This window comes from Danio aesculapii, chromosome 2, assembly GCF_903798145.1.
Source record: "Danio aesculapii chromosome 2, fDanAes4.1, whole genome shotgun sequence".
Classification (NCBI taxonomy): Eukaryota; Metazoa; Chordata; class Actinopteri; order Cypriniformes; family Danionidae; genus Danio; species Danio aesculapii.
This window is the reverse complement of record NC_079436.1, coordinates 48,765,135-48,837,223: the sequence shown is the minus strand read 5'-3', so window position 1 is coordinate 48,837,223 and position 72,089 is coordinate 48,765,135. Positions and strand designations below refer to the sequence as shown.

Genomic DNA, 72,089 nt, shown 5'->3' with positions numbered 1-72,089 from the left:
CTGCAGCGCGAGGATAAAGAATGAGCCTCCTCCAATTGGGCTTCTCTTTCGTGGAGTAAGGAAACGGTATTGTAAGCACTCCACTGAAGACATCCATTAGCCTACATAATTAAATTAAGCGCAAAGATTTGTTTCAAAAATTTCTAAATTCAGTACTAATTACCAGCAAACGAATAAATGAACCATATTAATGAAGTGTGGTCAAAAAACTGAGTTATATCCAAATACACATGCTATGCCCCATATAGTCAACAACCTGACAGGTGGACAAATCTAAGCTTGTTTTTTATAAAATAAATATGCATATTATAAATACTGCTAATAATAACAACATTATTCAAAAGCAAGTTGTCATGAATAAACCAAAAAAAGCTCCCGGAGATGAAGGCATTGAGGCAGTGGTTTTTATATTTATGTAGAAAATAATATTTTTTGTTTTCTATTCTATTCCTTTTAATAATATTAATATTTAATAATATTAAAATCATATTTTATTCCTTTTTAATTCATTTTTTATTTGTAAACATTTACGTATTGCTGTACATCCTGCGAGTTTTAAGCAATGTGTAAGTGAGGCGCACCACTAACGCGCTCTGCGCTGAAATTTAGACCTGCTTTCAGCTGGGCTATTGCACCGTTTATTTCAGTTCCTCAAAATAGCAACGTGCCAACAATGCGCCTTAACACACCTCATTTCTAGACCAGAACACCCACAAAGTGGTGCAAATGGATTTGCCATTTAAACAACGTGACTGGAAAATTAAGGTTGAGTTGGTCTTGTCTCTGCCTTATTGCGCCGGGTGTATGATAAGGTTCAGGGATTGTTCTTGGGCATAGATTAAGTTAAACAAAAACATTATATATCTTTATTTTGATGGTTCCTTTAACACATTGTTGAATTTGTTAAAGTTACATTTCATCTACATGCCAACTAGTTCTCATTAGATTATAAGTAGACTGTTAGGTTGGGTTTAGGGTTAGTGTAAGTTGACATGTACTTGCAAAGTTTCTTATAGTCAGTTAAATGTCTGTTGAAGGAGCAGTATCAGCAGATATTAAGCAGTCTACTACTACTCAAACGAGGAGTAATTTGCATGTAATTGCAGTTCAACTTTTAGTCGTCAAAATGTGCAACAGGAATCATCAAACTAAAGTGTTACCAATAAGATGAACAGAAAATTACAGTGCATGGTGACAGCAATGTATTTGAAGAGGAACTTTTTAACTTTTAGTTTTTCAGTTTAGTTTACCCAGATCAAACTGCATATATACAGAAGCTAATGTATGTTAGTTATAAGTTAATTCAATTACAAGTTAGTAAAGTTAAGTTTCATTATTGCTGGGTTTCAAGTTTGGTATAGTTTTTGTCTCTGCTCTGCATTAGTACATGTAATTTCTTCATGATACATCCTATTTATGTCCAGCTATTGTTTTTATGTTTTTAAAAGTACACTCATTCAGATTTCCCACTTAAAATAAGCATATCTAAGAGGACAGGTGCCGGTTATCAGTTTTGCCACATGCTCAAGTATGTAAAGAGAGCAGGAATACCATGTAATGTATACCATATAACAAACCTGCATCCTCACATATTACAATTAAATTTCTAGTTAAGGAACTTGAAAAATTCAGAAAAGTTTTGACTGGTGAATTCATTGCATTTCTAAATAATCCTCTCGAATCAGTCTGTTTTTTTAATTGACACTTTCGCCTCAACCTCAGAACAGAGATGGCAAAGAAATTAGCAGCTTTTAACAAGATCAAGAGCATATTTTACTAGCAAGGAGTATGATTTGTAATGCTGTATCTGGCTTGCTTCCCAGTGTCTACAAATTTCCAAAGGCAGCTGAGTTATTTTATCAACAGAACTTTCCTGCCTAATTCTGTGATTACAGTAATGGACTAATATGTATTCCAATGACGAGATCCATGTAGTGTGACTTTAAATGTCATTGGCTGTTTCCCCCCAACATTCTTCAAAATGTCTTAATGTAATTCATGATTTAAAACCACCTGAGTGTGAGTAAATGTGTGGGAATTTGACATTTTTGAGTGAACTATCCCATTAAATTCAGCAATCATTTTAGTGAAACCAAAAAAAAAAAGAACGCTGACTGAACATTAGGAAATAAAACATTTAAAATTACAATAAAATTACTGGAATTTACCTGTGTTGTATGTTAGAAGAAAAAATGACAGAAGCAGCTGAAATGTCATCGTAGCAAATCAAACGTCTGTTTCTCTGTGTGTCTGTCAACAATGGAAGTTCTTGGGCTTCTTAAGAGTAATGTGATTCAACCATATTCAGAAAGAAACCCTTTTCACTTCTCTTTACTATATGGACTCATTACGGTAACAGGTTGTAGACAGAATAATTCTCGAAAGAATCAATCTCCGTTAAGACAAATATGGCGTAAAATAAAATAACAGCCAAACAAAACTAAACTACTGTAAACAAAACTACTGTACATAAATTTATAATACATAAATGTATTTTATTTACTTAGCCAAAGGGGTACTGGTCTGACGGGTTTTCCATTTCTCCTTTTTTTTTTCTTACCTTCTTTATGTATATTCACCCTGTAGAATCCCACAATGATGGATGGTCTGGGTTTTTCACATAAGATCACCCCTATTCTGAATCATTTAGATTTGTTGCTGTAACACATACATTATATATTTGCTCATAATCCACTTGTTGCAAACCTGTTTGAGTTTCTTCCTTCTGTTGAACACAAATTAAGCTAAACTGAAGTTGAAGGTTATGTGAATGTTAAACAAATGTAAATGTTTTTGTTCCTACTTTGGATGTCCATTTTCCCAACATTTTTCAAAATATCTTTTGTCTTCAGCTGTAGACAATCATAACAATTTAGAACCACTTGAGTTTGAGTAAATGGTGATGAAATTGTAATTGAGTAAATGGTCATATCTCTATAAATCCAGCAATCATTTAGAGAAACCAAATTCACAAAAAAAAAATCAATATGTAATTTCAAACAACATTTTACATCTGTCTTTTAATTTTGGAATTGTCAACAGAAGAAATTCATCAAAAATGTGACAGTAAAAAAGAAAGAAGAAATGAAAGGTGCAGCCAAAATGTCATCATAGCAAACCAAGTGACTGTTTCCCTGTGTGTGTGTGTGTGTGTGTGTGTGTGTGTGTGTGTGTGTGTGTGTGTGTGTGTGTGTGTGTGTGTGTGTGTGTGTGTGTGTGTGTGTGTCAATGACGGAAGTTAAGTCTAAATGAGTAATGTGACCACATGAAGAGCAACTCATCTCTTAACGTTAAAGCTATGACTAATCATAACAGGTTGTAGACCGAATCACGCGGAAAGAATTAATCTCAGTAAAGACAAAGACGACATAAAACAAAACAGCAAAGTAAATTCAATTCAATTCACCTTTATTTGTATAGCGCTTATACAATGTAGATTGTGTCAAAGCAGCTTCACGTAAAAGGTCACAGTAAATAGGAACAGTGTAGTTCAGTTTGTAGTGTTTAAGTTCAGTTCAGTTTAGCTCAGTTCAGTGTGGTTTAATAATCACTACTGAGAGTCCAAATATTGAAGAGCAAATCCAATGATGCGCAGCTCTACAGATCCCAAACCATGCAAGCTAGTGGCGACAGCGGAGAGGGAAAAAAAAAACTTCACTAAATGGCGGAAGTGAAGAAAAAAAAACTTGAGAGAAACCAGGCTCAGTTGGGAACCATCATTTTAATTTCTCCGCTGGCCAAACGTTTTGTGCAGAGCTGCAGTCTCAGTGGCAGAGGCTGGAAGCTGGCCTCAGCGAAGACTCGTCTGTCTCTGGAGCGTCACAGGAATCAGTCTCATGTTCTCCACTCCTCCATGACCACCACAGTAGCTGCTCAGGATACGGCCTGGTCCAGGATATGGAAACCTTGGGATCATCTCGTCGTTGGTCTTGGATCGATTCAGTGACTCTGCATAGTCTGAGGGCCTCGGGAAGAGTATCCCCAGGTGGAAGTGGAGAATAAAGAAAATAATTAGCGTAGCTGCTGTTCATAGTGTATATAAACAAGATGCAGAACCTGTGTGGAAGCCCCCTAAGTGGTGCACTAAGTGTATGCTTTACTGAACAGATAGGTCTTTAATCTAGTTTTGAATTGGGAGAGTGTGTCTGAGCCTCGGACGTTATCAGGAAGGCTATTTCAGAGTTTAGGAGCTATAAATGAGAAGGCTCGACCTCCTTTACTCGACTTTGCTATTCTAGGTACTACCAGAAGCCCTAAGTTTTGAGACCTTAAAGAGCGAGTTGGATTGTAGCGAGACAGAAGATTGGTTAGATAAACAGGAGCTAGATTATTTAAAGCTTTTATATGTAAGAAGCAATATTTTTAAATTCAATACGAAACTTAACAGGCAGCCAGTGTAATGAGGATAAAATTGGGGTGATGTGATCAAATTTTCTAAACCTGGTAAGAACTCTGGCAGCTGCATTTTGTACTAATTGAAGTTTGTTAATAGAGGATGCTGGGCAGCCAGCAAACAGAGCATTACAGTAGTCCAGCCTAGAAGTCATAAAAGCATGGACTAGCTTTTCTGCATCTGAGATGGATAGCATACTTCGTAACTTAGCGATATTTCTCAGATGAAAGAAAGCAGTTTTTGTGACATAGGATATATGATTTTTAAAAGTTAAATTGCTGTCTAATATGACACCCAGATCTTTTATAGTAGAACTAACGCTAACTTTGTATTCCTCTGATTGCAGGTCGAGTTGTGAGATCTGCTGTGTACAGGATTTAGGCCCAATAAGTAATAATTCTGTTTTGTCTGAGTTTAAGAGAAGATAATTGTTGGTCATCCAGTCTTTAACATCTTTAATACACTCAGTTAGCTTGGACAGTTTAGACGTCTCATCAGGTTTAGTTGAAATATATAATTGAGTATCATCTGCATAGCAGTGAAAGCTGATCCCATGTCTTCTAATAATGTCTCCCAGGGGTAGCATGTATATTGTAAACAGCAAAGGGCCTAAAACTGATCCTTGAGGCACCCCATATTTTACTGGGCTGATTTGTGAAGGCTGTCCATTTAATATTCACAAACTGGTAACGGTCAGATAAGTATGACTTAAACCATTGTAGGGCCTGTCCTTGGACACCTGTAGACTTTAAGCGATTAATAAGGATACCATGGTCAATGGTGTCAAATGCCGCACTAAGATCAAGTAGAACTAATAGCGAGATGCACCCTTGGTCAGCAGCTAAGAATAAATCATTGGTTATTTTCACTAATGCAGTTTCTGTACTGTGATGAGCTCTGAAACCTGACTGAAACACTTCAAAAACATTGCTCATCTGCAGAAAGGAGCATAATTGAGCAGAAACAACTTTTTCTAGCATTTTAGACATAAATGGAAGATTTGAAATAGGCCTATAATTAGCTAAGTTGCTGGGGTCCAGTTGTGGTTTCTTAATAATAGGTTTAATAACAGCTAACTTGTAAGGATTTGGAACATGGCCTAATGATAAAGAAGAGTTGATAACACTAAGAAGAGGTTCTCCTATAACAGGTAGCAATTCTTTCTGTAATTTTGTTGGAATTAGATCCAACATACACGTAGCTGGTTTAGAGCTATTTATAATTTTGTCTAGCTCTTCCTGTTCTATGATTTTGAAGCACTGTAGGTTATTTTGATTCGGTGGAATGTTTACTGGATCTGAAGTATAAGGCGGTGCAGAAAGTTTAATATCTCCTATTTTCTGTCTAAAGCCTTCTATTTTATCACTGAAAAAAATCAAGTCATCACTACTAATTTGCGGTGGAACATTTTGTTCCAAAGATGACCGATTATTTGTTAGTTTAGAATCTAGGACATGTAGCTGCTGCTTGTCAATCAGACAACGCTTCTGTGTTCATTCTTGTTGTCAATTGATCAATGAAAAGTTTATGATTAAACCGCTGTGAGTTTCACTCAACTGCAGGCGCGGAGTTGCCATCAGAGTCAGATTTTTATACAAAATCTGCATTGAGCATGACTTTATGACAAACACAGAGCATAATATAAAGACAGAATGTGCGGCGAGTTGAGAGCCCCTATGACAGGATTCACCTCTCCCCCATGCTACAGTGTGTGTGTGTGTGCGGTGACAGCTCTCACGCGCGCTCGTTATAATCAATATGAATATTCCGATCAAACTGAATACAGTCTTACATCAACAACACATGGCAAGCAACGCGTTGATAATAAAAAATAATCATATTAGATTACAAACAACCGTTATGCTTACACGTGTTGTGAAATGTGCGGGTCATTTAAGGGACGGGGCTGCAGTTTGGTGTGTGTGTGAAGCGGAGAAGGAGAGACAGAAAAGAGGAGCATTTTTTTTTTTCGCAATGAGACTAATTTTATTGATGTTCCTGATTTATTTCATTGATGGTGACTGATTTTGTTGCACCACACGGAAAGTAATAAATAATTTGGACCAAGTTACATGTGTCCTCGTTCATTCACCAGCTGCAACGAAAAGAGAAGGGAGTTAACCCTGAAACTAATATTATTCAGCCCTGGAGTAAAAAGTGAATCTCCTCTGCTGACAGAGCAGGAAAGGTTTACACATGTAATATTTTTCTTGAGGCAATTTAAAGCAAAATACACAATGACACTCAATCAAACTTATCTACAATGATTAGGAATATGGTTACTGAGTTATTAACGCACAGCAATACCACATGAAGAAATGACGGACTTTGAAGGAATAAACAATGTGAGGAGAGCTCCATTATAGTGCACTGGACAGTCTAAACGTGTTCCGCCCACACGGGTGCAAGGCAGGCAGTTCTGTACAATTACATATTTTATCGGCTTAAAGATATCAGCCTAATTTAGACATCAGGTCGATAACGATAATCATAAAAATAGCATTTATCGGCCGATATGGCCGGCAATATATCATGCATCCCTAGTTACCAGTAGAGATGTGAATCTACACTGGTCTCACGGTTTGGTTCGGTTACGATTATCATGCCATCGATTCGGTTCAATTCGATATCTCTGTGCGTCTCGGTGCATTGACGATGCTTTCCATACGTAATTAGATTTTTTTTCTTCACAACACAAGAATATTTTTTATTAAAATCTATAAATACATTAATATATATATATATATATATATATATATATATATATATATATATATATATATATATTATTAATACAATTTTGTTCTTTGATACAGCAGTAAAATAAATGAACTGTACCTTTTAATTTGACCTGCTCAAAGAAAACACTCTTTCTGAATGTATCAAACAAAACTCCGATACATGCACAGAAGACGACATGAGCATTTAAAGCAAATAAACTAATATAAATATTATCCCGCTTGCTTTTTGAGCGCTGACAGGTGAGGTATTACACCCCTATGATTGGTCATTGTCTTCTCCTGCTCATTACAGAAAGGGCTGCGATCGGCTTTAGAAATGAAAGCGCTGTTCACTGATGGTGGGAAGAACAGCCGCGGTTACAGTCTGTATGCGCATAATACGTGGTTATCACAGGTAATCCATAATAGACACAGTGGAGAAAACTTGCACCTCAGGCACGCTCGTGTCTGGATCTACAAGTATCGCTTTAACAGCCAAGAGGAGAGGAAAAGTTACCTCACAAACCCCAGCGGGTCAAACGTTCAAAGTTATAGAGAGAGATGCAGAGATGGAGTTTTACAGCATTTCTCCGTAGTAGTGAAATAGCGGCTTGTGTGCTGTGCCGCCTTCATTGTAGTAAGAGTGTTATTTACTCGCCCTCGCCATAGTATCGCGCGTAGGAGATAAATGACGTCAGTACGTAATAACCGGTTATGATCTTTTACTGAACCGATATGAATAATTTTGACTTGGAGTCAAATGAGTCTTCAATAATTTTAAGTTGATTTTTGACATATCAAAAAATATGTACTGAAGTAAAAGTGGAAGTAGGAGAAAAAAACAATACTTAATATTGTAATATTAAGTACTAGTAATACTTGGTACTTAAGTACAGTAGTAAAGTAGTTCTACTTCGTTACTATACATCTCTGGTTATAGCACACTTGGGAGACACTGTTATGGCAATTGGCAACGCATCCCTAGCAGCAGAGGACTGCAGGCTATTGACCAATAGGCACTCATTCACACTCATTCATTTCCTGTTTGGCTTAGTCCTTTTATTTATCAGGGGTCGCCACAGAGGAATAAACCGCCAACTTTCAGTTACAACCCAGTACTGGGAATCATCCATTCACACTCATTCACAACAGACATTTTTAGCCTACCCAATTCACCTGCACTGCATGTATTTGGAATTGTGGGGGAAACCGGAGCACCCAGAGGAAACGCACGCGAACACGGGGAGAACATGCAAACTCCACAAAGAAACTTTTTTTTTTTTTTTTTTACTTGGCCAGAAGGGCACTGCTTTGACTAATTCTGTTTTTTTTCCATTTCTCCATGTTTTTGTCACGACTTCAGAGCTGCCCTTAAAACACATCCTTCAAAATTCAGATTCATTTTAAACCAAAGTCATTTAACATTGAACTGACATGATCTAAAAAACAGCACTGTCTTTTATAGGAATGCTTTGTGCTGTTAAAGGAATGGTTCACACACAAATGAAAATTTACTCACTATTAACTCTTCCTCAAGTGGTTCCAAAGGTTTAGATTTCAGCACACACTCAAGAAGATATTTTGAAGAAAACTGACCTTTGACTTTTATAGTATTTGTTCAACTCTACAGTTTAACAAAGCGACTTTTATTGACAAATAATTGTTACGTGTTTAAATTATGAAGTTATTAAGTTGGATGAGACGTAACATTCAGTGAGTCTCTAATGGTGCTGGATGAAAATGAGAACACACAACTGATGGATAAGTGAAACAAAAAGTATTTATTAAACAGAGCATGTCAAACAATGAAAATAGGAATTTAGAATGTAATTTTAAATAGCCGAATTAAACGGAAAACAGCAGTGTTGCCAAAAAAAATAAATAAATATAACAAAACAATATAACTAAACCCCAACCCACTAAACTAACTAACCAAAGAAAAATGCAGAAACAAACCCGTAATCTTCAGCACAACGCTTAAGTAAACTTTATAACTACTCTAAAAACATAATTCCAAATGTGGCAACTCCTCTATAAACCTAACTAACACAAAGAAACTATGCTGCTCAAAATTACTACATTTCTCGTAAAGTACACACTGTTGCAATAAGCAAAACAAGAGCTCATCTAATAATACAATTCTCATAAAGATCGTTCGACTTCTCAATAAATACTACAATGAGCTGCATAAGCTTATCTAATAAATTGATCACTTAATCGAGAAAGACTAAACAGTAACAAAACTATACAAGCACAACGAACAGGCTGGCTGACACAAGGGAGGAGCCTTTTATACTTGGTGGACCAGCTCCTAATTGGTGCACTGAGTGCTTCATGATGGTGATTGCCAGCTTTTTCAACCAATGATTGCACACCTAGGGCAGGACAGGATACACAACGGAAGAGAGAAGAGAATGCAAAACAGAAAAAAAAAAAACATATTCTGTGGATGTTTAAACGGGGTTAAAACCACACAAATATAACATTGTTGCCTTAATTTAATTAAGTTGAAAAATTAATTCATTCTAACTTAAATTGCATTAACCTAAAAAAGAACTGTATATTACTTGATGTAAAACACTAAACCGTAATTAACTTTAATCCATTAACCTTAACATAAAAATATATGTTGTCATAAATTATAGATCATAATTTTTAAAGATCAGACACCGTTTATAAATATACATTTGGTGTACAACAAAACACAGATACCATTAAATCAGCCTTTTTTCGTTCAAAACTTTAAGGGGACCTATTATGCAAAAAATCTTTTTATAAGGGGTTTAAACAGTTGTGTGGCAACAGTCTGAATATAACAATTTTCCTTCTGCGTTCACACAGTGCAGCATTCAGGCAAATTACTGGTAATGTTACAACTTCTCTTTCCGGAAAATTGCTGGAATTATTTTACCGGTATTTTCTAAACGGGCCTGTAAATTGCCGTTTTATTTCCGGAAAGGTCTGTATGTGTGAAAGGGGCTGTAGCCTAGTTTTTTTATTTCGATTGTTGCAAGCATTCATATTGTGTACATCTACATACATGTTCTCTGCCGAGCACTTTATAAACACTGCTTTTAACATTAGCTAAAAAACTAAATGACACTCTTTTAAATTTAAAAATGTCTATGTCTAATGAATAAAATCTAATAAATAAATACTATCTTTCACATAAGTATTAAAATATAATAGGCAACCTAAAAAATCAGGGCAAGTACTGTAGCATGAAATAAACATTTCATGTGATGACATGTTAATCAAGTAAATTCAGTACAGCTGAAGCAAAGATTCATACACACGTGAATGCGTCAGACCGTAAACGCAAGTTCGTGCATCAAGTTTTGCAGTTGCTGCGTTGCAAAGTTTAAGATTGGTGAAGTCTGACCTGCGAAATTGCATCACTTGACTGCTTGAGACCAATCGAGGATCAAAACATGACCTCTCTGGACAGAAATTTAAAATATGGACCAATCGCTCCCTTTTTTAAATGTCCAATCATCTTGTTTAATCCCACCCCTTTTTGCAGTGCCGTAATACAAAATTTCTCATGCTTTAACTCTGTGACCGCAGCTTTACTAGGCTTTCTAGAAACATCTGTGCAGGTGTGTTGAGACAAGTTGGAGCTTAAATCTGCAGGACACTGGCCCATAGGACCGAGTTTGGACACCCCTGCTTTGTGAACCTTTTTATTTATTTTTTTTTTTTGAGTTTGTGAATATATTGCTTTACATTAGGTAAATAAAGGTTCCTTTGTTAGAATATATAAAATATACTTTAAATATATATTTAAAAAAAATGCTAGGTCATTTTCCCCTTACCTGGAATTGCTTAGGGCCCCCAAATCTGCCCCTGGTTATAGGTCAAATTGCATTAAACACTGCCTAAAAAAATAGGGGAAATATAGGACAATAGACCCGTGTCGGATTATGTTTTTAAGATGTTTTAATGGGATGCTGTAACATTTAAGTGAGACAGGTGTAATGTGTGCGACAGATCAAGGATGAGACAAGAATCAATTCTCTATTTAAGCTTTTTACTCCGTAGTTGAAACAATTATGTAACGGTAATAAATGGGAAAAAAAAGAAATAAACATTTATAATTATCTTTTAAAGGGCACCTAGGTTAGCCCTTTTTCAGATTTAATATAAGTGTTTTGCGTCTCCAGAATGTGTCTGTAAAGTTTCAGCTCAAAACACCCATCAGATTTTTCATTATACCTTTTGCAAGATTTTATACATTTTTTTTTTCACTAGAGGGCTGTTTTGTCGTTTTGTCTCCTTTAAGGCTAGTCCTCCCCGCCCACTGTTTCTACATGCCTTTCTGCGTACCTTAATCTCCTCCCTCAGCTGTGTCAGACAACAGACAGACTTAAAGGAAGCAGATCTCACGTAGCGTTTGTGAGAAATACTACAGCAAGAACTTTACCAATGAGTATTTGTTGTGCAGTTGCATCGATGAGACACACACACACACACACACACACACACACACTGTTACAACCCTATGTTGGTCTTGTCTCATCTGTCTTTTCTGTTTTGCTTAGAACACATCTAATTGGCCACTTCCAGCTTGCTTGTTCCTGATTGGCCTACAGAGTTTTAAAAAGCCATGACACTTCTTCCTTGGCAGCCATCTTGTTTTTGGTCACTTGCTTTGTGTTTGTTGTATGTGGTATAGGCCAGAGTTTGAATGTGTTAAGTCTGAATATTGAGATTTGTGAGTACTTTTTGTTTTGTGTGACTACTGAGATTCTATTGAGATTTGTGAGTACTTTTTGTGTTAGTGTTTGTTTATGATACTTTGTTCCACTGGCTTGTTTGACCTTTGTTGCCTGCTGACATTGATTTTTGGATTGTCATTTAAATATAATTGCCTGTTTTGTAAATAGTTTGTAAATAGTATATATTGGGATAGTAAGGAGTTTGACACAATTTTCTTTGTAAAACCTTTTTGACCTCTGTTTATTGTGTTTGGTCGTTAGGGTAGTGAATTGTACTTTTCTTTTATTTTTGATCAGGTAAGTTAGAGATTTAACATAAAAGGAATTTTTGTTTGTTATTTTGGCCTTGTCAGCTCCCGAATTCAAACCTCAATAAATCTTTGACTTCACTTTCGTTGTCTTGTCTGTCATGTTGTGCACCATCCCTAGACGGTGCGTAACACACACACACACACACACACACACACACACACAGACAGAGCGCCCGTTTAGCTTTGCATTATTTTTGTACGCAAATGTGACAGGCTACAGGTTAATATCCACTGCTGTATGGATCTCGGTCTTGTTAATGTACAAAATTAACCTGATTTAACGTCCACAAACCGGGATTGAATCGTCTTGCTTTATAATTGACACGCGGCTGTGCTGAAGAAGTAAAACTGAAGTAAATCGCTGTAATTCATTACACACGTGCTCTGTTTTAAAACATTTTAAACATGTGAAACTTACTCTTGATCATGATTGATGATCCTAGCGAACTGAACAAACTTTTTATTCCAGGTTGCTTTGCGCACTTCCTTTCTTGTTGATGTGATTATACACGTTACTACCGGGACATGTTAATGCGCGCAGCTGTCAATCAATTCGGTGGGTGGAGGGGACCGCACTTCTACGTAAAGTTGTGGTCGATCTGAAAACCGCTCCAATTGGTCCACTGTTTTTATGTTGCTAAATTGAAAAAAAAAAAAAGGACTGGGTGTGTTTATTTCACCCCAATATGACAGTTTATACACTATACTTACACACATTTCTGTCCAAACAGCTTGAAAAGTAGATTTTTACCATAGGTGCCCTTTAAACCAAAAACAACGTGTAAGCCAAATCAAAGAAATTAACAAAACAATCCTTAAAACTAAAGTCTAAGCTAGGCGTCAAAAATAAATACAAATAAAAACCGAGATTATCAGTTTATACGACACCCGAACTAAACTAATTAAAGCTACAAAACGCAAAATACACAGCTGGCAAAAACACTCAAACTAATCTAACAAAACATCAATTTAAACTAAAACAAACCGGATAAGACGGACAAAGCTTAGTTTAGAATCACACAACTACCATCACATTGTTACTTAAAGCCAATGAAGTTCAACAAGCAAACTCGAATTACCACAGTAAACTAAGATAATAAATCATTAAACAGCCGAAGCACAGCACTATCAAATTGCGTGGAGCACAAATAGTATGCCGAGGCAGAGCGCACACCACACTAGTCTGTCGGGGCTTTAAATCCTTGTGGCTTGTCCTGTTATTGGTGGAACCGACACAGTCATAATGATGATGGACAGAATGGTAAACCAATAAGAAACCGAAGGGCTAAGCAAGCAAAGATGAGGGTGAAAAAAAAAATAGACAAAGAAAACATCAAAAATAACATGGGCGCAACAGCAAAAACAAAGTAGATGTATGGAGCCACGCTAATACTGGACAGTTTTCTTACTTTAAGCAGGAAGGCCAGATAAACTGATGTTTTTTTACACTTGAGTAACACTGGTTCCCCTTCATATGGGAACTTCAACGTGTGTCTGTTATTAAACAGACTTTTGGGAGTGCTTTAGACGACCAATCACATCTGAAGATAAGAAAACGGGCCAATGAAATGCCAATTGAATTGGCGGAGCTTAGCTCCACAGCTGAAACTGATGAGCCAATTAGGGCTATATCAGTCGGCTGCTGGAGCCAGCTCATCAGAATTGTTGCTTCAGACCCGATCTGAGACTGAAGAACCCTTCTGCTGAGCTGACTTCCAACATTGAAGAAAGCATTATTCTCACCAGTGCGAGGGTAGACGTTCTAGCGGCGGTCGAGCTGGGTTTCCCGTCCCCTTGGCGTTTCGCTGGTGACCTGAAAGAGCAGTTTTTTAAAAGAGCAGAATTCCCTAAGAGAGCACACGGTCGTGCAGCGCGTCTTTTTAAAGATGTCGTTTCGACCGTGCGTTTCTGGATGCGGTGGTTTCCTCTCCCCGGATGACAGGCACGAGTACTGCGTCACATGCTTGGGGGTCCAACATGTTGATGCGGTGCTTGCGGACAGTTCTTGCCCGCATTGCGATGGCTTGACTGTTGCGCAACTGAGGTCGCGGCGAGCTCTTTTATTAGGGCAAGTCACCCCTGCTGCTCCCCGCCAAGCGGTTAGCACTCGGGCAGGCCTGAGGGTTACAGTGGGGGCTAATCCGTCGCCTTCGGGCCCGCGGACCCCTCGCTCCTCGTCAGTGCGCTCTGTTTCTGCTTCGAGTGTTAGCGCTGGTCCATCCTCTGGGTTGGCCGCGCTCTCATTAGATGACACCGGGGACGTGATGTCCATCGCTGCATCGGAGGGCGGGCTGACATGCTCTGATGAAGATCCGGACCCCCTGCCACCCTCCGGGGTTATCAGTGAGGTTTCGGATCTGGAGTCGGACATGTTAGCCGTGTTATTCCGGGCTGCTTCGGCCGTGGGACTGGAGATGGCTTGTCCCCCAGAACCGCAGCCGGACCGCTTAGATGGGTGTTACGTGGGGGTGAAGAAGGCGAAGCCTTTTAGACCCCCCGTCCCCTTCTTCCCGGAGGTACACAGAGAGCTCACGCAGGCATGGAGGGCACCTTTTTCTGCCCGGTCCTCGTGCGCTCCCGCTCTCACCTCCCTCGATGACGGAGCGGCCAGGGGTTATGAGGCGATTCCCCAGGCGGAGCGTGCTCTGTCTGCAGACCTGCTCCACTCGGAGAGGTCCGCCCTCACTCCCTTCCAAAGCGTGCAGGTTATCTGAGTCTCTCACGGCCAGAGCCTGCACTGCTGCGGGCCAGGCCACCTCCGCTCTGCACGCTATGGCCACCTATCAACGCTACCAAGCCGAGAAGCTGGCCAAGATGCAGGAGGGCGGTTCTCCCCCAGGCTTGCTGCATGAGCTCCGCACGGCAACCGATTATGCTCTCATGACTATTAAATCGGCTGCTCGTGCCCTGGGGAAGATGATGGCCACATTAGTGGTCCAGGAATGCCACCCCTGGCTGAGCTTGGCTATATGAGAGACGTTGACAAAGCTTGCTTTCTTAACGCTCCCGTATCCCAGGCTGGCCTTTTCGGCGACACCGTCGGGGAGTTCACCCAGGAATTCTCCGTGGTGAAAAGCAGTCCAAGGCGAGGGGTGAGGTCATCTATCAGCGGGCTCGAAAAACTGCTCCTCCCGCTGCCCCTTCCGCTGCGGTTGCTCTTCGCCGAGGGCGTCCACCCGCGGCTTCATCTGCTCCGCTTTCGCTGCCCGCTCCGGCCAGGCGGCAATGCCGAGCCTCCCGCGGGACTGCAACGCCCCCGCCCCAGGGCGCCGCTAAGTCCAGTAAACGGACCGCGAAGCGTTCCTGGGACGGGCCATTCGGAAAAGAGGGGACCTGCTCTTTCCTCGGTGGGGGGCCGAGGATTATTAAATCAGTCCACAACGACTTTAAACTCCTCGCTGCCGGCCCCTGGGCTGGCGGCAACCAAATTTCCAAAAGAGCAGTTTCCTCTCTCTCCGGATGCGCGAGCCCGAGTACTGCCAGTCTGGGACGCTCCGCCTTTCAGCTCGCAGCACCGGGACCCTTCGCCTCAGGCCCTCAGAGTGCAGCAGGACGGACTCCTTTCTCTCACTCTGGCCTCACCGCGGGATCCAGGGAGGAAGGTAAAAGAAATTCTCTTATTTTCAGCTCTTCCCCGGGACGCACCGCTTCCCGGGATGAGCACTCCCATCCCGAGCTGCCCCTCCGCTGGCACGTCAGTGATCGCTCCGATGGTGCCATTAGCGCGCGCTCTGCCAGCCTGGTTAGCGCTGCCCAGCGCATCGCGGTGGCTCATACGGACGGTCAGACTCGGCTATGCGATTCAGTTCGCTATTCGCCCTCCCAAGTTCACGGGTGTCCTTTTCACGAGGGTGATCCCCGTGAGCGCCCCTGTCTTGCGAGAGGAGATTGCGGTCCTCCTGGCGAAGGACGCAATCGAGCAGGTCCCTCCAGCCGAGATGGAGTCCGGGTTCTACAGCCCGTATTTCATCGTGCCCAAAAAAGAGCGGGGGGTTAAGACCAATCCTAGATCTGCGCAGACTGAACTGTCATTTACACTAAATGCTTTCAGAATGCTTACGCAGAAACGCTTGCTTCAGAGCGTCCGTCCACAAGATTGGTCTGCAGCCATAGACCTGAAGGACGCGTATTTTCATGTCTCTATTCTTCCACGCCACCGCCCTTTTCTCCGGTTTGCGTTCGAAGGACGAGCGTGGCAGTACAAAGTCCTCCCCTTCGGGCTCTCTCTGTCTCCGCGGGTTTTCACCAAGCTCGCGGAGGGTGCTCTGCGCCACTGCGGCTTGCGGGCATCCGCACACTCAACTATCTCGATGACTGGCTCATTTTAGTCTCCTCTCGCGATCAGTTGATTATGCACAGAGTCAAAGTGCTTCGGCACCTCGACCAGTTGGGGTTTCAGGTCAACCGAGAGAAGAGCAAACTTTGCCCTGTGCAGAGGATCTCTTACCTCGGGCTGGAGCTGGATTCGGTTGCTATGGTTGCGCGCCTCTCCAAGGAGCGCGCCAGGCTAATGCTTTCCTGTGTAACGAGCTCCACATGAAAATAGTGGTCCCACTGAAATGTTTTCAGAGGCTCCTGGGGCATATGGCATCCGCAGCCGCGGTCTCGCCGCTCGGTTTGCTTCATATGAGACCACTTCAGCGTTGGCTTCGCGATCGAGTCCCCAGACGGGCATGGCGCGCGGGTACACACCGGGTGAACATCACTCTGCTGTGTCTCCGCACCCTCAGCCCCTGGACGGATCTGGCTTTTCTACGGGCCGGAGTGCCCCTAGGGCTAGTATCCAGGCATGTTGTCGTAATGACACATGCCTCCAGCACGGGCTGGGGGGCCGTGTGCAACGAGCATGCAGCCGCGGGTTCGTGGTCCGGACCCCGCCTGCATTGGCATATCAACTGCCTGGAGCTGTTGGCAGTGTATCTGGCTCTCCGCCGCTTTTTTCCGGTGTTGGAGCAGAAACACATGCTGGTCAGGACGGACAGCATGGCGGCGGTGGCTTATATCAACCATATGGAGGGTATGCGCTCTCGCCGCATGCCTCAGCTCGCTCGCCGTCTGCTCCTTTGGAGTCACACGCGGCTGAAATCACTGTGTGCCATTCACATCCCGGGCGAGCTCAAACGTGCAGCCGATGCGCTCTCACGGCAGCTAGTGTCCCGAGGAGAGTGGAGACTCCACCCCGATTCGGTCCAGCTGATATGGGCGCGCTTTGGTGAAGCCCAGATCGATCTGTTGCTTCCACCGAGAACGCACATTGCCAGCTGTTTTATTCCCTGACCGAGGCCCCCCTCGGCACGGATGCACTGGCTCACAGCTGGCCATCGGGCACGCGCAAATATGCGTTTCCCCCAGTGAGCCTAATCGCACAAACTTTGTGCAAAGTCAGGGAGGACGAGGAGCAGGTCTTGTTTGTTGCGCCCCTCTGGCCCAACCGGACCTGGGTTTCGGAGCTCACACTCCTCGCGGCGGCCCCTCCTTGGCGCATTCCCCTAAGGGAGGACCTCCTCTCTCAGGGACGGGGCACCATCTGGCACCCACGCCCAGATCTCTGGAACCTCCACGTGTGGTCCATAGACGGAGCGCGGAGGACTTTGGTGACTTACCGCCCGCGGTACTTAACACCATCACTCAGGCTAGAGCACCCTCTACGAGGCATGCCTACGCCCTGAAGTGGAGTCTATTCTCTGAGTGGTGCGCTTCTCCCCGAGAAGACCCCCGAACTTGCCAGATTAGCATTGTGTTATCCTTCCTTCAGGATAAGCTGGAGCGTAGGCTGTCACCCTCCACACTGAAGGTTTATGTGGTGGCATCTCCGCTCATCATGACGCGGTGGATGGCAACACGCTCGGGAAGCATGATCTAATCATCCGATTCCTCAGAGGCGCGCGGCGATTAAATCCATCCCGCCCCCCTCTCATGCCCTCTTGGATCTCTCCTTAGTCCTGGTGGCTGCAGAGAGATCTGTTTTAGCCACTCGATTCTGTATTCTGTCATTATGACAGCTCTGCTGATCGCATTGGCGCCATTCAAGAGAGTTGGGGATCTGGAGGCATTTTCGGTCAGCGAATCGTGCCTTGAATTCGGGCCGGGTTACTCTCACGTTGTCCTGAGACCCCGACCTGGCTATGTGCCCAAGGTTCCTACCACCCCATTTATAGATCAGGTGGTGAACCTGCAAGCGCTGCCTGCGGAGGAGGCAGGCTCAGCCCACTCACTGCTTTGTCCCGTTCGCGCTTTGCGCCTTTACGTGGAACGAACGCAAAATGTAAGATCATGTGAACAGCTCTTTATCTGTTATGGTGGCCGGCAGAAGGGAAGTGCCGTGTCAAAACAGAGGTTGGCCCACTGGTTAGTTGATGCCATCGCCCTCGCTTATCAATGCCAGGGCGAGCCGCGCCCTCCTAACATGAGAGCGCACTCCACTAGAGGTGTCGCTTCCTCATTGGCGTTAGCACGCGGCGCCTCTCTCACAGAAAATCTGCAGAGCTGCGGGTTGGGCGACACCTAACACATTTGCGAGGTTTTATAACCTCCGAGTGGAGCAGTTTTCTCCCGGTTATTGGGAAATCCCAATCAATCGGGGGAGAATTAAGCTCGGTGTCACAAACGCTTGCTGCGCCAGGCTCCCTAAACCGGAGATGCGTGCGCTTTTTCCTATTCTACTAGTAAGTTTCCCTTCCCAGGCGAACCCTAGAGAATTCCTCTGAGGCCCCCAGCATCGACTCAGCGGAGGAGTCGAGTGCATGGCTCAGTGTGCGGTTGGTATGCCCATTAGGTCTACACGCATATTGAGGATCGGTGCCAGCTAAGTGCATCCCCATTTGGTGATGTCATATGCATTATTACCACGGTGTGTTCCCCCTTATTAGGCGGTCCCGTGTCTTCCCTAAACCGCTAACCAGCTTATCATATGTTGCACTCCCCCTCATTAGGGCTAGTCCATATGTCTCCTTACCATCAGGTCTCCCCTTTTAGGGTAGCAGGTGGTCTCCGCTGCGTCCTCCCCCTTCGGGGACTGGCACGCTTTCCCAACGTACTGTCGTATTTCCAAAATCCCTAGTCTATATTAGCTAGGTAAAAGCACACTTACGACCCCTGATTTAAAACTTTTATTCCCATGTAATGGTAATATGTTGGGCCTAGGGGACGTTGGAAGGTTGCGCTCTTGGTGATGTCAGTAAGCTCACGCTTTGGCTTGGCAAACTACACATCAGGGACGCGACAGGCTTAGCTGCTGTGGCGCTTTCCATACAGTCTCCCAAAAGTCTGTTTAATAACAGACACACGTTGAAGTTCCCATATGAAGGGGAACGTCCTGGTTACGTACGTAACCCACGTTCCCCGAATAGGGAACGGAGACGTGTGTCTCCACTGCCACAGCACCTGAGTCTCCAGCTGGGAGCTGAGCGATCGGCTCTTCAGCAGGCAAATTCTGATGAGCTGGCTCCAGCAGCCGACTGATATAGCCCTAATTGGCTCATCAGTTTCAGCTGTGGAGCTAAGCTCCGCCAATTCAATTGGCATTTCATTGGCCCGTTTTCTTATCTTCAGATGTGATTGGTCGTCTAAAGCACTCCCAAAAGTCTGTTTAATAACAGACACACGTCCTTGTTCCCTATTCGGGGAACGTGGGTTACGTACTAAACCAGGACGTTTCAATATGACTTTGTTGGATTTTACACTACAAAGATGCACTTTTGTGGTGCAATTAGCTATCATCGTAATAACACAAGTTGTTAACATGATATGTTTTAAGTGACTGTTTGTCACTTGTTGAGGTCTGTTGCACAAAGCCTGTTTGAGTTTTTCCAAGTTTTCCCTACTCTTCACTCTTCACATCAAACTAAACTAAAATACAGAATTTGTTTCTTTTGAGCAAATAACTGTAAGGGAGGGAAATAACTGTATTTACGTTTACTGCATTAGCTTGTCTGGAATCATACCTGTTTAATCTGAAATGACTATAAAAAGGAACAGTACAGCTAATGCATTTGTTATTTAAATGGCTGATATTTATGTGGCCATTATATTGATGAACATATGATTATTTTTAGATCACAGTTGATAATACTGACAATAGTTTTTAAAGTGTGGAAATAAATTTAGGGTGGAATGTGCAAAAGTGTCATGATATGTGAAGTATAAAAATCTAAAATGTACCTTAACTCTACAAAAAATTGGCTGAATTTCATAATTCATAATTTTTTCCATATACATTTATGACAGAGAATGCGTGAGTGTGATGCCATTTTGAGATCAGCCTTTGTGAAAACCTTAATGTGGCAAAAAGCCACAATTTAATTTTAGGCTTCATCAGATGAAATGGCAGTTGGTTTACTTGGTGGTTGTTTGCACACTGATGAGTAAATGGTATGGTCTGATGTTGTTTCGATGGGATTCGTAGGTTTTTGGTGTTGTCCTACTGTGCAGTAAGTTGTGGTGGGGTTGTTGACATCCATTTTCTCTTGTGTCTGAGTTTGAAGCTGATAAAATACACGGGAAAAATTACAAATGCACACATGACCAGTTCTGCTAATAAGTACTGCACAAAATGAATTAAATACATTGACTAAGCTTCAGTATACAACAAGCAATTTAAAGAAACACTTCTACAAGTCTCGCACAGTTAAACAGTTAAACATCTATTTGGCCAATTTCTTGTTCGGGCAGGCTCACGTTTATCTTAGCTTAAGTTAATGAATTGAATCAGATGTGACCAAAAATAAAATAAAAAAAATTAAAGAGTTTTGATAATTTTCCTAATTTGAAGCTCAAGTCTCCTTATGTAGGCCATGAAAACAGCCCATTCTTATGAACTGCATAATATCAATTAGCCTGGTGCAGTCATGGTACAGCAGCAGGGTTTCTTGACTATTACACCTGAATGAGAGTATATAACCTAATTTGGCCTAGAACAGGGGCGGACTTGGTGATTTGGGGACCTAAGCAATTCCAGGTATGGGGCCCTAGTATTGAAACTCAAAATTCCCTTTCTCAATCTTTTTTTTTCTCTGTATGTTCGTTTTGTTTTGTTTTTGCAAATAAACATGCATATTAAAATATATAAAATATACTTTAAACATATTTTCAACATTTAAAATAACCTTTATCTTCCTGATGTAAAATTAAATCCAACATTCACAAATGAAAAAACAAGTTCTACAAACTATGTACAGTTTTGTGATTAGATTTTAATATTAATAAAAAAAACATTTAAACCAGTTTAATTCACAATTAATCAAAATAATCTTGTCACCATTTTTCAAATGAATTGAATAATTGCTGTTTGTGAATCGGCGGCCCTTACTGTTCAATAGGAAATTTTATTTTATTTGAACAGGATCTCTTAACAAGCTCACAGCGGTCACCATCTGATCTGATGGGTGTTTCGGCCAAAAAGTAGGATCACTGGGGTAGCTGGGTTTTATTGTTTGTCTTATTTTTACTTTTTTTCCCACAAATATTCTCAAAATTCTCACTCTTGCACACTCTACCTACCTCTACCACAGCTCTACTCTGATCGGTGACAGATTAGCAATGTCTTTGAACCACGTGCTCACACGTTGTGCATGTGCAGTATGGAAGGAATGTTCCATTATTCATGGGGGCCCTCGATTTTGAAAAGAAGTAATACTGTAAAAATCTTAGGTTATAGACAGACTTTTACAACATGTGATAGAAAATGTATAACAGAGCTATATGATTAATATAGGCTTCTTGGCATTGGTCGGCGACCTGAGCAACTGCTTACCTCGCTTATTGGTTAAGTCTACCCCTGGCCTAGAAAACAGCACATTTTTTATTTGTTATCCGTTGGTTTTATTACACAATGTAACTACAGAAGATTTGAGCTTTAAATAGGAAAATTATCAAAAATCTTTTATGATTTTTTTTTTAACAAAATGCTAATGGTCAAATCCAATTCAGTTCATTATGCTAAGCTAAGCTAAAAGTGACCCCGCCAGAACAAGAAATTGGCTGAATGGATTCAGTAATGGTTTGAGTCAACTATTTGGCTCTGGGAGATTTGTAAAATTTAGCTTTAGTTGATTCTCACCCGCTCTGGAGCATCATAAGTATGGGCATCACTGTTAATTGTCTTCATTTCTTGACCCTGGAAATTTTAAACAAAAGCATTACTTTAGTAAAATATTTATCTATACTGATTGGTCACAAATTGATAGTAATATACTTATTAAAATATAAAATAGCCTTGTACATGCTGATAGAGATCATGATCAAGCTGTTCATGCTACATTCTTAACCATCTGCTCTGCCGTATTTTTAGGTTATATAGACTCATTTGTTTTGAAACTTTTAGATTTTTATTTTTATAATTTGATAAGTACATTTCGCCACTTTAATGTGCTGATTTTGGCCACTTTTAACAGTACTGTTCCGTTAATGTATTTACTAACATGACCCAAGAACAATAATTGTACAGCATTTAATCATAGTTTACAAATTATTCTGCATTATTAAAATTCAAAGTAGTTAACATTTCTGTACTTTGAGTTAACTAACAATGACTTATTTACTTTTATTCAAATACTTTTATTTTCTTAATTTACAATCACCACATTTTGCAAAGACTCACATGGATCTATTTGATAGATTTGGTTTATAGATTATTATTACAATATAGATCTATATAATATTTAAGGAGATGTGTGGGTTTCCTCCAATTGCTCTGGTTTCCCCACAGTCCAAAGACATGTGCTATAGGTGAATTGAATAAACTAAACTATATGTGTGCGTCTGTGTGTGTATGGAAGTTTCACAGTGCTGGGTTGCAGCTGGAAGGGCATCTGCTGTGTAAAACACATGCTGGATAAGTTGACGGTTCATTCTGCTGTGGCGACCTCTGATGAATAAAGGGACTAAGCCGAAGGAAAATGAATGAATATTTTAATGTGCTATTATATTACAATAAAATAAAGTATAGATTGTTCAGCCTATATTGTATTGTATTTAGTTTTGTGTTGCATTAGCAAAAGAAACAAATTGATAATCGTTGCTGGTGACAGTGAGTGTATATTTGATAAATTGTATTCAGAGGAAGGAATTGAGAAGGATTATTTAAAAATGAAATGACAATCGTTTATTATTATTATTATTATTATTATTATTTGTAACTGACATATCTCCAAATGTGTTCTGCATTGCAAAGTCAAATGTTGTCTTCTGTTAAGTTGATATCTATGCTTTTTCATATGATTTATTTGTAACTGAAAGCATTGTGTGACTGAAACTTAAACCTCAATAGAGGTGTAAACCTATACTGGTCTCACGGTTCGGTTACGATTATCATGCCATCAATTCGGTTCAATTCGATATTTCGGTGCATCACTTTGCATTGACGATGCTTTCCATACACAGTGTTGTGTTTTGGGGGGTGGCTATAACAAGCTGTCTGTATAAACACACATACACACACACACACACACACACACATACACATGGACACACAGCACCACACTGTCTCTCATTCACACACTTACACAAACATAGACAGCAGCAAACAAACACACACAAACATAGACAGCAGCAAACAAACACACACTCTCTCTCTCTCTCTCTCTCTCTCTCTCTCTCTCACGCGCACCACGCGTGCTTGCTTGCTTGCTCACTCGCTCACCCAGGAGCAATATTGTGAGACCGCCCACTCCTGTTAAAGTTACCGACCGCTCCCGTGCTTTTATTCCAAAATTTATTCCCGCGCCGCATGAAATCTGGTCGGGTCCTGCGACAATGTACAGGTACAGCCACGGGAATGCATACAGCCGAGAGGAAAAGAGAGTGGAGGAAAAGTCACACCAGCAGCCGAGAGGAAAAGTCACGCCAGCAGGTGAAATGGGCCACAGTGAGAGACAGAGAGAGAAGTGGAGTACTTTCATTTCTTCAATCGCAGAGAAATAGGGTAGTAAGTGCCAGTAAAAGACTTTCCAGAAAACACACACAGTGAAACTTTTAAGTAGTTTGCGCCTGTAGTATTGTAAATACCCGCGCTCGCCTCCCTCGCGACAGAGCGCATATGAGCTAAATGACGTCAGTACATAACCGGTTATGTTTATTACTGAACCGATACCGAATTGTCCGCATCTGCATCGCGGTGCACCGAAAAAACTATTTTGACACCCCTAAACATCAAGACAAACAAATGACCACATATTCAAGAAAAGAGTGTGCATGATGTATTTTGAGGTCTAACATGACTGAAAACTATAAGACTAGCATGACAACAAATACATGATATCTGCATGCATATGATTAGTAATTTAAAGATTACCTCAACTTGGGCATAGACCGTATCACTGATATCTTGAGTGCCTACAAGGTTTAGAATATACACCAATATATTAGCATCAAGTCAGGGAATTAAAAAAAATTATAGCAATATTATATATAAAAGCCTATTTCTATTCAAGTAAATTAAATTTAGCATGCAGTTAATAAGGAAATATATGGGATGTCAGTTTTAAACTACTTTAAACTGTTTCAGTTGTATGATTAAATTATGGACTTAGCATCTTTTTGCAATATTTTTCCTCTTGCATGTAAACGATGTGAATGTGGAATTGATGTAATAAATGTTGTTGTTTTTTGTGATGAGCAAAAATTAATTGCAATTAGTCGCATCCATTACAAAAAATTGACAATTTACGTGTGTACACTGCGTATGTTTATGTATATATAAATACACACAGGCATACATATATGCGAGAAAATGTTTATTTATCTTTAGATATAATACATGTATGTGTATATAATACAAATAATATATACATTTAAATATCAGTATTACAAAATAGTTTTGGATCATTTTGTTTATCACATTTATAATAATTACATGTAATATGCATATGTATATTATGTAACAACAAACTTTTATTTTGAATGCCATTTAATCCTTGAACAGCACTTGTTTTTTTGCTATATAACTATTCTGGCTATTCTTAAATTTTCTATTCTTTCTTTTTTGACAACCGCAAAGAACAAATGTTTTGTCCTCCTGCAGTAGGTACTATACAAACTATTTGACATTTTAAACCTGAACAAGCCACACTGTGTTGAGGTGAACAATATGGGATCTAAACATAAAGCTCTAAACTGCAGAGTCTAGATTTTACTGAAAAACTTTAATATTTAAATAATCTGATTAGGCAATTTGATAGAGAAAATAGTAAAGTAGTAACTAGTAAAGGTGTGTGCCACTCAAGGTGATGTGAGTATTCTAGTACCACCCTGTTTTAAAAAAAAATGTTTCCCCTTACTTTACTATTATTATTATTATTATTATTAATATTATATGAAAGAGGAACATGGACATACCTGTTCGCTTGCAGTAGAACCAGACTGCAAATATTATCCCAATTGCTATCAGAATTGGCAAAACACCCAGCCACTTGAGAGATAATTGGGCTTCCTGTGCTTTGTTCTCTGGAAAAGGACACCCTCATCATTAAGAGCAGTGGTTGTTAGTTCATTTATTCTGCATTCACCCATCAATTTAGATATTAAACTATTTGTTTATTTTGAGAGATGTTCATTTGAATGTGGTGGTGTTTGTGTGTTTGGCGAAGTACCTTTATTTTTAACACAGAGCTGTTTAATGTCTATTTTGTCTTCTTGCCAACTGACAGGATTGCTGTAGTTACAGATGATCGATTCCTCACTGCAGTGTAATGACAGGGTGAGGGTGTAGTTCTCCTGTGATGTCTCTTCCTCTGGTGAACATGCAGTGTTCTGATAGATGGAGTTGATGATGATGATGAGGTCTTGAGATCTGCATGTTAAGTTCACAGTACAGTCACTACTGTTTGAGTTTACAGTTAGAACAGGAGCCTCCACTGCGTCTGAAACACATTTGAGGGAAAGAAATAATGTAGTCAATTGTAACTGCCGTAAACTATTGATTTTCATGACAGCCTCGCCGCAACCAATCACCAGCATTTGATCCGGGCACGTTAAGGATGCAGGTTTTCTTCAAGTGGTGCTCCCTGACGTTGACAAGATTATACCCTTGGGTATCGAAATTAGGTACCGAACGAAAATGATTTTTTTGATACTCTGTAGTATCGAGACGATTTGGTCTGTGCTTAAAAAGTATAGAACTCGATACCCAGCCCTACACCTGACAAATCAGCACTAATCAAAGAAATTGTAATAAATAAGCATACATTTGTTATCTGTGTAACAAAATTGATTAGTTCAGTAGAGACATTGATACATTTCTGTTATATTTATGAACACGTTATTTAAAATGTATAGTGTTGTTTTGCTAAGAAAAATGCTGATTTATTTTTTTATCGTTTTACATTTTTTACAACAGCAGATTTTGCACTTTGAATATACAGTACACAACTTTACATAAGTTGTTGATGTACCATGTTTATTTGTGGTTAGTTTGAAAATTGCTCATACATTTAATTTCTGAGCAGCTGTTCTGTTTTTGTTTTTTTTAAAATGCATAAAATCTATAGTTGTCTAAAATAGCAATTTGATTCTGATTGATGTTTCAGATAATTCAAGTTTTCATACTCAAGCTGTGAAGGAACATGTTCAAGGGTTAAATAAAAACTTTTATGATGCTGGAGCAACTTTTAGTTTTTGCTTTTTTAATTCTGAATATATCATTCAGCTGGTTTATCACCTTGTGATATTTTTTTTAAATTTTGAACTGCTGGTCTGACTTAAACAAAAAGTTATTTTGAAACACTAATTTATTTAAGTCTGTTTTGTGTTTTAGTTGCGAGAATGCAAATTAATTAAAACTGTGATTTGATCAACAGTGTGTTCTCCATGCATGCTGCACTGAAGTGACATTATAAGCACATTAATGGGAGCATTAAAAAAGTTCTTTGGAAAAGTAACTCAAATTACTTTTAGCAGTAATGCATTACTTTTTGGAGTAAGTAATCGATAAAGTAATTGAGTTACTTTTTGAATGAAGTAACTAGTAACTGTAACTAGTTACAATTTTTCAGTAACTAGCACAACACTGCTTTTGACGCATTTTGCGTTCATCAGCATCTTAAATATTTAATTTTTAAAAAACTTAAACTTTGTTTATTATGTCATCTTTGCATCAAATTACAACAAATTACCGCTTATGCACGGTGTTTCTAATGCAGTGTCTATGGGGCAGGACAGTAAATTTGACGTTGTTCTCTCTTCTGGTTGCCGTTATCAGTCTCACACTTTTTTTTATTTTTCCTTTTTCTGAAAGTCTTGATAATACTATCGTGGAGTTTCCTTTTATTATTTCAGCAAAAAGTATTGTAAAACTTTATTTGTTGTACTCTACCATTCACTGCGCTCTAAGTGTACCCAACTATGATGACTTCTGCTGCTGAGAAACACAGAAATGTGAAGGGTACCATACAATGTAGGGGAAACACTGCAATGAGTTCCTTGGCAACATATACATATTCAAGGCATGAAAAGAAGTAGCGGTCACTGAAATTTATGAAGTAGAAATACTCAGAACTTTGTGTTTTTTTTTTTTATTGTAAATAAATAAAACCGTGTTAGAAGGAAATATACACATCTAGAGAAGTCAGGGCACTATAAATATATGGGTTTTATTTTCTAGTGGTTAAAACGGTGAACTTGAATTATCAGTCAGCTGACTGTTTTAGTTTTGTGCATATATTTTATGTAACATTTCAAAAAGCTGAAGTCAGATTATGATGTTTTTAACTCTATTTTGTTTAATCTCGATTAAAGTGCTCTTGTTGTCTCTACTCTTAAATCACTGCAGAAAGTTATAAAATAAATAAACACCTTGTTCGTACACGCATAACTAACTTTTTTCAGGTTTTTGTTAAAAAAAAGAGAAATCCGTATCAAGAATTAGCCAGTTTAAAAATATTAAATCAAATCAAGATCAGGTCATCTCTAATTTGCACTTAAACTTTACAGTTGTAGGAGGGATGATTGAAGAAAAACACACATATATTTAAAGGTTCAAGAAACCCTGGAGTACTTTTTTTGAGATTTTAACAGATTTGTGTGTGTTGAGCATCAGTTAGGACAATGTTAGCACCTGTCAGCTTTAATTGTGGGAAAAACTGGATAATTTTGAGCTTTTGTCAGCTTATTTCATCTTCCGGATTTAAAATTATTTTCGGGGTGGGATCAAAGTCGGTGACGTAGCGCAAAACTGCATGATGACGCGTTGGTTTCTCATTATTATTCATAGCGAAGTTTTCTTATCCTATGAGAAGACCCTACTTCTTAATTATTCATGGCTGCGTGTGCTTTCTGAAGGCCAGACAGACCTGCCAGTGCCAAGCTGTGACACTCTATGTTGATGTCTGGGTAAGACCGCATCCACGGACCCACGGCACACTGTATTTAGCCGTTCATGAAGGGTCGTACGTGTTTGTTTCCATGATCCGTGGGGTTTGTTGCATGTTTTTCCCCGCGACCCTGTCAGGGCCGATACAGCAAAGCTGTATGTGTGCAGCAAGCATTTTTGTCGGGAGAGCTGTACGAGAATTGGAGAATGGCGGACGTTGTCTTTTATGATAATTGTGGTTGTGTGTATATGAAATTACAAATAACAAATGTAGCAGGGCATTAAATTACTGTTTATTTCTTTGCATTTTAACTTTATAAACTAAAAGCATGGCTCCCTTCACAGTTTGTCTCATTTTGTGAGCTAACTCGCAGCAGTTGTTCGCTCCCCTCCTTCTCCCCTACTGTGCTGGCCACGCCCACCCCTGCCTCTGCTCGCAGAGCTCCACGCCCATTATGATGCATTTTTTGAAAAAATTCCGAGGTAGACTTGAACCGAAAGTGGGGGATTTCATGGCCCTTTAACAGAGAATTGAACAAATGAGTCTCATAATCTAAACACACCAAGCACAATGACACTCACCTATAACAGTCACTCTGTATACAACTTCTTTGTTTGAATTTCCGCTTATTTTTGCTGTGTATCGTCCACTGTCTGCCTTCTGCATGTTTTTCAGTGTCAAAGAGAAGTTTGTTTCATTAAACTCTATTCTGTTCTGATAGGCAGGGTGTGTTTTAGTCTTCTTAGATTCATTATAATATTTAACTATATTTTCTGATTTGTGGTTTGTCCAGAATAATTCGTCAAACTTTGGTAGTTGTTGTGTCTGTAAATCCAGTTGAACAGAAGCTCCTGTCTGCACAAATTTGGAAATCTCAGAACTGAAACCTGAAGAGAAAGAAAATTAAATGAATTTATGAATGCATCTTGTAAATTTACTAGACCTGTTATCATGCACATTTTCAGACATTTGTCATAATCAAGCAGTTTTTGTTTAGCATTTAGAAATACTATACATCGCAGATTTCTACTCATACAAATAAACAATGTGGAGCAAAGAGTCTCTAGCCATATACCATGTACCCCATTTCAAACTAAACATCCCACATTGATTGTTAATATTGGCCTAAATCCAATTGTTGTTTGTGAAAAATAAATGATGCTTACTGTTACATATTTTCATAAACTACTTAACACTTCAGTAATTATCTGTATTTCAGTAATTGGTGTCAAATAACAAACTTAGAGAGCCATTTTGTTTTATGCACGGCTGATTTTTAAACTTTGTGTGCTGTTGGGGATGTCTTCATCTGCTCTGGCGTTAATTTGAGTTTAAAAATTGGCTCAAATTGACTCTTTCTGTGTTTTAGCAAATGGAGTGTATCTTTTTTTGACACATATTTTGACAAAATGCTTAGAAAATTAGTTTAAAAATTAGCTTAGAAACAATACACACTGTGGAAATGTATAACCGTTTTGTTATGTTCATGGCTATTTTGTCCCATTGACTTTCATTATAATGTCATTTATTGATTGCAAAGCCATGACGGCATATAATCATGTATTCTTGATTATTGGTGGATTTCCCTGTTGGGAAGAGATAAAAAAATGTTTTGAACACATCTTGATATGTCTGAGAAAATCAAAATAAGCAGCTCAGCTCTCAGAACATAGTAAGTGTATTTATGCACACACACACACACACACACACACACGCACACACACACACACACACACACACACACACACACACTATAATCTGCTGTTTTACTCCATATAAAAAAGCCTGAAACTTTTTACTTTTTTGCACAGGCCTTTCTAAAGGTTTAATGCAGCCAACTGATGATCAACAGTTAAAAAAAATTACAAATTGTACCTGTTCCCAACATGGAAAACCAGCAACAATCATGAATGCATAATTATTTGGTGTCATGGCTTTGCAATCAAAAAATAATGGAAGTCAATGGGGAAAAAACAGCCACCAACATAATGAAAGGGTAGTAAAATTTAACAGTACACAAGGGTTGATTAGTATTTCCTTGAGCTGAATACAAATTCATTAAAAATAGCACAAGCTACTAAAATGGTTAGTTAATACCTATTGTGACTTTTAAAGGGGTCTTTTTTTTTTTTCTTTTTTTTTTTTTACAAAGGATCGTGAATGAAAAAGACACTTTGCGATTAAAAAAAACTGCTATGTAAGCTAATGTTGCATGTATGTATTATATATTTAATCTTTGACGATATGGCTTATCATAGAACAAGACAATTTAGCCAGTACATTTGCATATATTTAGTTAAACATTAAACAGGTTAACCTTAAAAAAAACAATTAATTTAAAGTTTATTAGAACATAACTAAGCATGTTTTTGCTTGTTGAAGGCGTGATCAGGGCTGTACCACCATCTCAGTTTGAGTCTGGAAAATCCCTCTATAATACACTAAGATTTATTTCACAATATGAAATCATGTTATCTATATAAATGCACAATTTTATAATATCAGACGAATGGTGAACATTGTGATCAAGACTGGCAAAAACAGTCGACGAAAAAACAAACTACCACTCAACACTCTTAAATTATGCTTGTTATAAAGATCAGTATTACAGAAACGAAGAGCTACTTTCATACTAACATTGGTACTAAGCAAAAATACTGAGAAACAATAGCAAATGAACAATCAGTTAGTACACAGAGTTTAGGTGGTGCCTATTTGTATTTTGTTAATATGAATAATAGTAAGGAGCACAACAGGTTTCAAACTATCTATATCTTAAAATAATGAAAAATGAGAACTGCAGTAAAGTAAAAGCTTAATTTAAGAACATTTTCATAAGTAATCATCAAAAATGTAACCCATTTGTAGACAACATACCCAGCATATGAGCTTGGATATAGTATATGAACCCTACCTAGTGTTGTCATCTCTGTAACAATAACCATTAGTTATCAATAAACGGTTACTAGTTAGTTAGATAAACGGATCATTAGTTTTACCTGTTATAGAGGTCAGAAGAAAAAGTAGAAAATTGAGGAGGAGATTTATCGCCATTGCTACTGATGAGAAATCGAATGTAAAATGACTGTTGCGTTGACTTCCTATTTCAACTTCCTATTTTAAAAAATATTTTGTTGTATTTTATAGTTTTGTCGAAAGTCTCGTTCGTAATTCGCTCTTCATCTTTGCTCTACATCTGTTTTCACAACTCTAGAACTGTAAAATAGACCACTTATGAACTCCACAAAATGCACTACCTGACATTTTTACATTGAGCAGAAAATTCTGTTAGTTGAAAAAAGGAAGTTCTGCTTCCTGGAAATAGTGAGTTGCCACATGAGGTTTAGCTCAGCTCGGTTTTTGGAGGAAACACAAGCAGAAAAAACCAACAACATTTCATGAGCTTAGTTTGATTGATTGTTGTTTTTTGTTTTGCAAGTAATAGATATTATCCTACTCAGCAGTATTTGTGAGCATGCTGCACACCAAGCTGACAGTCAGCCAGTTGGCTTCGTCAGTCAGCGTGAATCGGCTAGATGGTTTGGTGTGTTCCACATGTCACCTCTTGTCAGGTTAAGGTTGGAGCACGTTGACCCAATTCTGCGTGTAAAGAATCTGAGAACAGAGCACTCTGACTGGTTATGCAGCAATGAATTAGAGAGTGAGTGTGACGTAGTGAGGTGATGTAGCAAGTAAATAATTCAAATCATGAAGGAACACAAAAAGGCCATCAGTAATTTTACCACATTTCTCAAATATTTGCAAATGTACCAGTAAAGTAGAACAGAAGTTTAAAGCTTTTTATTAGGAAAACAATACAAAAACATAATTTGCCTCCTGCCTCTTCAGTGAGTAAAATTGAGTGAGAGAAAAATGAGTAGACAAAAAGGCCATGAACCTAAAGAGAAGCTGAGATGATTCTCTAGGATGCAGTATTCCTATTAAAGATCAAAAATATTTTGCCCAGGATGAAAGTAAACCAACATGCATTTCAGTTCAGTGCTTATTCACTCTAACTATTTTATATTTACTCATCTGTTATCGTTTTTTTTTTTTTTTTTTGTCAGAGCGCATACATGTACTGCAGGTGTTTTAACAGTGCAGAGTTCATCAACTGTTTTAACATAAGTTTTCCAGCTCACTGGGTTGCTATAGTTACACATGATGAATGTGGTATTGTAGTTCAGTCTTAGGGTGTGGTCATGAGCTGATGTCACTTCCTCCTCGGAACAGCCGCTATTATAGATGGAGCTGATGTTAATGTCACGTCCACTACATGTAAAACTGCACAGTTCAGAACTGGACCAGTTTGATTTTACAGTCAGGACTGGAGCTTCTACAGCATCTGAAACACACATTTTAAAATAATTACGACCACATTAACAGATTCAGTGATGTGTGAAAATTTAAGTCAAAACATTAGCAGCGCTTCAGACTAGGGCTGTGCGATTTAGTCGAAATCGAATCACAATTGCGATTTTGAAATGTTGCGATTAGCTAATCGCAAAAGGCTGCAATATGAAATATAAATTATATAACTTGCCCCATCCAGAGCAAATGCGTGACTGCTGTCTATGTGTGATAGTCTTACTAGCCAATTGAGTGAGCACATTTTTGTTCTGACCAATCAGAATTGCACAAGCGAACGGAACTCCCACAAAAAAACAAACAAACAGGAAAGCGCAAACGAGAGGGATGATGGCGTCTGCCACTTCTAAAGCATTAATAGACTAATTAATATCAAAGAAAAACAGCATGTCGGTAATATAGGAATTTCTTGGTTTCAAAGTTACAGACGACAAACAAAACCAGGTAATTTTGTAAGGGCCGTCGCAGAATTGTTGCCAGAGCACGAGGAATTACAACAAACAGCACCAAAAAAGCACCACAGGCGGCAATATGAGTGTCTTGCTAAAAAGTCAACAAAAAGTATTGCCATTGACAATCTAGTAGCAAGCAATCTACAATTTCAAAGATGTTTGCTAATATAAGTTGATATTTTTTCAGTTCCACTTACTGAGCTGAAGCTGGACTACAAAATTTAATTGCGAATCAATTATCGCAATATCTGTCAAAAAAAAAAATCACAATTAGATATTTTCCCAAAATCTCACAGCCCAACAGGCTAAACAAATGATAACATTTGTTGGTGCCACTACAATTTGTCGACTTGATAATCGTTGATGTTGTATATGAGATATATGCAAAAAAAAAAAATGCATGCTGTCAATTATGACCATTCAAGGGAGAATTAGGAAGAACCTTTGTTGTCATTTTAATAAAATAAGAATGTTAGAATGAAATGTGTAGTGTTTTATTTTAACTAAGTTATTAAATTACAAAATTGTAAAACGGTCAAAAGGACTTCCTTGTTTGTTCTAGTGTTAAAAAGAGTAAATTTGCATTTTCATTCAGCTGACCTACTCTTTTAGTTTTATGTATCTTTTATTTAAAATAATTTTTAAAAAGCTTAAGTAAGATCATGATGTTTTGCCTCATATATTGAAGTTGCACAAGCTAATTTAAACACTAAGTGATTGAGTTAATGCCTGTTTTGTTTGGATCTTGATAAAGTGCACTTGCTGACTCTACTTTTAAATCACCACTGAAAGTTATGAAGCAAATAAATATCTTGTTGTTCACACACTCATTCATGCATTTTTTCTGGGATCTAAAAAATAAAAACATTAATAAATCAGAATTGGGTATAGTTTGAAAAATTAAGATCAGGTCATCTCTAATTTGTACTTACACTTTACCGTTCTAGGAGGGATGATTGAAGAAAAGAACACATAAATTTAACATAGAGAATTGAACATAAATGAGTCTCATAATCTAAACACACCAAGCACAATGACACTCACCTATAACAGTCACTCTGTATACAACTTCTTTGTTTGAATTTCCGCTCATTTTTGCTGTGTATCGTCCACTGTCTGCCTTCTGCATGTTCTTCAGTGTCAGAGAGAAGTTTGTTTCATTAAAGTCTATTCTGTTCTGATAGGCAGGGTGTGTTTTAGTATCCTTAGATTTAATATAATATTTAACTATATTTTCTGATTTGTCGTTTATCCAGAATAAATCGTCAAACTCTGGTAGTTGTTGTGTCTGTAAATCCAGTTGAACAGAAGCTCCTGTCTGCACAAATTTGGAGATCTCAGCACTGAAGCCTGAAGAGAAAGAAAATTAAATGAATTTATGAATGCATCTTGTAAATTTACTAGACTTGTTATCATGCACATTTTCAGACATTTGTAATAATCAAGCAGTTTTTGTTTAGCATTTAGAAATACTATACATCGCAGATTTCTACTCATACAAATAAACAATGTGGAGCAAAGACTCTCGATACTCATATACCATGTACCCCATTTCAAACTAAACATCCCACATTGATTGTTAATATTGACCTAAATCCAATTGTTGTTTATGAAAAATAAATGATGCTTACTGTTACATATTTTCATGAAACTACTTAACACGTCAGTAATTATCTGTATTTCAGTAATTGGTGTCAAATAACAAACTTAGAGAGCCATTCTGTTTTGTGCATGGCTGATTTTTAAACTTTGTGTGCTGTTGGGGATGTCTTCATCCGCTCTGGCGTTAATTTGAGTTTAAAAATTGGCTCAAATTGACTCTTTCTGCGTTTTAGCAAATGGAGTGTATCTTTTTTTGACACATATTTTGACAAAATGCTTAGAAAATTAGTTAAAAAATTAGCTTAGAAACAATACACTCTGTGGAAATGTATAACCATTTTATGTTCATGGCTATTTTGTCCCATTGACTTCCATTATAATGTCATTTATTGATTGCAAAGCCATGACGGCATATGATCATGTATTCTTGATTATTGGTGGATTTCCCTGTTGGGAAGAGATAAAAAAATGTTTTGCACACATCTTGATATGTCTGAGAAAATCAAAATAAGCAGCTCAGCTCTCAGAACATAGTAAGTGTATTTATGCACACACACTGTAATCTGCGGTTTTACTCCATATAAAAAAGCCTGAAACTTTTTACTTTTTTGCACAGGCCTTTCTAAAGGTTTAATTCAGCCAACTGATGATCAACAGTTAAAAAAAATACAAATTGTACCTGTTCCCAACATGGAAAACCAGCAACAATCATAAATGCATAATTATTTGGTGTCATGGCTTTGCATCAAAAAATGTTGTTATAATGGAAGTCAATGGGGAAAGAAACAGCCAACAACATAATGAAAGGGTAGTAAAATTTAACAGTACACAAGGGTTGATTAGTATTTCCTTGAGCTGAATATAAATTCATTAAAAATAGCACAAGCTACTAAAATGGTTAGTTGGTTAGTTTTTTTTTTTTTTTTTACAAAGGATCGTGAATGAAAAAGACACTTTGCGATTAAAAAAAGATGCTATGTAAGCTAATGTTGCATGTATGTATTATATATTTAATCTTTGACGATATGGCTTATCATAGAACAAGACAATTTAGCCAGTACATTTGCATTTATTTAGTTAAACATTAAACAGGTTAACCTTTAAAAACAATTAATTTAAAAAGTTTATTAGAACATAACTAAGCATGTTTTTGCTTTACTTGTTGAAGGCGTGATCAGGGCTGTAGTTTGAGTCTGGAAAATCCCTCCATAATACACTAAGATTTATTTCACAATATGAAATCATGTTATCTATATAAATGCACAATTTTATAATATCAGGCGAATGGTGAACATTGTGATCAAGACTGGCAAAAACAGTCGACGAAAAAACTAAAACTACCACTCAACACTTAAATTATGCTTGTTATAAAGATCAGGATTACAGAAACGAAGAGCTACTTTCATACTAACATTGGTACTAAGCAAAAATACTGAGAAACAATAGCAAATGAACAATCAATTAGTACACAGAGTTTAGGTGGTGCCTATTTGTATTTTGATATGAATAATAGTAAGGAGCACAACAGGTTTCAAACTATCTATATCTTAAAATAATGAAAAATGAGAACTGCAGTACAGTAAAAGCTTAATTTAAGAACATTTTCATAAGTAATCATCAAAAATGTAACCCATTTGTAGACAACATACCCAGCATATGAGCTTGGATATAGTATATGAACCCTACCTAGTGTAGTCATCTCTGTAAAAATAACCATTAGTTATCAATAAACGGTTACTAGTTAGTTAGATAAACGGATCATTAGTTTTACCTGTTATAGAGGTCAGAAGAAAAAGTAGAAAATTGAGGAGGAGATTTATCGCCATTGCTACTGATGAGAAATCGAATGTAAAATGACTGTTGCGTTGACTTCCTATTTCAACTTCCTATTTTTAAAAATATTTTGTTGTATTTTATAGTTTTGTAGAAAGTCTCGTTCGCAATTCACTCTTCATCTTTGCTCTACATCTGTTTTCACAACTCTAGAACTGTAAAATAGACCACTTATGAACTCCACAAAATGCACTTCCTGACATTTTTACATTGAGCAGAAAATTCTGTTAGTTGAAAAAAGGAAGTTCTGCTTCCTGGAAATAGTGAGTTGCCACATGAGGTTTAGCTCAGCTTGGTTTTTGAAGGAAACACAAGCAGAAAAAACCAACAACATTTCATGAGCTTAGTTAGATTGATTGTTTTGTTTTTTGTTTTGCAAGTAATAGATATTATCCTACTCAGCAGTATTTGTGAGCATGCTGCACACCAAGCTGACAGTCAGCCAGTTGGCTTCGTCAGTCAGCGTGAATCAGCTAGATGGTTTGGTGTGTTCCACATGTCACCTCTTGTCAGGTTAAGGTTGGAGCACGTTGACCCAATTCTGCGTGTATAATCTGTGAACAGAGCACTCTGACTGGTTATTCAGCAATGAATTAGAGAGTGAGTGTGACGTAGTGAGGTGATGTAGCAAGTAAATAATTCAAATCATGAAGGAACACAAAAAGGCCATCAGTAATTTTACCACATTTCTCAAATATTTGCAAATGTACCAGTACAGTAGGACAGAAGTTCAAAGCTTTTTATTAGGAAAACAATACAAAAACATAATTTGCCTCCTGCCTCTTCAGTGAGTAAAATTGAGAGAGAGAAAAATGAGTAGACAAAAAGGCCATGAACCAAAAGAGAAGCTGAGATGATTCTCTAGGATGCAGTATTCCTATTAAAGATCAAAAATATTTTGCCCAGGATGGAAGTAAACCAACATGCATTTCAGTTCAGTGCTTATTCACTCTAACTATTTTATATTTACTCATCTGTTATCGTTTTTTTTTTTTTTTTTGTCAGAGTGCATACATGTACTGCATGTGTTTTAACAGTGCAGAGTTCATCAACTGTTTTAACATAAGTTTTCCAGCTCACTGGGTTGCTGTAGTTACACATGATGAATGTGGTATTGTAGTTCAGTCTTAGGGTGTGGTCATCAGCTGATGTCACTTCCTCCTCGGAACAGCCGCTATTATAGGTGGAGCTGATGTTAATGTCACGTCCACTACATGTAAAACTGCACAGTTCAGAACTGGACCAGTTTGATTTTACAGTCAGGACTGGAGCTTCTACAGCATCTGAAACACACATTTTAAAATAATTACGAACACATTAACAGATTCAGTGATGTGTGAAAATTTAAGTCAAAACATTAGCAGCGCTTCAGTCTAGGGCTGTGCGATTTGGTCGAAATCGAATCACAATTGCGATTTTGAAATGTTGCGATTAGCTAACCGCAAGAGGCTGCAATATGAAATATAAATTATATAACTTGCCCCATCCAGAGCAAATGCGTGACTGCTGTCTATGTGTGATAGTCTTACTAGCCAATTGAGTGAGCACATTTTTGTTCTGACCAATCAGAATTGCACAAGCGAACGGAACTCCCACAAAAAAACAAACAAACAGGAAAGCGCAAACGAGAGGGATGATGGCGTCTGCCACTTCAAAAGCATTAATAAACTAATTAATATAAAAGAAAAACAGCATGTCGGTAATATAGGAATTTCTTGGTTTCAAAGTTACAGACGACAAACAAAACCAGGTAATTTTGTAAGGGCCGTCGCAGAATTGTTGCCAGAGCACGAGGAATTACAACAACCAGCAGCAAAAAAGCACCACAGGCGGCAATATGAGTGTCTTGCTAAAAAGTCAACAAAAAGTATTGCCATTGACAATCTAGTAGCAAGCAATCTACAATTTCAAAGATGTTTGCTAATATAAGTTGATATTTTTTCAGTTCCACTTAAAAAGTAAGAAGCTACAATACAGAATACTGAGCTGAAGCTGGACTACAAAATTTAATTGCGAATCAATTATCGCAATATCTGTCAAAAAAAAAAATCACAATTAGATATTTTCCCAAAATCTCACAGCCCAACAGGCTAAACAAATGATAACATTTGTTGGTGCCACTACAATTTGTTGACTTGATAATCGTTGATGTTGTATATGAAATTTGCAAAAAAAAAAAAAAAAAATGCATGCTGTCAATTATGACCATTCAAGGGAGAATTAGGAAGAACCTTTTTTGTCATTTTAATAAAATAAGAATGTTAGAATGAAATGTGTAGTGTTTTATTTTAACTAAGTTATTAAATTACAAAATTGTAAAACGGTCAAAAGGACTCCCTTGTTTGTTCTAGTGTTAAAAAGAGTAAATTTGCATTTTCATTCAGCTGACCTACTCTTTTAGTTTTATGTATCTTTTATTTAAAATAATTTTTAAAAAGCTTAAGTAAGATCTTGATGTTTTGCCTCATATATTGAAGTTGCACAAGCTAATTTAAACACTAAGTGATTGAGTTAATGCCTGTTTTGTTTGGATCTTGATAAAGTGCACTTGCTGACTCTACTTTTAAATCACCTCTGAAAGTTATGAAGCAAATAAATATCTTGTTGTTCACACACTCATTCATGCATTTTTTTCTGGGATCTAAAAAATAAAACCATTAATAAATCAGAATTGGGTATAGTTTGAAAAATTAAGATCAGGTCATCTCTAATTTGTATTTAAACTTTACCGTTCTAGGAGGGATGATTGAAGAAAAGAACACAAATTTAACATAGAGAATTGAACATAAATGAGTCTTATAATCTAAACACACCAAGCACAATGACACTCACCTATAACAGTCACTCTGTATACAACTTCTTTGTTTGAATTTCCGCTTATTTTTGCTGTGTATCGTCCACTGTCTGCCTTCTGCATGTTCTTCAGTGTCAGAGAGAAGTTTGTTTCATTAAACTCTATTCTGTTCTGATAGGCAGGGTGTGTTTTAGTCTTCTTAGATTCATTATAATATTTAACCATATTTTCTGATTTGTCGTTTAACCAGAATAAATCGTCAAACTCTGGTAGTTGTTGTGTCTGTAAATCCAGTTGAACAGAAGCTCCTGTCTGCACAAATTTGGAGATCTCAGCACTGAAGCCTGAGGAGAAAGAAAGATTTTTTTTTAATGACTGCATCTGGTGAATTTACTAGACTTGTCATTTACTTTTTTAGTTTTTAAACACTTGTCATGATCAAACATACTGCTTATCTTTAGACATACTGTACACAGCACTTTTCTTAGAAAATAGTGTATTTAAGGTTTCGTTGCTCATAATAACAGCTATTGGCTATTGCTTTCAAAAATAAACAAAGTTCATTTGCTTATACAGTGTGACCTGTTTCTAACTGAATTTCCCACACTGCTTGGTAATACTGGCCTAAATGCAATTGCAATGCAAAGATTGTCCAGGCTCAAAACTCTAAGGCATTTTCTCAATATGAAATCATACTATCTATGGAAATGCTCAATTTTACGAGATTGGATGAATAGTGAACATTTTGATCCACTGGCAAAAACTCTAAAAATACCAAACAATGCTCTAAAATAACGCTTGTTATAGAGATCAATATAAAAGAAACAATGAGATACTTTCATGCTGATTTTAGAGGCTCTTCGGTGCTAAGCAAAAATAATGAGACACAATATAAAATGAACTATCTTTCTTTAGTTCACAGAGTTTAGATGGTGCCTATCTGCATTTTTATTATATGGTACAGGAGTAAGGAGCACAGTGTTTTTCAAATTAATATCTAACTATCGATTTCCTAAAATGATGTAAAAGTGAAACCTGCTGTAAAGTAAAAGCTTAATTTAAGAACATTTTCACAAATAATTATCAAATTTATGAATCCATTTGTAAAAAATACATTTATTTTTGTGTAGACAAATTACCAGTAAATGAGCTTTGAGATATAAACCCAACCTAGCATAACCATTTTAATTATCAAACAGTTACTGTATGATCATTAGTTTTACCTGTTTTGAAGATCAGAAGAAAAAGTACAAAATGATTTATCGCCATTACTGCTGATGACAGACAGACGTTGCTGTCACTTCTTATTGTAGAAACGGAAGCAACACAAAGAAATAATTAGAGACCCATATGAACAAAACAGACACACACACACATGCACACGCACACACAGAGAGAGAGAAAAACCACACAGACCCATAAACCATGACCAGTTAGAGTGTAGTCATCTAACATCATTAGGAATAAAAGATGATACATTTAAACAAACAAAAAAATAATTTGAATTTCCCTTTGGGGGTTAGTAAAGTCAAACAAACTAAAAACAACTGAGGTATTGCAAAAATAATTTCTGATTTTCAAGCTATTTTTTGCACCGTGATGATAATTTTAGTTTTGTCTTTGTTGTGTGTTTTTAGGACACGGTCTTAGACAGTACCAAAGTTCCTGCTATGATTCCTGCATGAGCTCTTCAAAGCAAGCTCAAGACTTCACACATTACCAAGTCATGTCTGTATAGTTTACATTCAAGCTGAGATGTACATTCAACTTTATTTCAGTCCTAGCTCAAACAGAGATGAAGCAGTGTAGCAAATGAAAGCATATTGTGACACTTGTACTTCCTCTCTTTATATCGGGTGCTGGACCTGAAACGCTTTGATGCAGATCTGTCAGCATATTGGTCATTACTTGTAATCATTGAATGGTTCAGTTAAATTATCCATCATTATTTTTTTTTTGTTTTACAGTCCCACTTGTCTTTTATTTTACAGTAAAACTTACCAATGGGTCCCTTGCCTGTCATGCCCTTGACAATGTGCCACTTCTACTTTGAAGTAGACACCGCTGCGTGTAGCATTATTAGTTTTTACTATTAATCAAGTGATTGATTATTTAAATGACAGTCAATCCTGGGAGTTTGTAAAAATTGACATCCCTAGTGTATGTGATGCCAGGCCACATAGAATGTTTTGTATAAATCTGTCTCAGAGTTTGCTCTGATTTAGGATCAGCTAAAGTAGAAGAGCATAGCAGCTGCAAAGGGGTTCGCGAGTAGGGTTGGGTACCGAAACCCGTTGCCATTCTAGCACCGGTACCTTTGTAACTAGTATGTACCGGACCGAATCAGCATAAGAATTTCGGTGCCTAATTTCGGTGCCACTGGTGCTGCGACAAGGACGTAAGAATCAAGGGGTGCATCAAAGGCACACATAGGTACACGTTGTCACACCATCTCTAAACATTTAATTCTAAACAAAAGAACGTTTGTTGTTGTTGCTTAGGGAATGGACGCACGCACACAGTACAGCACATTTGGTGAGCGAGAGCGACTCTCTTCAGATCAACACGCATGATCGCGTTCATCAAAATTGCTCAAACTAAGGGTTCTAAAGTGTATTTTACAAGCAAGGATTTTGACACTGCAAAACTTAATGAGGGCTCATGGAATCAACTTAGAGGCAGAGGAATGCACCGTCTCTGAAAGCTTGCGACATCATCTGGCACGTTCAATGAGTACGTACATGGATACCAATGCTCCGATTTTAAGATTAAGACAATACTCTGATTAAGAGTCTAGACTACCATGTAAATAGTGTTTTTAGATTACCTTAAAGGACCACAGACCCCTGCGTCACCAATGCAGAGTTTTTTTTCTTTCCATTCAATGTGCGGTTTCAAATTCCATTAAAAGAGCACTCTTCCACCAGTCCTTACTTAATGCTCGAATCAAATACCTTAGTTTGTCTTGGGGGCATGCAGGCCCGGATTGGCTAATCGGGAGGACCAGGAATTTTCCCGGTGGGCCGGTCCGTTTTTTTGGCCACGAGGGCCGGTGTCCCTAGCTGCCTGCACTCTGAGCAGTCACACTTTTTTCATTCATTTATTTATTTGACCATAGCCTCAATCTTTTTATTCATTATTTCACCGCAGCTCCACGTTTTATTTATTTTCTCGCAGCCCCATTAGCAGAATGCAGCCTGCAGGTTAATGATGTCCAATAAAGAAATCTATAAAGTTAGTTTCTTGTCAGATGTTGACTTTTAATCTTCACTCAGAGATGCATAAATAAAAAAAAAATAAATTAAAATAAACAAAATATAACCTTAAAATTAAACCATCACGTATGCGGTAAAGAAAACTGTGTGACTCCGCTGTCTTCTAAAGAATGCACTGCTGTCAGATTTAACAGACACAATTCTTAAAGAGCCTGCACACAATTTTTAACATGCTACATATCAATGCCAAAGAATATAACAAAATATTTATCTGAACAACACATGAATATTCTAAATTTTCAAATGCAAACAATTCAAAACAAAAATATTCAAAACTGAAATGCACCAAATAACTTTAGTTATTAAATCCAAACAAATAGGCTCCTGCAACATATATTCAGAGACTGCAGAAAAGGACATTAAGATGTTTTAACGAATAGTGTTGGAGATTTAGCTACCCTTTAATGTTCTCATATTTATGACAAATATTTGAAGTTATAAAGCTGCTGTTTCCTTGAAAAAGACATGATAGTGTCAAAAGAAAATTCAATACATTTTAATTTTAATTCATATTTGTATTTATTTTATATTTTTTCATTTCAAGGTTTGGATATTTATGAGCACTAACTTCTACAGAAAATAGATTCTGATACTGTTAAACATTACATCGTAGTAACGGTTCAAATAATTCTTCATGGTGAAGTACTAAATTGAAAATGACGTTATTTTAATAAAGTCAGTCATTAATTGAAGTGGATCGGTCTAAGGCTTGAAACTGCTGGGCTGAAAAGGAGTCAATGACGTTAATCGATCTATGTACTATAACATTTAAGACGAGATCATGAAAGGAAAGTTTAAAAAGCAACTCATGTAAACACCTTGATCATATTATTGTCTTAATCAGATTAGCAAATCATTAGATTACTGATAACCATATAGTCACAAGCCCCAATTTATGCTAACCAACAAATAATCAAAGGAAATATATTAATGTAATTCAAATATATAAAATATGAATTGATGTTTACTTTAAACTTAAATTATATTGTTCTATTAAATTTATTTTGTAAAACATTTTGTGAAATAAAATATTTTTCTAGAGTCATCCACCATAATTTTGAGGCTCAAAAGTATCGGTTCAGGCGCTGTTTTGGCAACGGTACCGTTTTAAAAGTATCGGTTTAGCACCGGTATTGAAATAACCCAAAACGGTACCCAACCCTATTCGCGAGCACCCTTTTTTTAAGTGTCTAAACTGTCTTTGGGGGAACTGTCCTGCTGACATTTGCTCCAACTTGCCCTATCATACATAGCTTGGAAACAGTGACTATTAATTGAGGCATTGATTTAGTGAGGGAGTGAAAAGAAATGGTTGATAATACATGCTTTTTAACTACATGGCTAAATTGTGACCCTGTTTACACTAATATATTTTAGTTTTAAAAAACGCAAAACTTTTGTTACAGTTACTACTTTCATCCACACTATCCCAGAGTTTTCGAAAAGTTCAGTCTTGCATCCTTTCCTTGTAAGTTCAGACTTGGCAAGTTTGATATGAAAACAAAATCAACCAGATGCTGCGACCGTTTTTTTTTTTTTTTTTTTTTTTTTTTTTTTTTTGTATTGTGTATAGTTCCTTGAGAAACAAAATAATAAATGAGAATACAGTAGTTGTGGCTTATTTTTTCTGCTGCAAGCTTGGATGTAGTAAGGTACTCACTTAAAAAAGTTGGGTTAATAATAACCCAACTGGTAACCCATAGATGGGTCAATTTGGCACCGACCTTCTGTTGGGTTATTGTAACCCAATCCATTGGGTTGATAAGGTTAACCCAACAATTTGGGTTATAAAAATAACTAATTTGTTGGGTTATTTTGCCAAAAAATGGCTTAACCCCTAAATAATAATAATTATTATTATTATTATTATTATTATTATTATTATTATTATTATAGTAGTAGTCATCTTTATATGAAAATAAAAAATACACCGCTTTTATTACATTGGCAAAGCTTTATTTAAATCCATGAATTTAGTGCCACATCTTTCACAATAACAAACGCCTGAGAGCAGTTTAGTTCATCCCCAAGCAGCAGGACAAGAGGGTTCTGTCTCTGTTGCTCCTCCTCCTCTAAGTACTGAACGATAAGTATACACACATGAATTAAATAATGTCCAACATTTATTGTCATAAATAATGAACCTAGAATTCGCAAATCAACAAATTCTTGTTTTGCCTCCTGGTATGAGAGCCGAACCATCTTGCTGCACAATCTGTATGGCAGTGAAGAAATGAAAGCTGGCTGAGTTGTTAAAGTGACATCTCCAAAGTGGGATCTCCAAGGCTGTCTTTATATCAAACAGAAAAAAACACAATAATTAATCTCAAAACAAGACCCTCATATCAAAGGTGAAATGCTATAAATTGGGATTAAAACAGAGCTGTTATGCAGGATTGTCTTACCAGATGAAATGTTTGCTTGAACTGGTAGATCCAAGGCTCTCTTCTTTTTTTGCAATACGAGAGGGTCCGCAGTGATGCATCTCCCCAAACTTCAAAAAGTTTCTTTGGTGTGTGGGTATAAAATACCTGTCCTGAGCAATCTAAAAATAAATAAACAAAAACAGCACTTAAATCCATGCCATGCAAACAGTACACTGGATTTATTAAAGGGATATTTTACACAAAAATGGAAATTCTGTCATCAGTAACTTACCCTCCCCTTGTTCGAAATCTCTCCTCAGATGAACACAAAACATGATATTTTAAACAATATAGGTAACTAAACCATTCTTGGGCCACAGTGAAATTCCATAGCGTTTTTGTCTTCTGTTGAAGTCAGTCGGGAGTGGACTATTAAGTTTTTCATTTGCTTTGTCCTTTAAAGTTATCATTTGTGGTCAGCAGAAATAAATAAAAAATAAATAAAAAAATCAATCAACAACTTGAGGGTGAGTAAATGATGAATACACCCAAAAATCAGGGAAACACCCATATACTACGGCCAATTTAGTTTATTAAATTTACCTATACTGCACGCGTTTGGACTGTGAGGGACATGCAAACTTCACACAGCAATGCCAACTGACCCAGCTCCAGGACATGATGGATTCGCCTCTGCTGCTGAATGAGGGTGTTTCACCGATTTTTGGGTGTATTCATCATTTACTCCCCCTTAAGTTGTTGATTTTTTTTTTTTTTTTTTTTTTTTCTGCTGACCACAGATGATAACTTAAAGGACAAAGCAAATCAAAAACGTGATTGTCCCCACTGACTTCAACAGAGGAAAAAATGCTATGGAATTTCACACCAAGAATGGTTTAGTTACCTACTCCTCCATATACCAAATGATGTTCGCATCATCCTTAAAACAGAAATTTTAAACTTGCACATGTACGCCGGACCAAATAACAACAAAAATCATGTATTTACCCAGTTTAGCAATGGAGAAAAGATAACTGGAAGGGGTCATCTCCAGGGGTACCTTAAACAGATAAAGAGAAAAAAAAAACTATAAAAATGTGCACTTTTAGCTGCAGAATTAGTCTTTTATGCGAGTTGTTAAGGTGCATCACATTTGCAAATTTGGTGGGCAAATAAGGTCCATTTTACATGGTCAATTGTGCACTGATGTTCATCAGTGTGCTTAATTCTCATGCTCAGAAACAAGAGTCAAACTCTTGATCACAGATTTCTACTGAAATAACAGTCATAACGCAATAATTAATATAAATAGGTTAATGTCTGTAATATCTCAATTTGGTCAAATGTTCCAGGAGTGGAGTTCTGAAATTTCTGAACTGTGCTTAGACTCTAAATCAGTCATGTAATTACCTGTGGCCTCATGCCTGATACAGTCTAATACCAAATTCACACTGAAATAAGGCACAGAAACACTTTTGAAAGAGACATTTGTGTCTTTACACACTACCAATGCTGTTCAGAGAAGTATAAATGCATTTACAGAAGAATTACAAATGTATAATTTGATTTTAAGACATATGGTGATGTAAAGACACCTTTACAACATATGATACTGCTTAAGTGTGTGTATCTGTGCATTTTTACATCATGTACATATTACAAAATACAGAGCTGTTGTTTTCTCACCTTTCTCAACAAGATTATCAAGGAGGATTAAAGCTCGCTTTGTCCAGAGCAACCTACAATGAACAAACAAACAAAAAATAAAATAAACCACAAATTAACATGAGCTGACAGACAACATTTATCAGTTGAGTGGTCACAGCATCACCTGAATTGAAAACTGGGCAAGGACAGTGTATGTTTAAGGGCTTTGTATTATTGTTTATTAGCATATACTACTACTATTATTATACAAAGCTAGCAGATGTTACAATTCTTATATGTATAATTTTTTAAGCTTATATTTAATTGTTGTATGACATATATAACCGATTAAACATTAATATTAGCATCTAACATCAGGGTTGTGGTTTCATCCCTGTATGTTAGTATAAGATGTAGGGAAAATGCAATTTTCAGGGCCTTCAATATAGTACACACAAACAGTAATAATACAATTTACCTTTCAATAGTTAATAATCAAGTACCTTGAAATGGATCATGAATCCTCTTCTGATAAAAGACGATGTAGCAAGCTTCTGCTCTGCTCGTCCAGGATAACTTTCTCACGTTGCGATCCATTCAGCGCCCTCTAGCGGCGATTAATAACCAATAATAATATAATACTCAGATTCAGTACTTCATGGGAAAACTAGCAACTTCCTGAACAAAATGTAGCACATATATGTGTCTATATCAGTATTTAATTGTTACAATATAGTTTCCTAGCGAAAGGACAGTGTTTTTAGACAACATAACATACCTTCAACAAGACTGGACGTGACTCCGGTTTGATGTCTCTGCTGGGTCCTAAAGACGATATTAACGGCGGAATATCTCAAATACGTGTATCATTTCCTCCAAAACAACTGTAGAGATGAACACGGAGGTAGAGAAAGCGTTTTTATCTGCATATAGATCGGCTATGAAGCTCGCATGCTTGTATTATCAATAATTAAGAGTCCAGGTGAAACTGATATATAAACCCCGACACGGAGAGGCATATTGATTTAAAAAATAACAATATTACTGCATTAGAGCTTGCATAAACTTTATAATGCAAGAACAACATCACGTACGCATATTAATACAGCGGTTCTGTGTCAGTTCAATCAGTTGACTGTTGAAATTTCAAAATTGTAACCCAACTGGTTGAGTTATTAAATAAATAACCCAATAAAAGGTTTAAAATAACCCAACAAAGCACCAAATATTTTTAACTCAACCATTGGGTTAAATAAATAACCCAACGTTTTTTAGAGTGTAGGTATTTTATTCAGAGAGATTGGGGAAAGGGGTTTTAGAAGAGTTACCTAACAAACAGACACCTCCTGCTCACCATTTTTGTTTGTTGTTAAAACTGACAGTCAGAGGCATGTGGTTAATATGTTAGCCATGCCCAATACATCAGACAGACATAATCTGAGAACTATAATGATTAGAAGGGCAAACTATTTTTTTTTTCTTAAACTTGCACAGATTGTTCACCCCAAAACTGGCAATGCGAGCTAACAAAATCTTATCTTTACTTTTGATTTCATTTGTATTTTAACAATAAAATGAAAACATGAAATAAAGAACTGCCTATATTCACTTTAATATAAACAACTTAACACGACACCAAAAATGTGAAGGCATCATGTAGCTACATAATTACATTACTGTCATCTTCACTGTATGCATATTTATAACAAACGAAGTCTATAACATAACTGCCTTCTTTAATTTTCATTAAAAATACGAAATGCCCTGTCTTTTACTGAATATCATTTTTAATTATATAAAAGTATAACATACAATATAGGAAATAAAAGCAAGCAATCAGTCAAATGTGCAGAATCAGTGTACATGGTTACATAAATTAATATATTAACTTTGTGCTCAGCCAAAACACGTTACCTGAGAACAAGAAATAGATTTAAAATATCAAGGAGTCATTGAATATTGAGAAGATGAATCAAACATCACGTATCACGTTTAACTATTATAGTGAGATGAGATCCAGCTGTATATTCTTGGTGAACTGTGAACGATGTGTGCTGTTCTCATCTGGGGAGGTGTGCTCAAAGCTCCCCATGACTGCCTGGAGCTCAGACGTGCACATATGTTGCAGCACATGCCAGAGTGTGTGTGTGTGGTCACATGTGCATTTTCAGCGGTTTAGTGTGGACAGATGGATTTTCAGAAACGCTAGATGAAACAGTGCGGACGTGGATTGTTTTTATTCTAAAATGCATTTTAAAACTGAAACGCATTAGTGTAAACAGGGCCTTCCTTTTCATTCTAAAACAGCATTTTAAAACTATCCATGTTCACATAGGCTTTTATCTAGTGTTTCTGAAAAGCTCTCCTTCCACAGTGTATGAGGATGTCTGAGCTACAGGCGGTCCGCACACCTTACTAGATGAGAGCAGCGCACGTAGGCCTGTTATTGTTGCGAAGAGGGAAATACTGCATGACAACAGAAGTTGAATCCAAATGCAGCTTTATTTGGAGTAGTCAGATAGGCAGGGGTTAACAACCAATGCTGCAAAAAATGCTTTTCTTTGATTTATTTTTATTTTTTGTCTTGTTTCTAGTTCAAATATCTAAAAACCGGTAAATTTAAGAAGCATTTTCTACACTCTCAGAAACAAAGGTACGCGATCTGTCACTGGGATAGTACCTTTTCAAAAGGTACAAATTTGTACCTTAAAGGTCCATATTAATACCCAAATAGACAAAACAATAAACAATAATAACTGCAAAGAATTATAAAACATATAATAACTATATTATAATAAATAATAGATACAGTGAAATAATTGTGCAGTGCATGTTTATGTAGCTGGTGTGCAAACAGAATTGTTAAGTGTTGCACAAGTTAATACAAATAATTGAGTTTGTGTAATTATCAGCAACATGGGGAAGAGGGGCAAATGCCAAAAGTCATAAAGCATGTCTTATCATAGTTTAAAGCACAATGCACAGCAGCAAAGCAAGAAACTGAACGTAAACAACAACAAATCCGGTAGATTTGGTGCAGTTGTGGGGAAGTTTAAACGTTAGCCTCATAAATTTACTTAACCAAAAATATCATGTTTTCCAGATTCATGGACATGTTACCTGAAAGTGATGCACACGATTTATCTTGTGCTTTTTTCCTCTTCTCGGCAACAGACTGCTGTCTTTCCCGGGCATAGAGCTGCAACTTGCAGCCGCAAAGTTAAGTAGACCAGACTGTGGCGCATGGCAATGCCATTGGGGTATGTGCGTACACAAAAAAGATACGTCACATGTTTGTTTTTGCGTTCGTCTTAAAATATATTTTTTTAAATGTATTTTATAACATAATATCAATATGTATTTTATTTACACTCAGTTTATGTTAATATTATTAAATAAATATTTATTATATATTTTTATGGGTGTCATTTAAAGCATTTGTTCACTCAAGATTGCAAAACGAAGACTTCACCTTTGTCATCCAGGATATTTATTTTTCAATTTCTTTAGTCAAGAAAAAATATGGATTTTTCAGAAAACATTTAAAGGGCCATGAAACCCCTCTGTCTCAGCAGGATGTTTTCACACCTCTAGTTTGGAAAAAGTTAGGAAAGTGGGTGTGTCTAGCAATGTTTAGGTGGGAGTGTCAGGGGGAGGGAAAGAGGGAAGGATTTGGATAAAAATGGGAGTTTACATTTGGGCACGCGCTGATTTCACAGAGGCAAAACAAACACACAGACGTAGGGGAGACAGTGACTGTGGAATGTTTGATACTGCACGTCGTATAAGAGAAAAAAACCCTTTGCATTTTTCTGTAACTTGGATGCACTGGGTAGGTAGCGTCAGAAAGCTGTGTGTGTTCTCTCCTTATTCTCCGCGTACGAGTGGGCGCAGCCATTTGAATTATTTTGGCTCGAGACTTCCAGTCTCATTCACTTCCATTCATTTTTAGACAATAAAAACGGCTCGTTTTGCTGCTTGGAGTTGCAAACTGCTATTTTCTTATTATATTATTCTACGTTGTCTGTATTGTCATACAAACACTTGTTTGTAGAGTAAGTAGTTTGACCGTTTTCTGCCGTTTATCATTCCTAGTCATTTCTCCCATAGGTAGCTGAATCGGAAGTTCTAAAACAATCGCAAAAACGCACGCACTTCCGCATTGAAGAATAAGGTCAATAGACTGTCACAAAATGTGGCGAAAATTCAATAGTTTGATTGCGGTGTTTACATGTTTACACTCGGAGAGCAGCATTTACAGTGGATCTTTCAGCCCATAATATTGTAATGACATTAACGTACTGTAAACTTAGTAACTAAATAATTTTGACTAAGGTCTGTCTTTAAACACCGAAAGAGTACTGCTGACGATACGAACTAACTTTGCCACTGAATAAACAAACAAAGGGCACTTACCAAATCTGTAGAGACAGGACAACCAACACCAACTGGAGCTGCGTCTTTATTAAAAGGAGACGAGCGACAAATCCGGATTTCACCATTTCCATATGCGAAAAGCTCTCGAGTGAAATAATTTGCTCGAAATAACGCAAAAACAACCAATTTTCACTTTTTTTGTGAAATATTTGTGTACTAATAGTGTTTATAGCTGCATAGGACACATATATGACTGTCAACAGCTCAAAAAATGTGTTTTGGTGTTTCGTGACCCTTTAATATTTTTCTCCATATGGACTTTGATGGTGATCAATGTGTAAAGTTTCAGTGCAGCTACAAATTTACACAGTGCAAAGCATAAATGAATAAACCCACTTTGTAAATGTATGTAGTGAATGTAGAGTAAATATAGACAATATATTTTGGTGATATTTTCAGTAATAAAAGAGTTTGGTCACATAACACAGTATTTAGCAAAGTACATTTAAAATTTATTTAAAAATACATTTAAATGTATTGAGTTGGTGTTGTTACATTTTTTTGCACCTTGATCTTAAAGGAACACTCCACTTTTTTTTTTTCTTTTCTTTTTTTTTTGGAAAATCTGCTAATTTTACCTCTAACTTCCCTAGAGTTTTACCATTTGTTTTTTTATCAATTCAACTGATCTCTGGATTTGACCATCTGCATCTTATCTAACAAATTAGAATAGTTTTTCAACAATTTTCCTGTTTAAAGCTTGACTCTTCTGTAGTTACTTTGTGTATTTAGAATAATGCAAAATGAAAAGTTGGTAATTTATAGGCTAGGTATGTGGCTAGGAACTGTACTCTCATTCTGGGTAAATACATAGACATGCCTGTGACATTGATTGTGCCACTGCAGTAGTAACAGCATTACTATGTTTAACTGTTAATGGATTTAGTTGAGTAATGGTCAGTCATAGGAATTTGTAGAAATTTACATCTCTAGTCCATGTGTGATGTAATGCTGCTTTAATTCTTTGCTACAATTAGTCTGAGTTTTCTCTGGTTCAGGATCAGCTAAAGTATGTATCGAGGGGGCAAAGAGGCTGCAAAAGTGTTTGCAATCACCCTTCTTAAAGTGTCCTACTTTTCCTGGGGCAACTGTCCTGCAGAGATTTGCATCAGCTGTTTTTAATAATCTGCAACATACATTGAATCACAAAAATAATGAAAACTGCAAATTTGCTAAACACATTTGTTATTTAATAATCATAAAAGGTCTAACCGTGTGTGGTTGGAATGCGCTCCTCTTTTATAAAATCTCACAGATTCATTCATCTAGGGTATTCATATTTGAAATTATAACAACTAAGCTTTTAAAACATTAGTGAACTTTTTGTCTACTGTTTGTTTCCATACAGTATTTGTGTGTATTAGGAATACATTACACTAACATTATACACTTTTTTTTTATGTTGAAACAGCAACCAACCACAAACAAAAAATAGTTCAGTATAGACAAAATGGGCAATGAACCAAAAGAGAAGCAGACATGCATCTCTAGCTTGTGGTATTTCTATATAAGACCAAAGATATGTTTTGTTAGAATGAAAGTAAACCAAAAGGCATTTCAGCCCAGTGTTTAGGCCTATTCACTTTGTCTTGTTTATGTTTGGTTTAATCATTCATGCTAGTAATTACAGTACATTTAGAGTGAATATGGAACAATATGCTGTATCTGTAAGAACGGTGTTCATCAAGTTTATTATTGCATTGTTGTCTAATGCATGTAATTTTTTTAACCCTAAAATAATGTTTCTAAAATATAAGTGGTAGAATAACTTTTAAAGGAAATTTAAAGAGCTATTTTTTCCCACGTTAATCTTAAATGCCTATAGAGTAGTACTGCATCTATCATTTTAAGTATTTTGTATTTTAATACTTTTAGGACAAAGTTACAGCTGTCCGATTCTGTTCGGAACTGAACAAGCTGCTATGATGTCTATGGAAGACAGCAACATTAATCATTTTGCACTTACACTATTTGTTATTCGCAATAGATACACATTGTTTACGGATGTCAACATTGGGATGTGCTATAAAAATATGAGATTATTACATGCGTTTGTCTGTTTAAGCACACACCCAAATCCCAAAGTGTCCACTTAAGCTCATTTTCAAATCGTGTTCACAGAAGCGGTTCGGAGAAAAGTGTCTGTCTTCATGGAGCAAACCTGACAGTCACATATCATTACATAAATTGACAGATAAGAATGTAGAACAAGGTCAACAATGCGCTTTAATGAAAAGGTAGGGAATTTGGCCAATTTTATACAAATTTTAAAGGGCTTTTGAGCCAAAATAAAATGAAAGCATAATTCTCTTGAACTCTCTTGCAATTATATAGCATTTCAGATTGGCTGTGTATATTCATTCATTGAAATTTGAAAATATGATAAATCTACAAAAAAATAATATTACTAATATTCTATGACGAATGAGTTAATATTGTATAAATACTTAAAAATACATAAAAATAATGAGTGGGAGACAACGTAAGTGAAGGCAAGACCAACTTTATTTATAAAGCACAATTTTACACAACTGTAAAAAAACATTACATTACATTACAACCGTAGTTGATCCAAAGTGCTTTACGATAAAATTAATAAAATAAAACTTGTATTAAAAACCTAAAAAAAGGAACTATATATGTAACACTGAAATACAGATAAGAAACAACATGCATGTGTCACTTAAAAACAAGAGAGTAAAGATAAGTCTTTAAGTTAGATTTAAAAGCATCCAATGATGGAGAAATCCTGATGTTCAGAGAGAGACAGCTTGATCACCTTTTGATATGCAGCGAGACCGAGGGACAGACAAAAGAAATTGATCATGGAACCTTAATAGTCTACAAGTTGTATATGGCCCAATAACTTAACTGATATAGACAGGGGCAGAATTGTGCAATGCTTCACATGTGAAAAGAAGGATTTTAAAATCAGCTCTTAATTTTATAGGAAGCCAGTGCAATGGGATGAGGACAGGGGAGATATGATCTCTTTTCTTATTTCCTGTTATTAATCTGGCGGCTGCAACCAATTGTAACCGAGAGACTGATGACTGGGGTAGACCAATGTACAAGGAGTTGCAGTAGTCTAGCCGAGAGGAAATTAAAGCATAGGTCACAGTTTCTGGATCTTTATTAGAAAAAAATGGTTTAACTTTTGCCACCAATCTAAGTTGGAAAAAGCTGCTCTTCACAACTGCATTTATGCTGGTGTTCTAATGATACATCTTTTAGTTTGATGGGAAAATGTAGTTGGAGGTCATCGGCATAGCAGTGATAGTTTGTTTGCGGAGTACTGAGCTTAAAGGAAGCATATAAAGAGAACACCAAATGAATAGGTTTAGGTGGTGAAGTAAAAGATCCAATATTTACAGAAAAAGATCTCCCCTTTAGATATGAGGAGAACCACTGTAAGGCAAGGCTCTAACAAGGTTATTATAGTTAATGAAAACTAAAATGTAAAATAATTGTCGTTAACTGAAATAAAAATAAAAACGAGAGTTTTTCAAAAAACTAGAACTAATTGAAACTGTATATTGTGTACATACAAAACTAACTGAAATTAACTAAAATTATAGCAAAAACCTCCTTCGTTTTCGTATTTGTAAATGTATTTAATACATAATCTTACTGTAAGCCTTTTAGAAGTAAATCTGTTTACTCCGTGCTGCAGGTGTTTGACCCGCACGGCACCTCAGAGTCTGTAGTCCTGCTGCCATTGGCCAGAACGAGCCGGTTCTCCTCCAGTCATCCTCGCTGTTGCTCCCACGACAAACAACGAGTGGACATCACAGCAGCACGGTGACAGCATTAAATACAGAGACTTAAAACTATTACTTTAACACGTTTGTGCCCAATAATGGGTTTTATCTCTGTGTCGCGATCGCGAATGAATCTTTTTAACCTAATCGAACTGAAACATTTGAAACGATTCACGTCTCCAGTAAGCACTCGTCCACAAACTACTTACTTTTTAACAAGCCTAATACCCCCTCTAACTCTGAATAATCCAATATATACTCTTATTCAGTTATTAGAACAGTGACGTTACACGAAGATCAAATTTGAGAAGCGGTTAACCGATAAAGCACAAACAGTAAATGACAGCCTGCTGTGACTGAACTAAACTTCAACAACTGCAGCACGGGTAAACCCGAGGGCTTTAATGAGAGGATTTGGTAAAACGTAAGTTTATTTCATAAAAGAAAATCGTAATGGAGTTTAAATAGGTGAATCATGCTTAAGTTAGGTTGCAAAACTTCAGTTAGGTTTCAGATCATGGTGATGTTTTAATTGACTGAAATTACTATTGCTAAGTACATAATGTTGAGTCCTAACATCCGCGAGAAATATCTGAACTTCCCATCACTACTGTGTATCTAACATCAGAATAAGCCTTGCACACATATTGTACTTAAAGCTGCTGTCTTGTGGGCTGTTGTATTTGAATTTGAGGATGGGTAGATGGTAGTGGTAAATGATAGTGTTCATGTGTCCTCTGAATACAGGTTGTATGACTGAGTTTTTATTATACAATATTTATTCTGTTGATTTTGAATCTTGCACCTAACAAATATCCTCATTTAGAAAAATAAAAAATAAAAATAATACATAAAAACTAAACTAAAACTAAGTCATTTTAAAATATAGAAACTAATAAAAACTAGTAAATCTCCCTCTAAAACTAATTAAAACTAACTAAATTTGAAAACAAAAAGTCAAAACGAAATAGAAACTAAAACTAATGAAAAATACAAAACTATTATAACCTTGGGCCCTAAACCCCAACAAAACACTCAAGTCGTTCTAATAAAATGTTGTGAGGGCGGGGTGGGTTTCGGCAGAAGTTCATGTGTGCACAAACACACACAGATCTCCAAACCGAAACCGAAGGAGAGAAAAAATAACCTCGACTTTATAAAGACCGCGTTCAGTGCTGCTTTTTGCCCATCTCTGTTTTCATAGGCAGTAATCACACCACAGTCAAAATGTCATGTTTAATGAATATCGATTTAGTTCATTGGCATTGAATTAGAACCATGCCCCAAAACACCTCGATTAATTTGTTTAAAGGACTGTCATCAAACATTACAAATAAAATAGTATAAATAATATACAATAATATAATATACAATAGTATAAATAATAATAGAATAATTAATTAAAGACTTATTGTGTTAAGATGATTTTTAACAAACAGCAGGAACTGAATAATTGCCAGTCTAGTGAACAAACACATTTCTGTGTGGGTTGTTCAATAAAGGAAATTAGCAATGTGTGAGAAGTGTCAGAGAGACAACTCGGTGTCATTTCCGTGTGCCTCAGATGGAAATGTCACTGCTATAAGGGGACTGAAACGCAAGCAAAGTGCAGATACGGTACTTGAACTTAAATATAATGTCTTGAGCTTGTCCCTGAATTACAAAGTCAAGTATAAGACCAACACGACACACTCACAAAATGAAAAGTTTATTTTTGTTTTACTGAGTTTTTCCTAACCCCTGTGGATTTACAGTATTTTCATTTAAAGCGTTATGGATAAGTCTGTCTCTTCCTTCTTTGCAAGTCATTAGCGGCCACCTTTTTTTTTCTTCTTTTTGCTGTTCCACTTCACTGCTCACCCCACGTCTCACTTCTTTAACACCTTTTACCTCACTTTCCTCTTGACATTTAAGCATTTTAAAGACTCAAAAGCAAATAGTGTGAACTTAAATCATAACCTATCCAGCAGTCTGTTCATTTGGCTATAAAATGAGACGCTACCGTAACAGTGAGCAGCTTTCATCTTTATTTGTGACCAAACATCATTTTTTAAAATCTATTATGTATGTCAATTGAGTTGCTCAAATGAATATGAACCAATGTTGAGTTTTTTTTACCCCTATCTGATGGTTCTAACATTTAAAACTGTAGTTGTTAGTTGATGAGATTTCCATCTGGTGGCCAACTAACAGCTATTACACATTCTGTGCAATGGTCTTGATGCTGTTTTTAGTCTTGGTTTACCCGTGTCTAAAACATGGCTGCTTACAAAATTTTTCGTTTTACTGTGAGAGTATTTAATGTTGGAGAAGAGTAGTATCCAATAGTCTAAAATACTATTTTTATAGATTAATTTATATAGCATATTAATGTGTAATGGGGCGACACGGTGGCTCAGTGGTTAGCGCTGTTGCCTCGCAGCAAGTAGGTCGCTGGTTTGATTCCCCACTGGGCCAGTTGGCATTTCTGTGTGGAGTTTGCATGTTCTCCCGTGTTGGTGTGGGTTTCCTCCGGGTGCTTCGGTTTCCCCCACAGTCAAAACACATGCGCTATAGGTGAATTGAATAAACTAATTGGCTGTAGTGTATGTGTGTGAATGAGTGTGTATGGAGGTTTCACAGTACTGGGTTGCAGCTGCAAGGGCATTCGCTGAGTTAAACATATGCTGGATAAGTTCATTCTGCTGTGGCGACCCCTAATGAATAAAGGGACTAAAGCTGAAGGAAAACAAATGAATTAATTAATTTGTGTATTGCCATATACTGTATAAAAGCTCATTACTATATATTACTATATATATGAGGAAGTCTCTTTTCACCACCCACTTAATGATGAGGTGGTGTCCTTTAACAGTTCTAGATAACCACAGTAAAGACCCTTACCAAGCCAAAAACACTTAGTACATAAAAAATAAATCTCAATATTCTCAACAACAATTACTGTCAAAGTTATAACAAATATTTGAGTATACAGTTGAAGAAAAAAATGATTAGACCTCCTGTAATTTTTTTTTATTAATGTTTTAATTCAAAGTGCAGAGAAGAAATAACATATTTGTAAACATTTTAAAATGTAATCAAATGTATTTAAAATATATACAAATATGTAAACAAGTTTTAATAACTAATTTCTCATAAGAATTTAATCTTAATTATTATTAATAAAAATATTTTGCTAGTTATTTTGCAAAATACTAGTTTTCAGCTAAAAGTGCAATGTAAAGGCTCAGCTTAATTAGGCTAACTAGGGTTAGTTATGGTAGTTCAAATCATGGCAAATTATTGGCCACACAGGTTTATTCTGTAGCCAATCTAGAAATTTCTTAAGGGGACTAAACTGCTTTTCCTCCACAAAAAAAAAAAAAAGAAAAATAATTCATTTAAAAAAAAAAAAGAAGGAAATACTGTGAAAAAGTCAAATTGCATATGCTCAATGTCCAAATGAAACCGTACTTATTTGAATATACGTGTAGATTCATTGAATAAAAGTGTAATAAGAATATAATAAATATATAATAAAGTATAACAATTTCACAGGCTAATAATTTAGCTTTCAACTGTACAATAGCAGTTGCATTGGCTAAACATATCATTATAAATAAAACCTATATTAAAATATAATATATATAATATAACATCTAATGATGATATTTATTGTCTAATTATAAGAATTGTTCAGACAAAAATAGACCAACTCTGAACTGAAAGGATTTTTATGACTTTTGCATGAATCATAACTTTCTTATCTTCTAAAGTTACACAAAAATAAATCACTGATAATGGAATTGGTCAAAATAGTGCTAAACATGGAACATTTACATTTTGGAATATGTTTCTCATGATTAAAGTTCACACAAATTACATTTCTGTCATTATTCTCTATTCATTACTACTTCCAGACCTGTTTGACTTTTTCTTCTGTTGAACACAAAAAAAGACATTCTGAAGAATGTTGAAACTTGCTGTAACCACTGACTTCCAGAAGACTTCCTTTTTCCTACTATGGAAGTCAATGGTTACAAGTTTTCACCATTCAGACCCCTCTTCTTTAGTGTTTAACATAAAAAAAGAAACTTATAAAAGTTTGAAGGCACTTGTGTGTGAGTAAACTGAGTATATTATCATTTTGAGGTGACCAATCTTTTTAAGAGAGAAATAGAGAATTACACTTCTTTACATTACAATTCTCTAAGAATTGTATCAGTCCAGTTATTATTGAGCTGTATCAGTGTAAATAAACAAAATGCAGTAACATCAGAAACAGTTTAATGGCAAAAAACTACAAAAAAGTCTTATCACACATAAAAATGCTGGGTTCAACACAATTCCTTCATGTTGTCTGTCCCAATACAAATCGATGAAGTTAACTTAATTTAAGTTGTTAACTTAAGTTGTCCTGCAAAAAACTCAAGAATTGTGTTGATTCAGCTCATTTTAAATGAGAAGTTTTAGCAAGCAGCAAAAATCTTTTTTTTTCAGTGTAATGATTTTAATTTGTATGATTGGGAATGGTATTTAAAAATGACAATTGACTCACATTTGGCTTCCAATTTACCATGACCTTTTATGTGAAGCTGCTTTGACACATTGTACATTGTGAAAACGCTATACAAGTAAAGTTGAATTGAATTGAACATTTTACATATATTTAACTTGATCTATTTATGAACAGGTGGTCTGCCACACTTGGGTTCAGTCACTACAGAATAAATAGTGTTTTCTGATTCAGTGGGCAGTGCTGGTGTCTGGTGTTCACCTATTGTACTGTAGGTGGTGCAGGGGGAATTTTCCATTGTCGTCTTTGCCTGTATGTGAGGAAATACAGATGAAGTAAAAATGTATCAAATGGAGTATATAGGAACACAATGTATAACTGCTCTTTTGATGCTTATTTCCAGGCTTCTGTCATGAAGTAAATGATTTCATCTCTTTCTCACCTCATGTGTTGTGATTGTCTGACTGGTGTTGTGAGTTTGCTTGTGCTCTCCTGTAAGCCCATACACAGTCTGAGGATTCTCCGATTTCTCCAACATCTGAGGTCTTTTTACTTTATTCTTTGGCTGCAAAACAATTCAAATAGTCATATTAATTTTACTTTACATGCTTAATCGCATTTATACTACAAGTGTAATAGTATGTGGACATTGAAGAGATCTGAAGTTTATATTCCTCCAGTATTAACTGACATTCTGACAAAGGATTTTTTTAATGTGTGGTTGTGTTGAACGTTGAGTCATTTATGGACAATTCTAATGTTGGGTTAATTTTTACATTCAATTTAAATAAAAATTTTAACCCAATTGCTGGGTTTGTCCATATTCAACCCAGCAATGGGTTAGTATTATAACCCAGCATTTTAAAAAGTGTTCATGCTTCGATTTAAGACCATTAATCTATGATGTTGAACAAAAATGATTTAAAGCTTACCTTAACCTGTGCATAGACAGTGTGATCGATCACTTGGACTTCTAAGATATTTAGAAAAGAATAATTTCGAAAACAATAATTTTGAAGAATTGTTTATATTTACTGAACATATATCCTTTTCATTTCATGCATACCTTTTGTACGCCTCTGGTAAGAGCAGAATGTTACAGAAACTGCTACAGAAACCAACACTGCAACACCAGCAGCAATGACCAAGAGCCAATGGAGAGGAAAAGAACTGTGTTGGTCTTTTTCAGGAGGTTCTGTTGAAGTGAAATGTGACATTAGCAGTCATCAGAGCACTCAATTAAAGATACTTCTTAGTATTTTGAGTATAAGCGACTAAATATTTACGTAAAGGTGATGTACTGTTGGAGTTGTTGCTTTCTTGATGAGATGTGCAAAGCTGGTTCAGTTCGATTGTGGCGTTCATCAAGCTCACTGGGTTACTGTAACTACAAACAACCACATTCTCTATGCAATACAGGGTTAATGTCTGGATTTCATATGATGTCATTTCCTCCTGACTGCAGTTGTCGCTGTAATATCGTTTGTTGAGTTGAAGGGTATGAGCACTACATGAGACGTCAACAATACAGGAGTTAACACTGATCATAGTGAAGTTCCTGTTCAGAACAGGAGAATCCACTGCATCTGGAATAAATCAAATGTTTCTGCATAAGGATGCATATTTACAGTGACAGGCCTTACAAAGGGTTTACAAAGAGAAAATTGGTATTACCTATATTGCAAGTTAAAACTTCAGGTTCAAACAAGGATTAATTGAATGTTCAAAAGCACATGCTCTGTTCTTTCAACTACGTGCATGCATTCATATGATTGATTTGAAATGGGATTTGGCTTGATACGTGATACTTTAGTTTAGGGCTGCACAATACATTTCAAAATTAAAGTTATCACAATTATAGTATATGCCATATACATATCACAGATGTGTGTTAAATTATATTGATTTTATGCATTGGTTGTTTATCTAATTGGGTGGCATGGTGGCTCAGTGGTTAGCACTGTCGCCTCACAGCAAGAAGATCGCAGGTTTGAGTCCCAGCTGGGCCAGTTGCCATTTCTGTGTGAAGTTTGCATGTTCACCTCATGTTGGCATGGGTTTCCTCCGGGTGCTCCAGTTTCCCCCACAGTCCAAAGACATGCTGTATAAGTGAATTGGATAAACTAAATTGGCCGTAGTGTATGAATGTGTGTGTTAATGTGAGCATGGATGGGTGTTTCCCAGTACTGGGTTGTGGCATCTGCTCAAAATGCGTAAAATCTATGCTGGAATGTTTAGCAGTTCATTTCGCTGTGGCGACCTCTGATAAATCAGAGACTAAGTCGAAGGAAAATGATTGAATGAATGAATGAATTTTTATCTAAATTTAACCAATCATATGGGACTGGCCCAAAGGTGAAGCTGAAAATAAACACCAATGGCAGAAGTCGAGATAAGAGAGGAAATTGACAACATCCAAGTCAGAATATCTGCTGAGGTTTTCACAAATTCATAGTGTTTTAAAGACTCAGGCCCTGTTTGCAATAATACGTTTTAGTTTTAAAATGTTTAAGTTTTGCTACAGTTACATCTTCAGTCCACACTACCCTGGAGTTTTCAAGCTAGACCATTTTTGAAATCGTTGAAGAGGCCGTTTTCATTTTAAAATGCTGCTTCTTCGAGTTAGTGTGGATGAGGGAAAACTGAGACATTTGAAAACAGCGTTTTCCTTAATATCAAGTAGCCTACAGAAAGTTCAGTTTTGCATCCTTGTAAGTTTAGACTTTGCAAGTTTGATATGGAAAACAAACACCTGAGGACACGTCGGGTAAAAACAGTGTACTTCATAATGTCATTCGCATCATAATGGCTACGTTGTTTCACTTTCTTAACACTAAAATGAAAACATGATATAAGGAACTGCCTATTTTCATTTTGATATTAGCAACTTAACAGACAGTAGAAATATTCAGGCATCGTGTATCTCCATATTTATATGACCGTCATCTTCACTATGCATATTTATAACAAAACGGAGCCGATAACATTACTGCCTCCTTTCATTTTCAGTAAAAATACGAAATATGCCCTCTCTTTTGCTGGATATCAGTTTTAATAATCAATAATGGCCATTATAAAAGTATAACGTACAATATGTTTATACATTATAGACCATAAAGGCAAGCAATCAGTCAAATGTGCAGAATCAGTGTACGTGGTTACATTATTTAACACATTAACTTATCGTTGCGCTCAGCCAAAACATGCCTGAGAACAAATAATTGATTCAAAAGACCAATATCCGGGAATATGTTGTTAGATATAGACAACAAGATGAATTAAATATCAAGTTTAACAAATATAGTAAGATTAGATCCAGCAGTAGATCCCTGATGAACCGTCCAACATGCACACCTCTCACTCGGGCAGCTGTGCTCAAAGCAACCGCTGACTGCCTGGAGCTCAGACGTGCGCATGTGCTGCAGCACATGCCAGAGTGTGTGTGTGGTAAGGTGATGCTTGTTTTCAGTGGTGTAGTGCAGACGGAGGTCTGTTCAGAAACGCTGGGTGAAACGTCAGTGTGGAAATGGGTCGTTTTCATTCTAAAACGCCATTTTAAAACTAAAACGTAGTAGTGTAAATAGGGCCTAAATGTTTACACCTTGACAGTTTTTTGTCTGAATTAGGATTAATTAGATCTGAAAACCTTTTTCAAGGGAAATATTATATCTTTAGCAACATTATTGCAGGAATCAACAACCTCGCATATCTCACATTTTTCCAGTATGGTGCAGCCCTACTTTGGTTTGATTTTTAACATGGTCTAAAACTGCAACTCAAACTCACCAATAACAGATACATTGTATTTCACAAGATCCTCATTTTGAGTTCCAAATATCTTTGCTGTGTAGAGTCCACTGTCTGTCCTCTGCATGTTCTTCAGTGTCAGAGAGAATGTTGACTGGTTGAAAATCACACTGTGCTTGTTAAAGATGGTGTCCTTGGTTTTTCTTGTGTATATTACAATATTTTCTGACTTATCATTGATCCAGATCAGTGTATTAAAGTGTGGTACTTCATCAGTCTGTATGTCTAGCTGAACAGAACCTCCTGTCTGCACATAGACGATATTTAAAGCTTTGCATATGGATACTGCAGAAACAGAGAGAAAATGGATCACATACATTTTTTTTGGTTGCAAAAATTAGATGCTGTATACTGTACGCATTTTTGTGGCTGGTCACTGATCAGTAATTTCTGTATGAGAACAGTATTGGACAATACCAATTCAGATCATCCATCCTGAGGTCAAATTGAAGCTTTCATTTGATCATTTCGCTTTGATTATAGAGATGATCCAATCAGATTTTTTTTGCAACAAGAGATACTTTTATTTAACAAGGATGCATTAAAATGATCAGAAGCAACAAGACAGATTACAATTATACAGTATACCCTATAATCATAGATTGTATACAATATCTCATCACAGAAACATCCCTATTGGAGATCTTTGTAATTGGTCTGATGGTATGTGTGTAACGATTAAAATTCATGTTTTCTATTTTAAGAATAACTTATTCAGTTCAATTCTAATTTGATCAAATATAGGCACAAGTGACTACTTTCATGTTACATTGTTCTACTTCAATTCAGATGGCATTTTTATGAGTCACGAAGCCTTTAATTCTGAGTTCACAATGGCTTATTTTTTTAAGCTGTCAGATCACAGTTGTTTTCGCACTGTGTGACTTTCAGGGTTAGCGTTCAGTTGCTGCTGTGGTCACATTGTGCAATGAATCATTGATAGGAAGTTACACACTGCATGACTACACTAGAAACAGTCATCAGTAACCATGTCTGACTCTCAAATGCATATGAGAAGTGATAAGGACATAATTCAAGATCACTGGTTAGAATTGAGATGAGAGTTGGAGGTCAATAAATAGCTTTGCAGATGTGCTGCTTCTGTAGCAAAAGTTTCCAGTTTCTGTTTAAGTTTATTGTGAAACTTGTATCTCTATTTTAAGTCCAGATAATTAGCATGCAGACGATTTCACAGGCATTTGCAACACATCTGCAATTCTTTACATGTCTTTAATAGTTCAAACTAGATGTCTGTGAGACCTGGCCAGATTTCTTGTGGTGGGGCAATACATTTCTGAATTAAATGTAGTAGCAGTCGGTAACTGGTGCAATTTGAATGGGAGCAGGCGGTCTTATAATATAGCACTCCTGAGTCCCAACGCTATTTCAGAACAGCATATCTGTGATTTCCTCATTTTTATTGAGCACCGGTACAGCCAGTGCTCACAACTGTTATACACTCTCAGAAATAAAGGTACGCGAGCTGTCACTGGTCTGGTACCTTTTCTATAGGTACAAATTTGTACCTACAGAGTCCATATTAATACCTTAAGGGTACAAATTAGTACCTAAAAAGTACAAAAGTGTTCCTCTTAAATTCTTTAGGTACTAGTATATACTTTTGAGGTACCAATATGAACCCTTCAAGTACAAACGTGTACCTTTTGAAAAGGTACCACCCCACTGACAGCTCATGTACCTTTTATTTCTGAGAGTGCACATGCTGAATGCATGACCAGTGCTTTCTGGACGTGCTTCTTTTCACAAGTGTGCCTGCATCAACTGCATTGCAGTCCTCAGAGCGGAGCGGGCTTTACCAACATGGAGCACAGTGAAGATGTGCTGTCCTTCAGCTTGCATTAAAAAAACAGCCAGTTTACTGTTAGTAAACCCACATCAGGCAAGTCTGATGTATAGGAGTCTTTTTCATGTGTCATAGACGCAAATGGAAAAAATTACTTTTTGCGCGATGTAATAATACCTCAAAGTTTTACCCTTTAGCAGTCACAGTTTAAGGCGGCACTCCTGTCTCATTACAAAGCGGCAAACAAAACTGACATTTAGCCTACAATGCTTGCACAACATACAGTTTTATCTGTTATCTCTCTCCTTTGGTAGTACCCAATTTAAACCTGAGATTTCGAATACCAGATCTAAACTTATCGGGAACGGTCAGGTCGTGTAGAAAACAGGGCAGGTTGGGCAGCGGGTGGACAAAGTCTGAATATACGGCGGGAATGGTTGGTTGTGGAATAAAACCTTGCAGGAGCGAGACTAAAAATGAGTCCCGCACAGATCTCTAGTTCAAACTGTGTGTCGGTCACTCTCATGAATGGGCACAAATTTTTGTCATATTTCAGATGTCATAAAACCTGTCAGCGATTGAATTAGCTACAGTAATTTCAAAGGCTCAAATATGTAATATAAATATATAAACATATGTGACCCTATCTATTTCTGAGAAAGAGGTATATATTCATAAAAAAATGTTTATTGCAGAAAATTATGGCCTAAATATCAGGGCTATGATATAAAGTGATATATTTACATTTCTAACATGATACTGAAATGAATAATTTCATCAACATTAGCGCAAAAAAATGTCTGCTGATATTTGATGTTACAAATAAAGCTGCTGTACATGCCAATAGTTTATTAATTCAATTTTTACCAATAACTCATAACATTTAAAAAACTAACATTAATCTCACAACACAGTGGAAATGCTCCCAAACACTAGGTGGCAGTTGATCCACAAACAGGCTATTGTGTGCACATCACAGCAAGAACTCATTCATTTGATGGATGTTGCAGATGGCTATGCACAGAGGTGAAAACCGCATTTTGGTAGCAATGTATCTCGAGGTAATTACTGTTTCAGTCTGTAACTTGCCATTCAACCAGAAGTAGTAATCAGTGTTTCACTGCCACCTAGTGATTAGGAGCATTCTTTTGTATTGAGTTAAAGGTGCAGTCGTAGAAAAACTGCCAAAATGCTAACCGGTTAGCATATGATCTCTGAAACACAGTCCCTTCCCTGCCGTCCAAAGCCACACCTCCTGAAACACGAACGCGCACTGTAAAGATGACAGCAGACAACCCACTAGTTCATCTCATTCGCCAGCTAGAAATGTAGTTAGTGGTTGGCCTGCGGCGTGCAGGAATAACACTTACTACTAAGCCATACTTAAGCATAGTTCTCACTACAGGATTTTAAGCCTGATTTGAGCCCGATTTGGAAGTTAACGAGCTCACCGACAGAGCGGGCTTTGATCGGGAAGAAATCTGCTGGTGCTCGGCAATCTTTATGTGTGAACTACCGAACAACGTGTCAAAGAGGCTCGCTGAAGCGTCGCTGACACCTCGCAGACAGAAATCCAATATCTAGCATGCTGAATATTCCAGAGCAGTCGGCCGACTCGACCCCACGTGCGGTCAGATGTAGTGACAAGCTGCAGCCAATGAGAGAGCATATCAGCTTGAGCTGAATGGGCATGTGCTCAGGAGATCAACAGAAGCGTCTGTGATTGGCCAGAATGGGCATCGATGCACTCGCTTCATTCTGCGTTAAAATGGACACGAGAGTAGGCTATATTAACAGGGGAACTAGAATTCTGTAACTATTAGAATTACCATACTGCTCATTCTGACCGTTCTCATATAAGACGTCATATTGTCACGTCATATTTACATTCAAAGCTTCTATTGAAATTTAAAATTAAGCTCTGAATGTCTGTCTTCATATTTGATGACACTATTACCCTGAAAAATAGTATCTTTTTTTGGTAATACAACCTATAAATGTGTAGTTAAGATACTAGAACATGCAAAGCTCTGGGCCTCGCTTTCATTTTCACTTTCAAACAGGAGTTATTTCCCTGCACAGAATATGCTGTTTTGACTGATATATCTGAAGTAAATTTATGTATTTGCTATCAGAGAGTTATGTTTATGTTAGCAGGAAGTTGCTAGGCAAAAAAATCCATGCATATTTAAAGTCACAGCGAAAAGTAGCAGACATGCATGCAGTCATTTCGACTAATATGGTAATTAAAGGTAGAAATGCTCAGTTCTTTACTGTTTTGTAATTTAAAAAATAACAATGTTAGAAAAAATACACAGATATTCAGGAAACGTCAGGGTGTTATAGATATGTTTTTTATTGCAAAGAGTTATTAAATTACAAAAATTAAAAACTGTGTATCAATCCACTTGAACCTTGCAGATGAGCGATTGATGCATCAGCTGATTGACAATGTTTTTAAATGCTTTCTACAGTACTGTACATGATTCAATAAAATAATAAAAATGTTAGCTTTTAAAGTGCCTTGTTGAGAGGGGTCTGGATGCAGACTGGGTGCAGTTGCAATCTGAGCTGCGCACACCTAACCCCACCCTTAACCCTACTCCTAACAGTGACGTCACTAGCTACATTGAGTACATTCTGTCTGACATTGCATGTCTAAGATATGCAGTCTCAGCTTGCGTATCCATCTCTGCATCCAGATACTATTGACCTTGTTTAATTAGCTTTTTCTGTTTAGATGATCAGCTGCAGATGTTTTGAGGGTTTGGAGACTCTCTGTGATTGTTTTATTTATTTATTTGCATACTTGTGGCTTCGAGCATTTAATGCCTAAAATGCAATATCAACCTCATAGTACTTTTTTGTTTTTAGAAGAATATTCAGTATTCGCCAAGCATGAAAAGTGACTGAGTTTGGCACTAGACATCCTTAGTGAAAACTAAAATCTAGTGTTAGGAATGTAGATGTCATCCTGTAGTCGTGTCATCAGTACTCCCAGTAAATGGAAAACATTTGCTCATATGTATGATATGTGCATCTAAATGTCCACTCTTGTGTTCTTGACCATTTACTTGATGTATTTCCTGTATTTGGCCCAAGTGTAAAGACTCAGAGTAGGTTGTTGATCTTTTCTGTTTTATATTGACTTACAGTGCTTATCGTTTTAAAGTAAATTTATGTTGCATAGTCACTTTAACAGATGACAGTTTAGCAGTTGCTTTGCTTCATTACATAAGTGATAAAGGCAGATGTACATTACAGTCACAAAGTAGAGCAACAGCTACTTGTCATCACACCTTGACAAAAATAAGGAGCCCTAAGCAAGTCAAATAAACAAGCTGATCTGACTTGACTGCATAGATGCAGACTGAAAAAACAAGCATCTTCGGCAAGACAAGACAGACCAGACACCAGACTTGACACTATAATAAAATCTCCTTCAAAATTGTTCTAAATATAACCATATTCAGTATATATGTTAAAAAGTATTAACAGTTTATAAATCTCATCAAAGTTATGTAAAAATACTAAAGTGTATGTCGTTTGTATGGTTATATCTGAGCTTAAATTCAGTTTGAATATTTAAAAGTGTAATACATCCTTATCTCTAAAAACACCAAGGAGCCATCAAACTGGGGCAACCTTTGTTATGCTACAGCGATCCAATCTGCCTTTGAATGTGGTCTTCAAATAATGTAGTGTCTATAATCTGTAAAGTTTGGTGTCAAATGTCTTGCTCCATCAAAACATCAAGATGTTTTTTTGTTTGTTTGTTTTTTTTCTCAGCCGTTCAATACGCACACACAGACACACATACTGTATATGTCAATATTATTTTTAATAAAATATTAGCATATATTGTTTTATTCCATATACTGTTCCTGTTTTTTATTTGAGCAATATGGATTGGCACAGAAAACCTGATTAGGACATTTAGTTTTAACTAAATGAAACCACATCTCTTTGACCGGGATCACGGAGGTCATAGAAATTCTGGAATATCATGGAATAAAAGTCATGGATTCTTTTATTTTATTTGATTTTTTCGTTCGATAAGAAATATCAGGGCATTTTTGTTTGTTGTTACATTTTAGTTTCCTGTTACCAATATAAATATTTTCTACCTTTTTTCTATTTTTTTCAAATGACATTAGCAATGACATTAGCAGACTGTACTGTTAACTAACGTGTCATGATGATATGAATTTGAGCTTTAGGTCTAAAATGACTACTTCATTGTTGTCTTCATTGCACTTCATTCAGTGTTTAAAAAGTAAATGACAGAAAAGATAAATAATTAAATAAAATGTGGTCATCAAACATATATATGTATGTATGTATGTATATATATATGTATGTATGTATGTGTATATATATATATGTATATGTATGTATGTATGTATGTGTATATATATGTATATATATGTATCTATGTATGTGTATATATGTGTGTATATATATGTATCTATGTATGTGTATATATATGTATATATATTTGTATGTATGTGTATATATATGTATATATATATATATATATATATATATATATATATATATATATATATATTATATATATATATATATATATATATATATGTGTATGTATGTGTGTATATATGTATATATAAATGTATGTATATATATATATATATATATATATATATATATATATATATATATATATATATATATATATATATATATATATATATATATATATATATATATTATTATTATTTTATTTTTATTTTTTTAAATCTGAGGTGAATTATCCATTGATCTCATAGGGGATATAAAAGTAATGCAAAATTATATATAAATTAAAACCATTTAATAGTACGTTTTCATTTTAGCATATTATTTTATTAATATATTAAGCAACACTAGCCTGTTTTTACGTTTATTAAATGTCATGGAGGTTAAGCTTTTGTTCTTTGAAATTCAGAGAATTTGATATCTGACTTAGTGGAAACCCTGACTGAATAATAATAGTAATGATTAAAACAAAAACATAGTTACCTGCTTTAAATTCCCTTTAAATACATTGTTTTGCTATTAAAGTAGCAGCAGCTGTAGTACTGTAATAATTACGTTTATATTTTTTAAATAGTTCTTAAAGAACTAGTGAATTAAAATAAAACTTCCAACCAAGCAAGTAACACAGTCATTTTCTACATTATTCTTTTAAGTCAAAAGTATTTTAATAAAAAATTATTTCAACATTTTTCATTACATTTTATAAGTTTAATAAATGCTCGTTATTACTTCTTGCATCATCAGAAGGGTCATTCATAAGTTTATAGTAGAGAACTGTTCCGTCATCCTGTATTCAAGCTATTTATGTGAAAAGAAAGATTTTCATACCTGTGTTGGAGATCAAAACCGCAATGAAGAACACAAAAGTCATTGCAATAAACTGCTGTCCTGCCTGTGGTTGTCCTGCCAGAGTCAATACTAGAAAACATAAAAATGTTTAGACATATTGGCTATAAACTATAAATATTGCAAATTTGTCTTCCTCGTTGTCTGTTCATTCGAGCACATTTAAAACTTATAAATATACAACGTTGTGTTACCTGAATGACTAACAGTGTCGAGCACAGCTGAAAATAGAGTGGAATCAAGTTGCTTTCTGCACCGCGTTGTCTACCACAGGAAATAGCTCTTAAGTGTGAGTTTTCACAAACTAAATCGAAGGCCATCCTACAGCTCTTGACATTTTATTTAAGCACAGATCTAAACTGAATTATCTTTAATAGTTAAAAGTTCTAAATGGAGTGATAATTGCCAAATGCAATCGCCTATGGAAAAATACCCATGACCTGATTGTACTGGATGTGTCTTTTTGCGTTAAAGGTCCACTATTCATGATATTTATGATCAGTGTACTGGTGTATCTTGTGATCTTAACTGTTGGCATAAGGCCAATTCAGACCACACAGACAAACGGCAACAATCAAGTCTGTCAGAGGTTGTTGGATCAGTGTAAAAGCCCTGTTGCCATCTGTTGCAGTTAGTTGCAGATTTTCACCACATTGAACATGTTTCAAGAGTTCACACTTAGCTGGTGATTGATAATGAAGCGTGTTTGGCATGCTGTCCCAGGAGAGAGCCCTGAGCTTATAAGACCGTCGAGCCCGGGGCTCCCTCCCATTTGCAAGGCGAGAGGGGAGTTTGAGCTCAGGTAGATCTCGAATCTCCCCAGCTGTTGTAGCTAATGAACAGATAAGAATTGCTATGAAAAGATAACTACTTACTAGGAGCATGTCTATGGTGCTGATTTGGATTAGTCAGTTAACTTAAGTTGTATGTTTTTGAATGGTGGGAGGAAACCGGAGAGAACCCACGTGAGCACAGGGAGAACATGCAAACTCCACAGAGAAACGTCGACTGGCTTGGTAGGGACTAGAACCAGTGACATTATTGCTGTGAGGCAACAGAGGCTAACCACTGGGCCACCCATCTAGAAAGGAGGAGAAGTATTTAAAGGAGGAGGGCATTTAAACACAAGCGTCATCAGGAGCAGCAGGTGAGCACTGAAATGCCATTGAAAATACTGTGGTAAAATAAATTTCCATATTTTAAAGACATGATCATTAAAAGTCCCTGTTCATATATTTCATTGGTGTATCCAAATCATAGTCAAGACTAACTGAACATAGAAGTATTAAAAAAATGTTTTATGTTTATTTTTTCCACACAGCACACTTGTAATGAGCTTGTTACGAACCCTTTTGTTTAATCAACACAAAAGAATTAATCCTTAAAGGGAACGCAACATAAAAAGTACACACAAACTAAGTGGTCTAAATTAATAAATTTATTACAACCAAAACAATCAAACAAATCATGTGTCCCAACAAAAAAAATGAATAAAGAATCAAAAACTCATGTTCTTCAACACTAACCAAAGACTAAACAACCCAACAATTAACAAAGCAGATCAAAGTAAGACTTAAGGGAAACAAAACAGTAAATGACGGCTGGCTATGAAGTTTC

General features: G+C 36.8%; 3 protein-coding genes, 1 long non-coding RNA gene and 2 pseudogenes across 4 annotated transcripts in view; all 6 read right to left on the bottom strand.

The window, feature by feature from the left end:
• LOC130238566 (CD48 antigen-like) overlaps window positions 1-2,217 on the bottom strand; it is a 7,923-nt gene extending 5,706 nt beyond the window's left edge. The window contains exon 1 of the mRNA XM_056469630.1: window positions 2,169-2,217. Coding sequence (XP_056325605.1) covers window positions 2,169-2,217 — 49 coding nt within the window. The remainder of the gene's footprint in view (window positions 1-2,168) is intronic.
• A 19,967-nt stretch (window positions 2,218-22,184) lies between these two features.
• On the bottom strand, window positions 22,185-29,415 carry LOC130238559 (uncharacterized; annotated as a pseudogene).
• A 3,093-nt stretch (window positions 29,416-32,508) lies between these two features.
• On the bottom strand, window positions 32,509-34,698 carry LOC130238548 (uncharacterized; annotated as a pseudogene).
• A 587-nt stretch (window positions 34,699-35,285) lies between these two features.
• On the bottom strand, window positions 35,286-40,781 carry LOC130238540 (uncharacterized). Its single transcript, XM_056469599.1, has 4 exons — window positions 40,719-40,781; window positions 39,534-39,839; window positions 37,716-37,984; window positions 35,286-35,315 (listed from the first exon to the last, which is right to left on the bottom strand). The coding sequence occupies exons 1-4, from the start codon at window positions 40,762-40,764 to the stop codon at window positions 35,286-35,288; spliced, it is 651 nt and encodes a 216-aa protein (XP_056325574.1). The 5' UTR covers window positions 40,765-40,781.
• Window positions 40,782-44,991: 4,210 nt separating this feature from the next.
• On the bottom strand, window positions 44,992-46,177 carry LOC130237229 (uncharacterized). Its single transcript, XR_008838531.1, has 3 exons — window positions 46,145-46,177; window positions 45,176-45,315; window positions 44,992-45,060 (listed from the first exon to the last, which is right to left on the bottom strand). It is a non-coding gene; the product is annotated as an uncharacterized LOC130237229 (long non-coding RNA).
• A 13,289-nt stretch (window positions 46,178-59,466) lies between these two features.
• Window positions 59,467-63,783, bottom strand: LOC130237219 (uncharacterized). Its single transcript, XM_056468098.1, has 6 exons — window positions 63,263-63,783; window positions 60,763-61,062; window positions 60,543-60,671; window positions 60,409-60,449; window positions 59,919-60,041; window positions 59,467-59,786 (listed from the first exon to the last, which is right to left on the bottom strand). The coding sequence occupies exons 1-6, from the start codon at window positions 63,600-63,602 to the stop codon at window positions 59,640-59,642; spliced, it is 1,080 nt and encodes a 359-aa protein (XP_056324073.1). The 5' UTR covers window positions 63,603-63,783; the 3' UTR covers window positions 59,467-59,639.
• Window positions 63,784-72,089: the final 8,306 nt, after the last annotated feature.

What these genes read in the sequence shown, in the direction of transcription:
- LOC130238540 (XM_056469599.1), bottom strand. Translation starts at nt 40,764, where the DNA reads ATGGCGATAAATCATTTTGTACTTTTTCTTCTGATCTTCAAAACAG. An exon ending in TCTTCTGATCTTCAAAACAG is followed by an intron (nt 39,840 to 40,718) that starts GTAAAACTAATG and finishes CTTTCTCCTCAG; the next exon opens with GCTTCAGTGCTGAGATCTCC. An exon ending in ATACAGAGTGACTGTTATAG is followed by an intron (nt 37,985 to 39,533) that starts GTGAGTGTCATT and finishes TGTGTGTTTCAG; the next exon opens with ATGCTGTAGAAGCTCCAGTC.
- LOC130237219 (XM_056468098.1), bottom strand. Translation starts at nt 63,602, where the DNA reads ATGTATGTGATCCATTTTCTCTCTGTTTCTGCAGTATCCATATGCAAA. An exon ending in CAACAGTACATCACCTTTAC is followed by an intron (nt 60,672 to 60,762) that starts GTAAATATTTAG and finishes TCACTTCAACAG; the next exon opens with AACCTCCTGAAAAAGACCAA. An exon ending in AGACAATCACAACACATGAG is followed by an intron (nt 59,787 to 59,918) that starts GTGAGAAAGAGA and finishes CCTCACATACAG; the next exon opens with GCAAAGACGACAATGGAAAA.